General features: G+C 41.3%; 2 protein-coding genes and 1 long non-coding RNA gene across 16 annotated transcripts in view; 2 read left to right on the forward strand and 1 right to left on the reverse strand.

Moving 5' to 3' along the window:
- PPM1L (protein phosphatase, Mg2+/Mn2+ dependent 1L) overlaps positions 1 to 9670 on the forward strand; it is a 279379-nt gene extending 269709 nt beyond the window's left edge. The window contains exons 3-4 of the mRNA XM_032836055.1: positions 5354 to 5515; positions 8661 to 9670. Of these exons, the coding sequence (XP_032691946.1) occupies positions 5354 to 5515; positions 8661 to 9007 (509 nt within the window). The 3' untranslated portion in view covers positions 9008 to 9670. The remainder of the gene's footprint in view (positions 1 to 5353; positions 5516 to 8660) is intronic.
- Positions 9671 to 32075: 22405 nt separating this feature from the next.
- On the reverse strand, positions 32076 to 55906 carry B3GALNT1 (beta-1,3-N-acetylgalactosaminyltransferase 1 (globoside blood group)). Of its 14 annotated transcripts, none has more exons than XM_032836061.1 (5): positions 55635 to 55799; positions 54282 to 54393; positions 54104 to 54195; positions 39020 to 39088; positions 32076 to 33207 (listed from the first exon to the last, which is right to left on the reverse strand). In XM_032836061.1, the coding sequence occupies exon 5, from the start codon at positions 33171 to 33173 to the stop codon at positions 32178 to 32180; it is 996 nt and encodes a 331-aa protein (XP_032691952.1). In that variant the 5' UTR covers positions 33174 to 33207; positions 39020 to 39088; positions 54104 to 54195; positions 54282 to 54393; positions 55635 to 55799; the 3' UTR covers positions 32076 to 32177. The 14 variants fall into 14 exon arrangements, with proteins under 14 accessions (XP_032691952.1, XP_032691947.1, XP_032691953.1 ...); XM_032836056.1 differs by lacking the exon at positions 55635 to 55799 and adding an exon at positions 55399 to 55462; XM_032836062.1 differs by lacking the exon at positions 55635 to 55799 and adding an exon at positions 54893 to 55340.
- A 126-nt stretch (positions 55907 to 56032) lies between these two features.
- On the forward strand, positions 56033 to 58586 carry LOC116854307. The gene is made up of 3 exons (XR_004380129.1): positions 56033 to 56279; positions 57957 to 58029; positions 58369 to 58586. It is a non-coding gene; the product is annotated as an uncharacterized LOC116854307 (long non-coding RNA).
- The last annotated feature ends 2456 nt before the right edge of the window (positions 58587 to 61042 follow it).

The following is a 61042-nucleotide window of genomic DNA, read 5'->3' on the forward strand; positions in this document are numbered from 1 at the left end:
TGAGACCTAGTTCCCCATCTGGAAAATTGGGACAGCTATGCCTGATCTCAAAGGGTAGTGCAGATGAACTTACACAATTGTAAGTTAGTGTTAGGCATTATAATGAAAATTTTCAGTTGTAAGGTCTATTGTTATTACTAGAGTTATCACTCTGGACTGCCAGGTTTTTCAGTCACTCAGTCACTCAGTATATATGCCTTGAGCAGTGTCACCGTGGATAAGACACTGAAAGTCTCTGAGCCCCATTTTCCTTCTGCTCAAAGAGAGGAATAATGCCTGCCCCTCACCCACCCTGACGAGTCAGGAAATCAACTACAAGCGTGTTTGTGAGCCACTCGGTGGCGTTTATAGCCCTGAGCAAATTGTTATTACCACTTTGCTATTAATTAAACTAAGCTTTAAAAATATTGATAGCTAGGGTTTCCAAAGATGCCTGAACTAACTCAAGTTACTTAACCTCCAGTGGGATTTACATTTTTCTCGGGACGCCCTCGTGTCTCAGTGGGTTAAGCGTCCAGCTCTTGATCTCAGCCCAGGTCTTAATTTCAGGGTCGTGAGTTCCATGCTAGATGTGAGTCCACTTAAAAGAACAAAAAAAGGATTTACATTTTCTCAAATTCAACTCACCAAGGGAATGAAGTACCCAGCATTACCCAACCAGAATATTTAGATAAGTCTAGAAGAGATTTCCTTGTGTGCCTTTACTTTGTCTGCCTCCCAGAAATTAAATCAGAGGCAAGATTGTTGGTATAGAGGAATAGACTAATGACTAATTTGCATTTGTGGGTTTTCCCTAAAGAAGACAAGAATTAATAGGACAACATGAAACCTGACTTGCTCACATACAAATTGAGGTTAGAAGCAGACACGGAATGTACGTGTAATGACTACCACGAGGCACTTCCACCACTTCTCAAGGTGCCACGGCTTTGGAGGGCATGGTGACAATAGAAGCCCTACCCATGTTTCATTTCCATTGGACCAGGAGCCTGGGCCTGAGGGAAGAACTCGGTGCATGCCTGGGCAGGAAGCTCTTTCTAATTATGGGCAGAGTGCCTGTGAACGTGGTTATACCTGTACAGGACAGTCCTCATGTTTCAATCCATGTGTGAAATGTATTTTGCTGTAGTTGAGCGTCTCCCTGATGTGGCAGCATTTGGAAGGTGGTGTGCATTGTATTATTGACCTAGGTGGATATGTTTAGAGCAAGTCAGGAGGAGCTTAGCATTATGTCAGATCGGAATCAAAGAGACAGTGTGATTATTTATTCATTCATCTATTAATTTGTTTATTCATCAAATATTGAGTAACTGCCATGTTCTAGGCCTCAGCATTGTAGTAGGGAAAACAAGCAGTGTCTTTACCCTTGTGAAGTTTATATTATGTGGGGCAAGAGTGACATTAATTAAATTGCTTAAATAAATATGCAAGATATTTGCACAGTTGCATGTTATGAGGGCAATGGGGGAAGTAAAGAGGATAAGATCCACCCCATCAGAGAAGATATGTCTGATGATGTCACCCTCGTCCTAAGACATCCCATATGCATTAGTCAGCCAGTGTCAAACACAGGGAAATATACTAGGCAGAGGGAACAGAAGACAGCAAAAGGATTGGCATGTTTGAGCAGCAGAAGGGAGGGAAAGAGTAGTATGATATGACATTGGACATGGGGGCCAGACCATGCAGGACCTAGCCACCACTCTTTTTCACCTGACTGCTGAAATACCAGCACTTAGAAAGGACAGTGGCTTGGACCAGAGTCAATGCAATGAGAACAAGAGCACTGGCAGGGTTTAAGACGTACCTTAGAAGTAAGAGTGGCAGAACTTAATGAGGGAGTGAATGTCAGGAATGAGGGGGGTAGAAAAAGAAACAAGAAAAACAGGGGTGACTCCTAGCTTGAGTAACTGGATTGTGGTGCCATTTTCTGAGGCTTAAAAGTTAAATAACTTGCCACACCTCACTCAATTAGGAAATCAAAGTCTAGTCTGTGTGAATTCGCTTTTTTCATTTTTTTAATCTGTCAAGTGAGGTTAGTAAGTTAAATTTCCAAGATATCTTCCAGATTTGCAGTTATGTTCTCTTCTAGATTAAATTGTTAACATAGAAACAGCCTGAGGTAGTAAGTAATAATGGTCAGACTTGGTATAAATAGTACTATTGTGGAATAAACCTTTTATATCAAAACTTGTAGCCAAAATTTGGGGAGGCATTTTTTTCCCATGCAAGCAAAAGAAAAGGTGATTTTGTCCATTTTCTTTTGGAGATGATGTTTCTCTGGAGTCTTTCAGCAGCAAGGTAGTTTGTTCAGTAAAGTAAGATTACATTATAAACTGTCTCTTGCAACTGCAAAGTCCAAACGATAAATTGCTTACAGCAAAGCAGTTTTTTTTGTTGTTGTTGTTGTTGTTTTTTAAAGACTGTGCTCGGGCCTCAATCCAGGGTACAGGCAGGTTTCTGCAGAGGGAATGGTGACATTTCAGCAATCCTAAAACCTGCCTGCAGCTCTCCTTCCACCATCTGGGCCTCACCCGTTTTGGCCAGGCCTAAGATTCTAGTGCTAACAGAAACAGTCCTCACTGTTTCAAAGCAGTAAACTTCTGAAATCCACGTCATGAGATAGATCTTTTTTACCCACAGACACAATGGAATTGTGTCCTTGACAAAGGAATTGGTGGGCCATGAGTCTTAAATCTGGGCAACAACATGTGAGTAAAGAAAAGCAGCCACTCAAAGTCTGCCCATAGACCCCCATATTGGACCGTAAGTCCCTGAACCACTTAGGATGCTACAAAGAACAGAAAAATCCAACCTAAAAAGCCATGAGCAGTGAAGATATTTGATGTCTCACAGAACAAGTCTGTTTCAGGCTGGTGCAGCAGTTCTGTGATATCTCGGGGACTCAGGCATATCTCTACCGGCAGCAGAGTGCCTTGACCCTGAGGCATATCACTTCATAATTCAAAATGGCTGCCACAGTTCTGGGAAACACCTGAGCCAACACTGCACCAAAGAAGTAGGTCATTTTCTTCACTGTGTCTCCTTCAGTGAGAGAGAAAGCCTCTCCCAGAAGCTCCAAGCAGACATCCCCTGAAGTCCTTGTCTACGGAGCACCCAATTCCCCCCCCCCATCTAGGTAATAGGACATTACCCTAGACTTGTTCCCCTCTCCTTTATTTCCTTCACTTTCTATGACCTCTCCTTTCAGGTTTTAAATAAACTGCCTCCTACCCTCTATCTCTGTTTACTACATTAATTCCGATCTTCATTATCTCTGTCTTTCTCCCTGGTTCCACTTTATCTTCCATATTGCCACGGAAACGATCTTTTAGAACACATATCTCATCATGACACCATCCTGCTTAAAAGCCTTCAGTGATTCTTAATCACATATGCGATTACATTTCAGGTTTTTTTTTCTAGCTGTAGGAATGACCTCTCCCTTCCCTCTGTTATTAAGAAAAGACTTATCGTGGCAGCTCAGTACAGCTAACAGATCGGTGTAAAGCTGCTGTAATGTAATGGGGTGGGGAAAGGGCCCAGGGCCAGGTGGATCCCCCCACCCTTCTCACAGGGCAGCCAGAGAGCCCTTCCCTGGATCCCCAGCAGTACAGGCAAATCAAAACATCTCCATGCCAGTTGATCCAGACCTCAGGAAGGTCAACCAGGCTCACGGCACAGGCTTAGGTGGTAGTGAAGGCCAAGGTCACGAACATGGTCTCCCAGAGTGTGCAGAGTAAGAAGGAAAGAGGTGAAGAGGGCCAAAGAGACAGCTTGAAGAGGTCTATGAATGCCCTACCTCCAAGCCATGCAATATTCAAGAAAGTTTCTATTTCACCTTCAGACTTTGCGAATGTGCCTTATAGTCTCTGACTGTGTTAGACAAGTTAACCCAATCAGTGGCTCGAGGACAAAGTGAGAATGGTTGAAAACCAAAAGGCAGCTAATAGCAAAAATAGAATAATGGTTTCTAATGGTATGAATTGTTTCTGTGTTTACATATTCATTTTTACGGTGTTTTTTTAAAGGCAAAAGATTTGCAGTTTGCTTGGAATCCCTAAGATTAGTCTTTTCTTTTTCTTTCACAAAGTTTTTCATATCAGAAATCCAGAGTTAACCAATATTTCATGTATTTCCACTTCTGATCAAGGCAGTTTTGAGTGAAATAGGCATAAGAATAGAATTTCAAACTAAAATATTACCCAAATATGCTAAATATTCTAATCATTCTCCCTGCTCTTGATATTGACCTGTATTTATTCTTTATGTCCACTTAAGAATTCAATCTTCTTTATTGTTCTGTGAAGGCTAAAGAGCTGTTTAGACGCAGTTTATATTCTGTTATAGAATATGACATTCGAAATGAGGAGGGAAATATTAATGAAGACATTGATGGATAGTTTTCACAACAAAGGTGTTAACAGTTTGAAGCAACAGCTTACTGGTTTGTACATTTCAGCAGGCATTTGCATAATCAGTGACACTGTCAGGAGGGAGGAGGGAGAAAGGGAAGAACTGGACAGAGGACACCAGGCAGGAGAGAAGGCCAGGCCCCAGGTGGACCAGACTGTCCATCCTTGGTTTGCTTTTATCCATTCTCATTTCAGGAAGGGTTTGCAAAGAGCTTGTCCTTTTGTGTCTTGTATCATTTCCAGGTAAGCGGGCCATCATTTTGGCTTCCCTTCTGACTCTGACTTCCCTAACCTCATCTCCCATCTACCTAGATCTCATTTCTGTCATCACTGTAGGTTTTTCTGCTTCTGCCTTTATAGGCTGCCGCCATCACACCCTGGAGCTGACCAGTTTTTGGCTACCAGTCTTTGTGTTAGACTTTGTCTAGGCAAGTTTGTATGGGCAGCTCCTCATGGTGCCATTGGATTGGGCTGTTAGCTTCTGTCATTTACTGCCTCCTCCAGACCCTCCAGTTGAGGAGCCCATGCAACCCCTTTCCTCCCCACTTTCAACGGGGACTCCACAGAAATGAGGCACCAGTGAGAAGCCAAAAACATATATCAATTGTCAGAACCTTCAAACTGATTTTGATTCTCTCCTAATCCTTTTAAATGTGATATGTGTTTAAATTAAGAGGAGCAGAAACAAAAATGATTTGGGGGAAATGATGTTATTTTAGCCTATTTCAGTAATATCCTAACATGGTTAAGAAAATTGACTGTCAGATTTGATCAGTGTTGTTGAAGTGAACAGCCGTCATTCTCTGGAGGGTCTGGAGTTAAATTCTCACCCAGCGGGAGCAGATTTAATGACTGAAGAATCCAGTAACAACAGGAAATGGCCAAATCTCACCAGACCACTGATCTCTTACAGTGCCTCTCTCTCTCTGGTTTTCCAGGTACAACGTGTCTGATCGCTCTCCTATCAGATAAGGACCTCACGGTGGCCAATGTGGGTGACTCGAGAGGGGTCCTGTGTGACAAGGACGGAAATGCCATTCCTCTGTCTCATGATCACAAGCCTTACCAACTGAAGGAGAGAAAGAGGATAAAGAGAGCTGGTGAGCTTGTGAACGCCTCCAAGAACTGGCCGCCATCCTGTTCGGTGAACCAGGCGGCTTGCTTGGATTGCCTGTGGGGGATATGATGTTCGGTTAACTCATGATTTGTAGATCAGCACAGAGGCTGCTGCTGATGCAGCTGGGACTTGACTTTGTGACATTTCTTGTCAAACGGACGCCGAACTTGCCCTTCCTCATGGCCAAAGATTCCAGAAGAGCCCCCCAAAAAAGGCTAATGGGATCTCTAGGCTCCTTCTTCCCATACCCATTTCCCTCCAGCCATACTAAAGTAGCTGTTTCCCAAAGGAACCATGTTTCTTCTAGCTCTGTGCCTTGGCGAGCGCCATCCCCACCAGCCAGTGGGTAACAATTACTTGTCCTTTAAGACCCAGTTTAAGGGCATCCTTTTGGTAAGCCTTCTCTGTCACTGCACCAAAGGTTTCCCCAGTCTAGGTTGGTGCCCCTTCATTTTTCCAACAGCCTATGTGGTTAACCTGTCGGGTTACCTTTCACAATGTATGGACACACTTTTTATCTGGTCTGCCTTCCTGATTGTGAGCTCTTTGAGGGCAGGAGCTTGGTCTTGTTCCTCTCTATACTCCCAGCATCTAGCTCAGTGCCTGGTATAAGTAAATATTCTGGGGTTGGTGGGGTGGTGGGGGTCGGGCTCTCCTTTTTTCATTCATTTTTATCAACATCTAGAGAATAGGAATACAAACTTACATTTGGAATTGGGATGGGATGGGGAATGGAGTAGACATCCATTAACAATAAATAAGTAAAATAAGGAAATTATCTAGTATATTATAAAGTGATAACCATTATAAAGAGACATAAAGCAGGCAAGGGAATGGGGAGTATTAGAGGTGGTCACTCCAGGCCTCACTAAGGTGACATCAGGACAAAGACTTGAAAGAAGATTATCAGTTGCTGATTACATTTTCATGATTCACTTTGGGAAATTCTTTTCTGCCCACGGAAAGGAGGGATCCCTCCGTCTCCAAACTGACAGCTGCAGCATGTAGGCTCTGCACGCTGTGCCAGCTGCGCAAGGGGAGCTCACGTACCCTGGTCTCTAACCAGAACGGGCCCCTGCTGCCCAGGGTAATTGCGACTGACTCTCCATCTCTACAGGTCAGCTTCTGCCGGGAACCTAATCAACATTTGAGTTTTCACAGTAGGAGACTTCCTGTTGAGTCAAAAAGTGTTGAAATTTATTACAACCTCCTGCTTCAGTATCTGCTTGAGATGCAGAATAATTTTTAATGAAAGCTTTAGTCAGGGTTTTTGTTGGTGGGATGGAACAAACGATGCTTTAGGAGTCTGTCAAGCTCTGATGCGTGGCAAGCACTACTCTGGCTTCTTCACTTACAAAGACACTGTTTCCCCATGAACCTGCTGTGACCCTGGGCTTAAGATTCCGTTAGCTTCTTGTGGAAGCACAGGCAAGGATGTACGTACGATACCTGGAAATGTCACTTTAGCATCCCGCATGCCCTTCTAAAATGGCATTCCCATTTTATCCTCTCTTCTCATTCCTGCCATAACCCCCACCATCCAGGGACGCTTTATAGAGCCGATTTAGACACTGTCTCCAAAGAGGTTAATCTAGCCTGTGTCAAGGGTGTATTTTATAGCAAGGCTTAAGGGACAGTGATTGGTTTTATTGCCTTTGTGTGTATTTTCTCTGACCTTAGCCCTCCTTTCAGGGACCTTTTCCTGTCCTGCTTAGCGTCACAATACACTGCGACCAATCTGGGCCAACTACATGTTGGTCCTTCTGTCTTCACTCCTTTTGTTGTTTCCAACAATAGCAATGATACCAGCTGCCATTTATTGTTTGCTCACTCTGTGCCGGGAGCCAAGCCCAGTTCTTTACGTACGCTTTCTCTTTACTTACCTTCTGAGGCTGTTAACGTTACCCTCATTTTACAACCGAGGAAGCAGAGCCTCAAGGAGGCGTGTGTGCCCAAGGACACACAGCCAGTGAACGGTGAGACGAGAGCCAATACCCAGGACACTGACTCCAGAGCTCACGCCCTTGCCTGCTAGACCACACTTTCTGGAATATTCTCATATGTCCCTGCCCACAGAGGTCCTGCCCGTTGTTCAAAGCCCCACTTTTTTGTTCACTCCTCCCCGATCATCACAACCAGATATCATTGCTCCTCTTCCATCTGACTATAGCACGGAGCAGATACTAGTTTCTTCCCAAAAGAATGCCACTTTGTGCTCACAATTGTTAATACATGTAGCTTCTCCTTTCTGCTAGACGATCTACTTTTTTAGAAAAAGACCCGGACCTTCTGTAACTTTATAGCCTGCAAATTGCCTTGCACAGAGTATGCATTTAATAGATATCTGACAAATAATATGTGAATGAACAAAATTCTAGCTCCCTTAGAGAAAAAATAGTGGTAGATGATACTGAGTACGTGGAATGCATATGACGTGCAGGCACTATTAAAAGTGATTTTATAAGGAATAACTCCTGTATTTCTCACAACTCAGTGGAATAAGTACTCTTATTGTCCTCATGTTGTAGCCAGGGTAACCTAGAATCAGAAAGCTAGGGCTTCTCATCCGAAATGACAGAGCCAAGAATCAAATCTGCGCAGTCCAACCTAAGATCCTGAGCCTTTCCCCACTGGGATAACATACATCCTGCTTTAATCCAAGTCTTATGTGGGGAGCTGTTTGGAGATCTAGATGCACCCATGGGTGGCTCAAGCTAAAATGAAGTAGCCTGGTGGTGGTGTCCTGTGCACATCCTTGTACCTTTCAGCACTCTTTGGCCATTGTCCTTGAATCCCTACCCTAGGGCTCCCTAGTGTCAGTCAGTGAGACGCCAAGGTGTTGTTAAGTTAAAACTAATGCCCTCACCTATATGTATCTTCCTACCCTCAGTATTTTTACTGATATATTCCTCAGAGCCTTTAAGATGCCCGGGATGAGGACATGAGGATCTCCTGGTAGTGTGTGAAACCCCAAGCCATGTGGTGGGAAGGCTACTCCTTCCTGGCAGTGCCCGGGGGAGGTGAGGGGGACACACGCAGGAGGTGAGCCTCGTGTACGTGCCCCCAGACTCTACCATGTGTGTGAGATATTGGCTGCTCAAGCTAATGGGCTCATTCTGTCTTTGCAGGTGGTTTTATCAGTTTCAATGGCTCCTGGAGGGTCCAGGGAATCCTGGCCATGTCTCGGTCCCTGGGGGATTATCCGCTGAAAAATCTCAATGTGGTCATCCCAGACCCAGATATCCTGACCTTTGACCTGGACAAGCTTCAGCCCGAGTTCATGATCTTGGCATCAGATGGCCTCTGGGATGCTTTCAGCAACGAAGAAGCCGTTCGATTCATCAAGGAGCGCTTGGATGAACCTCACTTTGGGGCTAAGAGCATAGTTTTACAGTCATTTTACAGAGGCTGCCCTGACAACATAACGGTCATGGTGGTGAAGTTCAGGAATAGCAGCAAAACAGAAGAGCAGTGAACCCTTCCGGGTCTCGGCTGCCTTCGACTAAAGGACTCCAAACACACTGGTCTCTTTTAATGTAGTGAAAGGCGTGGGAGTTTCAGTTAGGATCAGCCACCTAGACATGGGATTCCCCTCCCTGTGGGTCATAGGTCTATATCCAGTAATGAACACCGGGTGCTCTTGGCACATAGCGGAGAGGCTGGAAAATGGTTTCTTCATGTGTTCGCAGTTCTTTCCTCCGATGTTCCACATGTATAAATATATAGCTGTAGATTCACGTGTATGACGCGAACGGCGTATGTGCCATCTCCCCTTTGGGGTTCTTTTCAAGACCTCTGCCAGGATTCTCCAGGCACCAGACTCTGTCCTCTCTTTGGAGCGGTGCATGGGGCAGACCTCCAGAGCTGCAGGAGACAGGCTGCTGCGGCTGCTGTGAGTCTGGGAGGATGGGTCGATGCCCGCTGCTGAGAGGCAGAGCCATCTCGAGGAGGCTTTGTCCTCCTGAGCCCAGCTTTTCTGCTCAGCGGCTGCCCAGACACAGATTTGAAATGGTTTATTATTCTGTGGCTGCTTTTGGAGACGGAGGGAAGTGGGGAGGGTGAGAGCCGCCTGTACAGCAGACATAACCTTTTCCCCTGGCTTCCTTTCTTACTGAAATAGACCCTGGATACAACCTGACCCGTCTTTGTGTGTTTATCCTAATCGTGCATGACCTTAGCCTTTTGCTTCTACCTTACATTATGTAATAGGCAGCTGTGAAACTTCACCACCAGACACCACGATTTTTTGTCTTACCAAGAAACCTATTAGAGGAAATGAATAAAGCAAATCACAATGCCATAATTTCTTCAGTCTTTAAGGGTAGATAGAGGGAAATAGAGGCCAAATAAGTCACAGTGCCCCCTGGGAAATCTGCTGTTTGCCTCAGGAGAGAAAGCTCCGACGGTCACCACCCTGAACTAAGCTCCAGCGGCCATTTTCGGGTGGGTTTTTGCCCCCCACCCCCACCAACTGGCCCTAGTAACTTTCAAGTGTCTTTTAAGCGGTGTTCTGATAAGCACAGCCTGGAACTGCGTGTGTGTTGCTTGAAGCCAAGTACACCGTTATCAGCGTGCTCGGGCATTTGGTGACGAAATGCTGACATGTGGTTCTCCTTGATGGTGGAAAGGCAGCCGCCTGTAACATTTGGTTGTACATCACTGTCCCCACCAGGTAGCTTTCCCCAGGCAAACACAACCTGCTCCACACAGCCCTGCTTTCCGCGGCAACCACCCCGGCAGGGATTCAAGATCAAGCTTGTATTGTTAAGTGGCTCAGAGTTATTTCGGGGCCAAGCTTGCTGCTCTCCATGTCCTGTCACCAAAGTCTTCCAGTGTCAGTATTTTGTAAATTAGTTGACAGAGAGTGCCGGGTCAGCCCGTTTGCCTGACTGAGGTGGCTCTAAAAACCAGACAAGATTTTTGTTGTGTACCCATCCATCCCTCTGTGTCTGAAATGTCAAGGTGTCCGCTTGGTTTTGTCATTCTCAAGTGGGCACTTGTCGTTAGAGCCTCTCAAAAGTCCAATTCACAGGCCACCTGCAGCCCACAGTGCCCCTTCCTCCCCTGCCCTTCTTCAACTGTGGAGCTTTCCTGAAGCAGATTCCAGGGGAGAACTTGGAAGGATGAAAGATTCCCTTGTGAATGCCAAGGGCTGCAGCCTGTCTTGATTTCTCCAAGCACTCACCATCCTTTGACTGCAATGAGAATTAATAATGGTTTCCCAAGCGATTTGCTCACTTTTATAAACTGTAACATTAGAATTTCCATGTTAGAATTAGAACCCTGGTTATTTTTTTTTTTAGCTATAGAATGTTCTAGTACAAAATATCTGTCACCATTTTAGATTGAAATATTTGCCTAATGAGAGACCGTGAACTCTTGTATTTGGGGCAGGGGTCAGGAGAGGAAGGTAGGAGACAGGCTGGTTGTGCTCAGTGATGGGATGGGCAAGCCAGGTGGCCTGAGCTTGCTTGGAGATCTAGGACATTCTGACTCTGGAGAGTTACCAATGCCCACCATCTAAAGGAACAAGCAGTTTCAGCATTTTATGCTACACAGTCCCATTTCCTTTTTTATTTTTAACTTAACCCTAAAATTCATATTGACAAGGGAAAGAGATTTTTAAATTCCATGATCATTGCTACTGTCTAAAATGAAAACAGACATGTTTTGGTGAGGACAAACAAGCAAAGCTACAGGAAATTAGTGTTTTTTCACCTGCACAGGGTCTTCCTCATGGTGTTGAGGGCAGCAGTGCTCGCCTTCTCCTCCACCTGAGGTTACCGGGTGTCTTCTACAGTTTGCTTTGTAGAATTATTTATTTCTGAATTTAACCATTTAGTGTGTGTACTTCCTACTGCCTTTCTTTTTGCCTCTTTTCCTCCCACTTTGGCTTTTGGATTTTTTTAAAAGACAGACATTTTAGGCAAAATAGTAGCTGTTTGATTAAGAGTTATGTCTAAAATCAGAGCGCTTTGCTTCCTTCCCCCATCCTGGAGCTCTCTCTCTGCCCCTTGTCCAGCTGTTAGGGGTCTGCAGAAATCCCCCCCCCATCCCTCGGGGTGCCCTGTGGCTCATTTTCTAGGGACAAGGGAAAAGTTGAATCTAGCCTTTAGGCAAATTGATTTGAGAAGTTTGCATGTGAAGCTTTCTTAAACAGCACTGCCAAAGCTTTGGAATTGTCACATGAGGCTGCCCAGATTCCCCAGCCTGAGTTCGCATTGCCAATAGCCCCATGGTGCCAAATTTTGGGACGGTTTTACAGTCTTTTAGAAATGATGTGGGAATGAATGACCACATGCTTATGAGCCCCCAGCAAGACACCAAATGCAGATCTAATGTCTCCTCCATGCGCCACTGCTGCCCCACTGGCAATCTGTACTCTTAACATGGGTTGGGACTTGGCGGGGGAGGGACAAGATAGGGAAAATTTTTTTGAAAACTCACTGTATTTGCAATTCTCTAATTAAAGGAGTAGACAATACTTACATTACAAACTCCAAAGCTAGTTCTCAAGACCTACATTATGTGACCAACTTGCCCAAGGCACTGAGCTCTGAAGTGTAAGTCAGTCTAATTCTAATATAACCTAACTACACATATGTACACATTTCCAGTAACCAGTGGCTACATTCTATTCTTTGCCTTAGATGGAAGGTACTGGCCTCTTGAATCTTATCTCTATAATAAGAGAATCACAGAAGAGTGTTTTCTAGAGTGAAGGAGCATATGCAATCTGGATGATTTAAAACAAGACTTATTTCATACAACTGCAATGATTTCAACCCACATACATTCTGTGCAAACGGGATTGCGTGAGGATGATGGCATCATTTCAATCCTATCAGAAGTAATTCTGGGAAACTGATTACATTATTGAATTGGATCACTGGGATATATGTCAATAAGATGAAGGATACACAAGGGAGTGATCACTTTTTCCTTTGCCAAGTATATCTTGATTTTCCGGATTTTTTTCCCACTGAATTATTGTTAGATCTAATACTCTTACAACTATGTCAATGAAGAAGGTTTGGAAAGGGCAACATTTCACTGTGCATTTGAAAGCATGTGAATTAATGCTTGGGATGAAGCTTTATTCTTCCATGATTTCAGAAATGATTTTTTTCTCCTTTGATCCATCATCATTAGACTGCCCTTCCCTTAATGTTCTAAAATTGCCTTAGGGCGTCACACCAGCATTCCTGAACTAGCTCTGCAGAAATGACCTGACTGTTAGATACCACTCTGGGGCCTATGTAATTGCCTCTAGATTAAATCATTGGTATCTGGACTTTTGCACTACTTAGTTGAATACCGCAGGAGTAATAGAATCCAATGCCCCCCCAAAGTGTGTTCCATAGAACATGAGTTCCAAAGTGATCTTCCAAATATAGGGTTCCAGGGTCAAATGAGTTTGGAAACATACTATCTTAAAAAGTTAGTGCATAAAAGCAAATAGAAGGTTTTAATTTAAATGTCCTATGGGTGGACGGTGGGGAGAGGGGAAGAAACACACTGCATTTGTAATTTCAGTCAACTCAGGGTTTTCCAGATTAATTTGGCCAGAGAAGCTTTTTTGAGTAACACCTAGTAACATTCCAAGGTACTTGTGTTCCATAGGACCCACGTTAGGAATTTGTTAGGCTGAATTTGTTAATGAAAGCGGTGATAAGAAACAGTATGACTTAATAAGACCCTTCAGCAGCTTCCCATTGATAACAGAAGCCCAGCAATCCTGCCTGAAGCCCTGAACTTCTCTCTTTTATGTTACTAATAAACAGGAGGCTTGCCATATAGCTAGGGATTTCTCAAATTTCATTCCAAGAGCTTTCAGTTGTGCTTTTGAAGTCATCTTTGCTTTCCAGATTGAACCAAAATAAATATTTTTACATTTCATCACTATGTGAAAGTTTAAATATATATATTTAAAACAATAGAAAAGGGGGAAAAAGACATTTGGTTATAAATCATTTTAAAATTTTAACTAGGTTTTTAAATTTATGTATCCATTGTATAATAATGGAAAGGTAAACTATTAACACTTATTTATTCTTTCCTCTGTCATTCTTTCCAGATTCAATGAAATACTCTGAAATCAATCAAAGTTCATTCGTTCTAAAATCCTTGTCCCATGTTTTCCCACCTTTGACATTTTACGTATAGGATTAAGTTTGGTGAGTTATCTCTTGCCAAAAATGTAGGGCTTGACTGTAGCTCCAGTCTCGTCACTTTCGGCCTGGGCAGGGCTGGGAAGCTCTAGGGAATTCTGAAATAATGGATGAAACAAATTTAGTCCCAAACATAGTGCACAGTGAATTTAGGTTAAAGTCATTAATCAGAATTACCTCCAGTGTTTAGGAATACATCCATCCTGTGGACATTACCCAAAATAGTAAAAAACCGACAGTAGAACTGCTTAAGCTAGGTGGCAGATTCAGCGGGCAAGTGACAGTGGAATTAGATATGTGCTTCTAAACATGTTTGGTAATATGTAAACTTTTTTGCTAATTCTTAATGTTGATGCTTTGTCCATTATTTTTTCTTCCTACCACTGTTTAACTGAGGGTGGATTATGATCATTTTGATGTGTTTAGTAATAACTGCACCATCATTTGTACAATCACTTTAATAAAGCCAAGTTAAGGACTTTGAAGAGAGCATGTAGTAGCTATTCATTTTAACAAATCATCATAGGCCTTCTCACAGTTCAAAACCCTGACAACAAGCAAGCAAGCAGCAGAGGTGTAGTTTATATTTAGAGATGTGGTTCCATTTATTCTAGAAGTCCTATAATCTGGCATTTAACCACAAAATCCCCTCTGACATTTGCCAAATCCAAATTAATCTCAAAATCTCCAAAGACCTGAGTCCTTGGCTCTGAGCACAAGCAGATTGCTACGAAGGTTCTGCTGGCAGATTGTGATGGGGGAGGGTTGGGTGGGGGGTGGGGGGTGGACAGTGTGCCTGGGTCACTCACTGACTCTGTGGGAGAGGGACCGTGTAACCGCCACACTCTGTCTTCACCTTTTGTCACGAGGAAAGTCAGAGGTTAAAGATGATATCATGTTTCTATATGAATCTGACAATGCATAATTTAAAACGTGTTCACGCAGAAGCAAAGGCAGAAGTAATAATCAAGGAATTGGGGAAGGAAACCTTTAGGGTACCCAGACATTAAAAATGAAAAAAGTAGGTTTTCTGAAAGTTGGATTATCAGACTTGGGTCGTGGCAACTGCGGACACCGGCACACAGATCAGTGGGAGGCAGCTGTTCCAACATCTCATGTTATTCAAACAAGAGGCTTCCTAGGAAGAGTATTGGCTAATGCTTTCTTTTTACATATTAATAAAGACAGAATTCTAAAGCTTGTATAGGACTGTTAGAACAGGCAAAATCACATCTAAGAAAAAGAGCTTGGAACATTTCTTAATTAAAAAAAAAATGGCAAAATTAATTTCCAGTATGGTCAAAGTCAGAAAGTAAAGAAAAGCATTTTTCAGAAAATATAAAAGACAAAATTAAAAGAGAATACTATAAGATGAAATATTTTAAATTATGAAAAGGATTCATATGTTCTTACATTATGAATCATGCTTTCTGATATTTGTGTTTTTTCTGAAGCTAAAGAGATAACACTGAAATAAGAAAATGAACATTGAGTTATTTGTAAAGTCAGTACCATTACAGTCCTTATTCCATTCTTTCCCAATGAAAATGGATACGTGTACCTTATTTATTGCTGTCCTAAACCACCTTTACTCATCTAGGTTCTGTTTACTTTGCAGTCTTAGACGTGGTTTTACCCTGCATCCTTACAATTTTTGCATTTTGGAGTTTTTAAATGGAAATACCCACCTTTTGGAGTTTTTTAAATAGTCAGACTAAGTGATAGGCCTTTCATTTTAGAGTGCCCAGATAAAATCAAAGTCAGATCAATGCAGTCACAGCTCCCACAGAGAGCGAGGTGCAGTAGGCATAATTTTTCAAACACCCACATGAATACCAGTGAGTATGCAATTTAAAACAATTACAAAAACAAAAAAACAGAGTGGTTCAGTGTTCTTGCTTTTCGGAGGTTTTCTAATTCATATGTGACAAAGGGTCATATTTGTTCATATAATTTTTTTTTAAAAACCACCAACTGCGGAGAAATGATGTTTTAGAACATCTTTATCCCAAGAGAATGATGTGTCCTGTGCAAATTTTAAATTTCTGTCTGTATTAGTACCTATAAGAACAAATAATGATTGGTGAGTGTGCTAATGAAAAGATACAAATCCTGCTGTTTGAGAAAAAAGTAGAACCATGGGACGTGAAGCAAGACTGCGGCCCCCACTTAGGCTTCAGGACTACAGCCAAACGGTTTTCATGTGTCAGTCATTTTGAGTGTCCTTTTATCTCGGGTTTATATTCAGAAAATAGAGTAATAACCACAAAAATGGAGAAGAGCCAATAACTTTTGCTTCTATTTTAGAAAGCAGCGGCACCGGGCTGGCTCCGTTGGGGGACCACGCAACTCTTTATCTCAGGGTCGTGAGTTCAAGCTTCACGTTGGGCATAGAGATTACTATGAAAAAAAGTCAGAAAGCAGTGTTTGCCCTTTTTAATTTGTCTGCAACACTTGTTCATATTGAAACATTAATGCCTACGACATCATCTCCAGTTTACCCTCTAATTACTCAAGCAAATGGATTTGATTTATAGCACTTACGTGGACTTCAGTTCAGGCTGTCCAGTTAAAATCTATTTTGTGATGCCTCAGGCATTCCTATGGTGAGCCAGGAAAAAGAAAACAGGAACAAAAGAAGAAAATCTTTAGTAAAATCGAGGAACAGTTATTCTGACAAGCCTGGAAAATAGTACTGAAAAAATTAATTCCAAAACCCTCCAACGTGAACCATGTTCATGTACATGATTTCTATATGCCAAATGTATAGGGTATATTTTTAAATCTAAGCATCGTTGCATTCATAACAGATCGGTTTACCTTATGAACGGATTTAATTAGAAAAGTCATTATATTTGCTGTAAGTACATCTGCTTTTATGTTTTGTTATTTCCTTTCCTTTTCTTTTCTTTTTTTTTTTTTTTTTTTTTTTCCTGAGCACCTGTGATGTGCCAAGCAGAGACAGTCTGAGTAGATCTAGAGGTGATCATTCAAGCATCATCTCTGCTTTCTTGGAGTTTACAGCTCAGTGGAGGCTTCATAGGTATGACACTCAGCACTGGCTGAATGGGGTGAAAATTGGCATCTTTCATGATTTCCTCCCATGGCCTTGGATTTGTGAGGACAAGGCAGAATTACAGTAATTCTTCCCTACACATAAGAGAGTGCATGACAAAAGATTAGGTATATCTTGCTCACATCCAGTCAAATTCCATCAGATAGTTACTCCATGTTAGATCACCTAAGTTTCCTAAGGATGGAGTGAGGAAGTGAGACAGGGAGCCCCTGGGGACCAGGGCAGGGGTAAGGCAATCCCCGTTGGGAGGCCTCCCCTCAAGTGGGACAGTAGCTATACAAGGGCTCAGGAGTAGGGTGGTCAAAGCCAATGTGTCTCCCTCCAGGATCCTTTCCTGGATGAAAGAGAATTGCAAAAAAGAGAATGGGAAATAATGAGAACATCTCTCCGTGGCCTGTTTTTTCTTCCCAAGAAGCTATATAGTGTAACAACATTATTCCCCCAAAAAAGAACCCAGAACTGAGAGTGTTTTGTTTTAAGATTTTATTTATTTATTTGACAGAGAGAGAGAGTGAGACAGCAAAAGCAGGGGAGAAGAAGAGGGAGGGGGAGAAGCAGACTCCTTGCTGAGCAGGGAGCCCATAGGGTGCTCAGTCCCAGGACCCTGGGATTATGACCTGAGCCGAAAGCAGACATTTAACCGACTGAGCCACCCAGGCACCCCCCAATATCAACAGTGTTCCTGAATCAATAAATTAGTGAATTCATTACACAGAAAATTGACATGTCTCAGGAATATAATAATTTCTTGGTTTTAAATATGAACAGAAGACTAAATGCCAGTTGTTTTTTTTTTTATCATAAAATTGGTTTCCATAGTAACTTTAGACATTCCAGAGTCTAGGCATGGAATTTAAGTTTTATGTTTTGAACAAAATAGCAACATCTATTTTCTGTATTGCAAAGCAAAACTAAATACCAGACTTTTATTTTTACCCACAGAGGCCACCACTTCTATGTTCTTTGCCTGGTCATCTTCCCTAGACTCTCTTTCTGTTTATGCCAACTGCTTCTTTACCAAGTAATATTGGCTACTGCCAAATTACATTAGAATCCTATCAAATTAGAATAATAGAAAGTGAATGATAAGAGATTGGGAATATCTCATAGGGATCAGAAGGAGGGGATTGTTGCCATTTTATTCTTAAGCATGAGAACATATAAAAGAAAATTCAAATTAAGTCAAAACAGTTTATGATTTGGTAGTATTAAAACCAGGGGTGGAGCCCCATTATTAATGAAGGAAAGAAGGAAAGGAGAGTTGGAGAGAGGAAGAGAAAAAAAAAACACATAATTGAGTAGTGTTTTTTATGAATATTATATCTGTGAAGTTCTGATCTGATTCCCTGCTGGATTTGGAAACAGTGACTTTGTATAAACTTTTATTAAACTAATTTCACCATCATGAACGTTTTCCATCAGCATTTTCTTTCTATTTTAAAAATTGTAAGAGGTTGTTTATAAAAAGATTCCAGGATCCATAATTTATTAAAAAATGCTTTCTTTTAGGAATCTTCAGGTTGTATTTAATAATTAAATTGCAGGTCAAAATGACTGCTCAAATCAATCAGGCTTTCTGGTAAGTCAGTCCCTGAAAACTATCCATAATAAATACAACAAAACCTCATTACTCTCAGTACTCTTCAGAGGTTTTTATACCTACTATTCTATATTTGTCTCTAAGAGACATTTGAAATAATGTGAAAATTGTCAGTTTGGTGTAGAGCTCAGAGTATATGGTGGTGCACGGTCACTCGAGATGCATGGTGTGTCATTTGGGTCCCTTTGATGTGTGCTAGGGGTAGATTTAGCCTTGTAGAGACTAATGTGTTCATGCAATCACTGATTCTGTGTTGTTGTATACAAAATGAACAGATAAAAATTCACCCTTGATGACAAGATTAAAGCAAAAATAAACATTAAAGTTATTGAACTTTATACATGGGACTACTGCTAGTCTTTTCTTTTGGTTCAACTCATTTTCCATTCTCATGTTTCCTCTGGAGTTTTATCATTTCTCAGTGCTGTTCAGTTAGAGTAGCTGTTGAGTTGATATGCCACATGGAAAGCAGAAGAACAATTTCCAGGCCAAGACCAAAGCACGATAGAAGCAAGAGACAGGAGATATTGAAACTTTGGGTGCTTTCATTTGGAACAGGAAGAAGCCCAGCTCTGGTTCAAAACAAGGTAACTTTTAAAAGTGTATGCCACAAAAATTGTTTGTTGTTCACACAATACAACTTTTACCCAGCTCTATACCTCATCAACCAAGTTGATCTACTATATAACCAGTATTAGTTGATAAGGGTTAGAGAAGCTGTACCTACAACTCTAGTGCCCTGACACACCTCTAAGGAGTGTTCAGAAGAGACTGTGGACTCTGAGAAATAAACTGAGGGTTTTGGAGGGGAGGAGGGTGGGAGGTTGTGTGAGCCTGGTGGTGGGTAGTGTGGAGGGCATGTATTGCATGGAGCACTGGGTGTGATGCATAAACAATGAATGCTGGAACACTGAAAAGAAATAAAATAAATGAAATTGGAAAAAATAAAGAATAGGAATAATAATTTAAAAAAAGAAGAAGAAGAGGATAACCACCTACAAAATTTTTCACAGATGCCAGAAAGAACACTGTGGAATCTGGACACAGTGAAATAGATATGCATGGATCTAAACACATGCACACATGTAATACTACTTTTAGGTATTCTAAAGACCAAATGCTCAAGCATGAACAGTACCTGGAACCTAGATGAAGAACAATAAAATTGAATCAACAGATTGCTGGATGAATTTGGCATTGGGTATAACAAAGCAGAAAAATATGGTCTTGGATTATTTTTCTCCTTTTTGTTAAAATATTTGATAGCCAGAGTAGAAAATGCCTCCCAGAAATTCTGGTCTTCTACCCCTTTCTCTAGGTAGAAAATTTCTTTTTCTTTCTTTCTTTCCTTCTTTCTTTCTTCCCTCCTTCCCTCCTTCCTTCCTTCTTTCCTTCCTTCGTCCCTCCCTCCCTCCCTCCCTCCCTCTCTCCCTCCCTCCCTCCCTCCCTCCCTTCCTTTCCTCCTTTCTTTGAGAGAGGGGAGAGAGAGAGCACAGGGGCAGAGGGAGAGGGAGAAAGAGAATCCCAAGCAGGCCCCGTGTCCAGCATGGGGCCCAAAAAAGACTTGACCCCATAACCCTAAAACCATGACCCAAGCCAAAATCAAGAGTGGAACACTCAACTGACTGAGCCACTCAGATAGCCCCCCAAAAATTTCCAATATAGAATGAGGGATGTGATTCAAGATTTCAGGACGGATGTTTGTCATCTGGCTTAGAATAAGAAGTGTAGACTTTTTCAATACCAGCCACAGACCCAAAGAAATAGGAATCAAGAGCCACAAATACCCCGCATTGACTTACAGTGATGGTTTATATTTTCTCTCTCTTTCGTTCCTTCTGTTTTGCTTTAAAAATATAGTAGTGGAAATCTCTGGTTTTTTTTTTGAGTTAAAAGCCACAGATCCTGGTTGCTTAAGCAGAAAGGGGACTTTAAGGATTTCAATATAAGTGGTGCCTTGTGAAATTCAAGGTCAGTTGGTATTTAAGTGCAGTCTTGAGAACAATTCACACCTAAGACTCAAAAGTTATCAAGGAGTCTACAGAATTTCCTCTTCCAGCTCAAACAGATTAACTGCTATTGAACTAGGCCATCTACCATAAACAACTCTAAAACCAGACTTGCTATATTAAGCAACTGTTTTCAGGCTTTAGACAACAGACAATGCAAGATAGCAATCCTTGAGAGAAGGATCACAAATTGTCCCATGATCAACTCCCTGTCTGTAAGAAGACAGTTTTCTTTCTTCTTTTTTCTTTTTTTAAAAAAGATTTTTATTTATTTATTTGAGAGCAATAGAGAGAGCATGATAGGGGGAGGGGTAGAGGGAGAGGGAGAAGCTGTCTCCCTGCTGACGATGTGGGGCTCAATGCCAGGACCCTGAGATCATGATCTGAGCTGAAGGCAGACGCTTAACCAACTGAGCCTCCCAGGAGCCCCAAGCAGGTAGTTTTCTGATTGTGGCACAGCAAGCTGAAGTCCAAACTGGACTGAACAGAAGGTACAGAGTTCGGGGCAAGTGATGTGACTAGAATCTGTGAAGAATGATACAGAAGAAGAGCTTCTGGAGTTATGGGTGGGTCCCAAGTGAGTCCTTAGCTGAGGGCTTTACTGAGTGTGTGCAGGGTGAAACATGGAGGCTTAACAGAAAATGGCGGCTACTGTCTTGACAGTGGAAGAGAATTACTGGATACTGAGCATTGCTGGAGAATACCAAGTTCTGATCCAAGAAGAGTGGGGAGACCATCTTAACACTGTCAACAACCCAGGGGTGCCTGGGTGGCTCAGTTAAGTATCTGCCTTTAGCTCAGGTCACGATCTCAGGCTCCTGAGAGTGAGTCCCCATGAGGGTTCCCTGCTTGGTAGGGAGTCTGCTTCTCCCTCTCCCTCTGCTCCTCCCCTCACTAATATGTGCTCTCTCTCTCTCTCTCTCAAATAAATAAATAAATAAATAAATAAATAAATATCTTAAAAACAAAACAAAACAAAAAACATTGTTGATAACCCAGACATTGAACCTGAGACACGTAGGCCATGCCTTAAGAGTAAAAACCACTATGTAGGTTAAGGCATACTTCAGACCTAACCTAACTGAGCCTAAAACAAAGGGCTCACAAGATCCACAAGGGAGGCTGAGGTGGGAAGTTGAATATGAACAAACTGAAGGGGCTTGAGAATGCCTCAGGCTTTTATAGACAGACTGGAACAAACATAACATGTACCATCCTTCTTCCCTTCATCCTTTCAAGCAAGGTCAAGATGACCAGGTAATAACTGAACTATTCACTAGAACAAAAATCAAAAATCAAAACTCTTTAAAAGATAATAGAATCCAGAATATTTATATATTTATAACATATCACTCACATTTTTTGGTATAATACAAAATCAGGAAGTCACCAGAAACCCAAAGAAATAGGAAAACATGACCAATAGTCAAGAAGAAATGGCAGTCAATAGCAACAATCTCTGAGTGGCCTAGATAATTGATCTTAGCATATTTTACAGCAGCTATAATAAGTATATTAAAGGAATTAAAGGCAATTATGATCTTAATGAAAAAATAGATAAGGAATCTCAACAGAGAAATGGAAAATAAAAAGTGAAAATTCTAGAACAGAAAAGTAAGTAACTGGAATGAAAACTTCACAAATTAGCTTAACAGAACTTGGAGATGGCAAAAGAAGGAGTCAAATTATGCAATTTGAAGAAAAGGTGAAAAAAAGAAAGTTGAAGGAAAAGTAATGGAACCTTAGGGATATGTAGGACACTACAAAACAGTATAAGATACATGTTACTCAAATGCCAGAAAGAGGCAAGAATGAGAATGGAGCAGAAAAATAGGAAGAAATAATGACCACAAATTTCTCAAATATTAGGGAGAATATTAATATATGGAACCAGGAAGATCAGCAAAACACAGGAAAGCTAAACACAAAGAAAGAAACATCCCAAAATGTTGTAATGCCACGGTTGAGAAGTCCTACTCCAAAACAAACACTTTAAAAAATAATTTTAAAAAAGAGAAATACCTAAGAAGGCAATTGAGGAAATTACACGGAATAGTAGTGCTTAATTAGCTCAAAAGAGGGGATGGAAGGAGCCACAAAGGTGCAAAATGGAAAGCAAATAATGGTATGGTATACTTAAACCCATTCATATCAATAATTACATTAAATATAAATGGACTAAGCACCCCCTAAAAACTCCCATTTTTTAATGTTGGCAAGAAAATTGGGTATTTATATGGAAAAAATGAACTTCAAACCCTTTCTCACTATCATTAAAAATTTAAATTGGAGATGGATTATAGAGTTAAATCTAAAACTTAAAATTCATAAAGCTTCTAGAAGAAAATATAAGAGACAATCTCCCTGCCTTTGTGGGGGTAAAGATTTCTTGGGTGGGGCACAAAAACCATGAACCATAAAAGAAAAAAATGTAGAAATGTATAATGATATACTTTTGGGGACTATTTGGCGTTTTATAATAAAGTTATACACACATCTAACCAATGTCACAGCAATTCCATCCCTACGTGTTTACACAAGAGAAACGAAAACAAGTAACACACACAAAAAACCTCTACAAGGATCTTCATAACAGTCTTATTCATAATAGCCCCAAACTGGAAATAACCAAAATGCATAAACAAATTGCTGTTTACTCATATAACAGAAGAATTCTTGGCAATAAGAGGAATAAAATGACACATTTGGGGTTTGGAACTATAAACCTCCTGAATGTGCTAGGTGCCCCATCACGATCTTTTGACTCCAAATATCAACTCTTTGCCCTCTGGGCCTTTATCTGCCTGCCCAGTAGAGAGGCCAATCTGGGGTTGGCATCCACGGGAATCCTTATTTTCTATTGCAAAGTCTTAATGAAGGAGAAACCTATAGAGTCTTAGGCCTACCAACCTGGCCCTAGACCAGCCATGGAAAAGGGGCACTGGTCCTGGCTAAGGGTCTATTTGAACATGAGTATTTTTTCTGTTTCCATAAGCTACTGCCCTTCCATGAGTCCTGGACTCCACTTCCGAAGCTCTTCCCAGAGAGCACAATCTTAGCTTCACTGAGAGTCCACCAAGAGTCCAATGTGAACTATGGACTTTTGGGTGATAATGGCGTGTCACTGTGGTGTCAGCCACCGTAATAAATGTACCACTCTGGTGAGGAGGTTTGGTAGTGAGAAAGGCGGTGCACGTGTAGGGGCAAGGGAGCATATGGGAAGTTGCTGTGCCTTCCTCTCAGTTTTGCTGTGAATTTAAAACTTCTCTAAAAAAAAAAATGAAATCTCATTTTGAAAGGAAAAAAAACAGCTAATAATAAAATTTCCCAGATTTCTATCTCCTTAGTTGAAAATAATGCTCATTCTTAGTTTGGGTTGCTCAGTCTTCATTCTAAATTTTTTGAGAGGGTCTGCCATTGACAAATAGTGTCAAGAAGACCAATGGACTGTTTCCAGAATGCTGGGATCTTAAGAGGGGGAATTCTCATGGCTTGGGTCACATTGTACTAACATGGTGAGTTGCACTAACCATGTAGGTGGAGTTAGCTGATGACACATTTCTCAGAAATTTCTAGAAGTTTCTAGAAAAGAGGTTATTTGGCAGGCAAAGTGATAATGCCCCCTCTACCTGCTTTCAAATTTAAGACTGAGAAATATAAAATTTCACTTCTACAAACTTAATGCTTTTTAAAATTTTACTTTGTTTAGGTACAAATCAAAAGAGTTTCAATAACAAAAGTGAGGTTAAGTTATTCTCCTACTACTCATTGAGTGAAGAGATAGGGTTAATTATCACTTGACTTTAGAACATCAAATTAGTGACTATTTATAGGTTTTCGACTATCCTGAAACCTTGAGACACTTCATTTGGAATAAAGTAATTATAGCAGCCTTGAGGCAGGAAGAATGGTTAAGACCTGCGTCCCGAGCACCAGTCACTTCACTGTGACCTTACCAACAGCCAGAGATTTTCCAGCTTCTCATTTATGAAGAGGACATACTGAGTGTTGTTACCATCAGGCCCTGAAACTACTTTGTGCCAAGCTCATAAAACAAACCTTCTCTGACAATAGTCAGGGAGCAAATCTTAAAAGGCAAGCAAATGTGGCCCTGACCTCTCTTCACATCCAAGTAAGAGGCCCTGGTTGCCCCGGTGAGAGGTGTACGTACAGACTCTTGGGGCTACAACCCTTGGCCTCCTGCTCTTCTCTCTCTGCTCCTGGCAGAGGGAACCACAGACCCTGCTGCCTTAAATGGAAGACAAGCACTGGCAGTGAGGGAGAGAGAAGGCATTTTGCTCCACTCTCCCCACTGTTCACAGATGGGGCACCATTCTCTATCCCACACCTGCAAAGTTCCCGGGTCACAAACCAGAGGAGGGTTTCATTTATTTCCTCACATCTCCTTGCTCCCCTGGGAGGACAACCCGCAGACTGGGAAACCGTTCTTGAGGCCCCACAGTTAGCATGCCCTCGTTGTGAGTCACAGACTTCTGGCCTCACCACAGCGGTTACTTTCCATATGAAAGTTCTAAAAGTAAACCATCTTAGCGTTGCCCAGGCTCATCACCTCAGTCCACGTCCCTGATCTTCAGATTTGTTGCTTCTTGGGATCAACATGGAAGCTGTGGAGGCCCCCCATTGTAGACAGAACATCTGGCCACAGAAAAAGAGCCTTCCTCCTTTGTCTTTTTTTTTTTTTTAAGATTTTATTTATTTGTTTGAGAGAGAGATCGTGAGAGACAGCATGAGTGAGGAGAAGGTCAGAGGGAGACGCAGACTCCCCATGGAGCTGGGACCCCGATTCGGGACTCGATTCCGGGACTCCGGGATCATGACCTGAGCCAAAGGCAGTCGCCCAACCAACTGAACCACCCAGGTGCCCTCTCCTTTGCCTTTTGTTTATCAGGGAGGAACTGCCCCCCCGCCAGACATCTCCTGGGGTCCCACCAGCTGGGACTGGTTTGTAAACTAAGCTGTGGCCTCCCTGGTAGGCGTGGGAGAAGGCGGGAGGGTGGGCCGACAGAAGGGGCCATGGCTCAGCAGCAAGCACAGCACTGGGTACTTGTCCCCACTAGCCTCTCTCCAGGACAGTTTCTGACCCCACTTTTCACCTTTACCTAAATTTGTTCATATATTTGTTCAAACATAAAAGTAATTTATCCTTGTTGTTGAAGTAATAAAAGGTACTTTAAACAGGAAAATGCGTTCAAGAGGTGATTCTTGTTAACATTTTGGTACATTCTCATCCTGCTTATTTCTGTAGAGTTTCTCCATCTGTAATGAGGGAGGAAGAGTGGCATTTAAAATCATCACTGTAGGGGCACCTGGGTGGCTCAGTTGGTTAAACATCCAACTTTTGTTTTCAGCTCAGGTCCTGATCTCATGGGTTGTGGGATCAAGCCCTGGCATTGGGCATCTGCTTCGATATTCTCTCTACCTGCCTTTCCCCCACTCATGCTCTCTCTCAAATAAATAAATCTTAAAAAAATAAAATAAAATCTTCATGTCAGCTGCTGCAAACTTTCAAGAGAATGCCGTAATTTATCTTGAGGGAAGCTGATTTCTTTTTATCCAGGAAACGTCTCGAATAGGCTTCCTTAAGAGGGAAACATTAAGTGGCACTTACCTCCACCCTACCTGCCACACAGTCTAAAAGGCAACAGTAAAACATAACGAGGACTAAATTGAGAGACATTTTTTAAATTATTAGTTGATGACCTAAGACAGGGGTGTGGCCTTGCAGCTGTAGAGAAAGGGTCAGATGTGTGGAGGGAAGGCTTGGCCGGGGGCATGGGGAGGGTGAGGCCCGCTGTGACATAGTACCACAGACTGCATGGCTTATGAACAGAAAGTATTTGTCACGGTTGTGGAAGCTGCAAGTCCGAGATGAGGGCAGCAGCACAGTCGGGCTCTGTGGGGTCCCACTTCCCGGTTACAGATGACAAATTTGTTGCAACCTCTTATGGTGGAAAAAGGGAGGCCAACTCTCTGACCTCTTCTTATAAGGGCACTAATCCCATTCATGAAGACTCTACCCTCTTGACCCAATTACCCTCCAAAGGCCCCACCTCCTAATACCATCACAATGGGGACTAGATTTCAACATAAGAAATCTGGAGAGACACAAACATTCCGCCTATAACAGAGGGCTACAGATGATGGCAAATGTTTCTTGAGGAGAGATGTTTTAATGATCTGTGCATGACCAACCACTGCAAAGCTTGATAGCTTAAAGCAAAATTTAGGATTTCTCATGGTTCTGTGGGTTGAAGGGGACAGTTGGGAGGCTCTCATTTAAGGTCTTAAACAGTTGGGGTTGGAGTTGTCTGAAGGCTCAACTCCAAAATGAGTTCTTTGCTCACATGTCCAGTGCTTCGGCTGGCTTGACAGGAGCCTGGCAGCTGGCCGGGCATCACTTCTCTCGCCACCTGGCCTTGCACGGGGCTAGCTTAGTTTTGCTTCATGTGGTGGGCTCAGGGCAGTGGGACTGCTTACGGAAGCACCCATTCCAGAAGACCAAGGCAATGCTGTAAGGCTTCCTTTGACCTAGTCTCAGAGGACATGCAGCATCTCTTCTGTTACACTGAACTGGCCTACGATTTCTCCTCTAACCAGCCATACTGTGACAAATTCTGAATTACTCTTTTAGAAGTCCAAATGCAGCTTTTCATCAACAACACAGAAAACAACCAATTGTTCCATAGCATTTACTCTGCACCAACAACCCTATGAGGTAGGTCACTTCCTCTTTTTTTGTAGGTAAAGAAAGCGAGACACAAGGCTAGTAATCAGAGGAGTCTTCACTCAAACCCGGGCAAGGCTCAGCCTTCCTGAAGAAGAGAATCCATTCTAGTGTTTCTGGCACTGCGGTCTGAAACCGCAAATTAATATATTCCCCATGACAAATGACTCGAGGGTTGCAACAGACATTTTGCTGTATTCTTTTCCGCTGGGTAACTGATGCCCCTTCACTGAAATTTTAAGAAACAAGCAGAAGCCTGTGGCACATAAACCCAGGTCCTATTTGGAAGTATCTCCCTGCTCTCGGCCCTTGCCACCTTCTGGAAACCTGAAATTGACATCCCTGCCTCCTACACAGCCCAAGGCATCTCCATAAGCAAACACCTGACGTATGTACCGAGGACACACATTTATTCTGAAATGCCTGGGTAGCAAGCTTCCTGTGAGGTTTTCTCTTGCTGGGGCCTGGCTACAGGAACCTGTCAGGCTGCTGGCACAGCACTGGTCCCTGGCTCGATTGGCCACTGCCCACTGGCATCTTACCTAGCAGCCTGCACGACTTCCCAAGATGACTGGTGGTCACATATTTCCTTAAATCCTTTGGAGACTATAGCCTGGCACCTCCAAGTTCCTCTCACCCCTGAGTCAGATGTAATCCTGACTCAATTCTGCATTTCCACTGAGGAATGTTCTCTAACCAAACTCGATGTTTGCAAGGGAGGAGCGGTGTAGCTGGACCTGGAGCATTCTAGTCCTGGCTTGACATTGACCTTGGACAACTTACATGCCTTCATATCAAAGAACAATAGTTCCCAAATCTTTTCTTGGCAAAGATCTCTCTGCCCTCAATGAACCATCACCCATGACTTTGCACTCACTGAATTATAACTTGGTTTCTCCATTTTATTTATTTATTTATTTATTTATTTATTATCTTTTAAAAAATATTTCATTTTTTTAAAAGGTTTTATTTATTTATTTGACAGAGAGAGATCACAAGCAGGCAGAGAGGCAGGCAGAGAGAGAGAGAGAGGCAGCAGGCTCCCTGCAGAGCAGATAGCCCGATGTAGGGCTCGATCCCAGGACCCTGGGATCATGACCTGAGCCGAAGGCAGAGGCTTTAACCCACTGAGCCACCCAAGCGCCCATGGTTTCTCCATTTTATTAATCAAACAAAATTAACCCCCAATTAAGCTTCTGTTTATTATAAGCTGATCATGGCTACTGTCCTAGCTGATTAAGTTCTAGCCAGTGGAAATACTTTCCTTAACTTGGGCAACCTTATCTTAGGTAAGTATATGGATTCCTCTCAACTTTTGGAATTTTGAAAATTGTGTAGATTCTCTTAACTACTACCCTTGGCTGTGTTGACCATATCCTAGACTCAAAGACTAAATCCAAGTTTTGTGCCTCCATCACTTACCTTCGACACAAAGTGATGGTATCTACCCTTGTTGGGCCCTTCCTTGTCCTTACAAGACCCATGAGATGGCCCTTCCCTTGGGCACAGATTTTGTCAAGGGACTGCCCACTTAAATCTGCCCTTGACTTTCAGGGTCTTGCTAATATCCATTTCCTACCAACACCATCAACATGTGCCATCTATTCTGATGGACTCCTTGAGGGTTTACCCCCACGTTGACCACACTGGGACAACGAAGTTGCTGATGGAGAGTGTGAGGGGATTACCAATTAGAGTTAGTCTTCAGCTCACACAAAATCTAGAGAAGTTGGATTAATATAAAGATTAATTCCCTGTGGATTAAAGGATGGAACCCCAAGGATGGCAGGATTGACCTGCCACATACTCACCCTCCCCCTCACTGAAATCTGGTCCCTTTCTAACTCCCCTTTCTCCCCCTCCATCTTTTAACAACTGTCTACCAGACCGCAAGAGAGAAGGGCTTTGTCCCCAACCTAATGTTCCTAAATACTATTGTTAAAAATAGCTCAGCTCTGGCTGCTCTGCATCGGGTGAGTTGCTGGGAACACGATAATGTCCAGCACATTTAGGGTGGAGACAGGGAAAGATTAACAGGGGTGAAAGGGTAGCCAGCTCAGGGAAGGGATCCAAACACCAGCTCCAGTGACTGGGTGGCTCAATTGCTAAGCATCTGCCTTCAGCTCAGGTCAGGATCCCAGGACCCTGGGATCAAGCCCCATGTTGGGCTCCCTGCTCAGCAAGAAGCCTGCTTCTCCCTCTCCCACTCCCCTTGCCTGTGTTCCCTCTCTGTGTCTCTGTCCGTCAAATAAGTAAATAAAATCTAAACAAAACAAAACACAACACAACACCAGCTTCAAGTGAGCCAGACAACTTCTGAGTCACTCAGGGCAGACTCAGAGCTGCAGATCCCTGAGCCTCCTCTCCCTTTTACACACTAGGTGTGGCAGATTCTACTACTGTACCCCATCCTATACAACCGGTCCTGCCTGCCAACACATGACTTGCACTATTTCCTGTGAGAATACACTGCCTCCACCCACTACTGGCACTGGACTTGGCATGGAATTTGTCAGTGTTTATGTGTATATATATGTATATATATGCGCCAAAGTGTTTTGCCTGCTCTTTTTCCTTCCCTCTATAGGAATGGCATGTTCCAGACAGCGTGCCCTACAGTGGAGATCCCAAGATGTGGAGATAGAAGCAGCAGGTTGTGGCCAATGCCAGCACCTGGTGGCCTGTGATGTGCATGAAAGGAATACATGGCTGATGTTGCCCCGAGATTTGAGAGTTATTCTTGTAGCATAATCTGGCAGAAGCGAATGTGCTAGGAGTCACAAACTCAATGCTATGGGCAAGCAAAGCAAATGAGTGAGGCACAGAGTGTAAGGCCATGGGGATGGTGGGGCTGTGGCAGGCAGGAGATAATCGGTCTAAGGTTAGCTTCCAGCATTAAACTGTGTTATGAGTTAAAATAAAAAAAAAAATGTTTGGTTAAACAGCAAGAGGCCAAGATTTTAATACAGCTGGCTGTTATTTACTACTGAAAGTTTAGACTATTAAGAAACACATAGTTAAAAACAAAAAACATAATGACCCAGATTCTTGTTTTTCATAATCATTTAACTTTTTAGAGATCTTTTAGGCACCAATTCCTAGTCGAAAAGAAACAATCATCTGAAATTTAGCAATTATTCAAATCTTAGTTGTGATTTTTGTTTTAAAGAGAATTTTTTGTTTTAAATGTTCTCTCTTAAATTCTTTGACTTAGCTTCTCCAACATCGATATAAACTTCTACAAAACCAATCTAATCATACCATAAAAATAACCACCATCTGTCTCAAAGAAAGTGACTCCTATATGAATAGGGATTAGCAACGGCATAGCTTGATTCCATAGACTATTTCATTTAATTGATTTTATTATAAGTGATTATCGGGTCTGAGACCAGGAAAAGGGAAATAAGCATCTTATAGAGAATCACACATTAAAATAGTTCTAATTGGGGGCACCTGGGTGGCTCAATCAGTTGCGCATCCAACTCTTGACTTCAGTTCAGGTCATGATCTCAGGGTGCTGAAATCAAGCCTCAAGTCAGGCTCTGAGCTCAGCGGGGAGTCTATGCTTAAGATTCTCTCTCCCTCGCCCTCTGCCCCTCCCCCGACTATCTCTCTCTCTCTCTCTCTCAAATAAATGTATCGTTAGAAAAATAAAATAGGTCTGATTGAAATTAAGCATTTCTTACAGAATTATAAATATTGAGTATTACTAGAGCTAACTACATATTTTTAAGTTTATATTTTCTGCCAATGGATTGGATCTTTTGCCTACCTGTCACCCAGAAAAGAGGAATCACTTGTCCCATATCAGCCACAATGGGAAATGGCCCAACCCCAAGAATATGGAGCAAGGAGTCTTCTTTGACCCACTGGTAGGTCAGAGGTGACCTCCATCACCACTGCTATGAAGAAATGTGCTTCTACATGACATGGAATTCCGTTATGACTTTTGACCACATATGAAGGCTTTCCTCTTGATGTGAAACGAGTAACAATAGCAGCAGCATGTTTTTCCCCTCTTTATTCTCAAACTGATTGTTAATGAGCACACACACGGATCAGATTAATAACAATACTCATAATATCCCAGCCGTTGGGTTCTCTCTTTTCTTTTTTGTCTTCAGAGTCCTTTCCAAAAGGAAACATGCTGCCTGGCATTCTATATTATTCCCAATTTTCAAGTGGAAAAATGAGACAGATATAGTGACATAAAAACATTGGGAATTATATTTTTTAAAAACAAGACAATAATTCAGACCTTGTTTTAATTCTTCTCTACATTACCACAGTAAAATATTTATCAAAGTCTAAGAGATTACTGATATGCAATAACAACCAATGACTTTACATTAATGGAGCTATCAAATAATAAACTCATCAGTGAAGTAACCAGAAAAAAGTTACAATGTGAAGGGTGATTCACTATTCTCTTTATACAGTATTGAAACAACCATAACATTTAAACACCAGAAAGTCCTAAGTAGTATTAAACAGTAATTCATAACCGTGAAATGCTCTAACATCTTGACGTACCTTCTGAATGACCAAAACGGATGAAATTTTTCTCAGCGTAACTTTAGTTTTTTACACAGAACTATGTATTTTTAAAAACTGGTAATCCATGTAAGATATACACAAAACCTTTATCTGACTAGACCGTTCAACGAATAGGACTCCACATTGCTTTGTTGTTATGGGCTAATGAGCTTATAATTCAATGAAACCCTTTTAACAAGTTCTAGTTTCTAGAATGACATGTTCAAATAGTTTGGTCCTATTAGTTTTATTAACAAAAATCTCCAATTCCTTTATGAGATGTTTAATTCCTCTTACTATCGCCTTTAAAGGGCCTGACTTGATTTTTTCATCTAAATAAATCACAAGTGTAACCCTCCAGTCCCCAGTCCATGGGCACTTCATGAGTCTGGGTTTGGTGTAAATCAACACACAGTCACCTTCCCATGAGTTTTCCACTGGAGATTTTAAAGTAATTTTAATGCTTTCTACAGGGTACCCTGACTTTCTCTAGGCTTTTGTCAAATTAATAATGGCATGTGGTATTCCTCAGCATAACCTGCCAAAATGTGATAATTTCCTTGGAAGAAAAGCCATGAGCTGCAATCACACGTCTGAGTTGACAGACATCCAAATGGATCCTATATAAAAAGAAAAGGTTTGTGTCTTCTGGAATATGGATGTCCACTTTCAATAAATTCAAACAGATCCCAACATAAACATCTTCAAACTTGATGGGTTTTACGTGACTCATCATTTCATAGATTTTTGGCACCAAATCTCTGGACATTATATAACCCAACCCACTGCAGTAGGGAGGAAACACCTTAAAGGGATACTCCTGGTATGAAATATGGGCTTTCTGGTAAAATCCTCTATAGGAATAGTTATCAATTAGAGGATAACCTGTGAAAAACTTCTCTGAGTGGTTTACATTTAAAAGGTACTTCACTAAATTGCCAGTATTGATGAAAACATCAGTGTCTGTCTTCATGATGTACTTGGCATTGGGGCAAAATTCAGTTACCCACCTGAATGCCATAATTGTTTTCAAGGTCAGATTATTATAGGTGTCTAAAAAATCCTGTCGTATTATGTCACCGTAAAGAAGGTGTTCATCCTCTAAGGACAATGCTAACATTTTGTCTTCCTTTTCAGCCTGCTGGCCTAGTAAGAAAAAGGTAAGAACCTCATATCCCCACCAAGACTTTTTTTCACCCCAAGTAACTCTAATGGCCTGTCTGGCTTTCACATCTGAAGGGTGTGAAGTCACCAGGATGACAAGAAATGGGTTTTGGTGAGAGCAGTTTGAATGCTCTCGAAGCGTGAAGCGAAAGTCTTGTCTGTAAATGGGCTCATACTCGTAGAAGTACATCCAGTTTACACGTTCTATCACATTGTAGTGGGGCAGGCTGAGGTACCACATCACAAGGAAACTCAGCAGTGACAACAGCAGGAGGCTCCATTTGAGGGATCTCAGTGACATCCTACTTGGAAGGGTGGTCAAGAGAGCCAGGGCCATCCACAGCAGCTCAGAAGCACACAAGCCTCAGGTTCTGGAAGATTATCAAAGACCTGATTAGTTATAAGTTCCCAAGCAAAACCAAGAATCCTGATCCAAGCCTACTTAATTTCATTTAACTAGCAACAAATGGATACCAACAACCAAGAGTGCATTTTAGCTTTTTACATCAAGATCAAGGTTAAAAACATATCCTTCATGACTTTGGGAAAAATAATACTTTTTGTTTGATTTAAATAACTAGTGAAATACAATTTTGTCCTGGATGTCCAGAGGGACATTGAGAAATGAGTAACTGGGGTTAAAAAATAAACCTGCAATGAAAAAAACAAAACAAAACAAAACAAAAAAAACCCAAGACAAAAGGCTGCATTTTTTCTTCACTGGTATGGAAAAGACATAAAGAAATTAACACAAGGAGATGTTACCAGCAACATGTCCCAATAAACCAAGGGCCTTTCTCAGCTGTGTGATCTGATGTGGATCTAGCAAACATGGAATAAGGAAAACCCAGTAGCTACAATTATTCACGTGAGATGGGAGGAAAGCAGAGACTCTTCACCTGAGAGACAAATCTTCTAGATACAAACAGGATAACCGTTTCCAGAGTTTTTAAATGCTCAAGACTGTGACAGAGTTTTACTTGCCCCAACACATCCCAGAACCCCTTTTACCATGTTGGCTGAACTCAGTGCTCAATCTGGATAGCAAGTGCTTAAATTAAAGGCGGGTCCCTAGTACTGACTGTTCCCCATTCTAATCTATTCAGAAACCCTGTGCCAGATCGGAATCATGGCATGGAATCTCCAAGAACATGTGCTTTTTACACAGACCCCAGCTGAGATGAGAACAGAGGTAGGGGGCACAGAGTACACAGCCTGCAGTGACAGTGTGGCCTCAGCTCTGTGCTAGAACCCAAGGATGTGGCTGGTTTATAATTCAGGATCCCGCAGGGCTTTCCTGGTACCATGGTCTAAAGCCAAACATACACTAAGTGTTTCTTCGATCTTCCCCATTCACAGACTACATCAGGCACTAAGAAGACAAAAGGAAGGAGACAGGAGAAGAAGGCAAACCCAAGGCAACAGGGAAACATGGCAGACTGTTTACATCAAACACTAAGGGACATCAGAAGAAGAGACAGATCAACAAAATGGGGGACAGGCTGAGAGGCTCTGATGGTATCTCTTCACCCACAATCATCTGGGGGTAGGGTTCTGGGGAGCCAGAATTTGTTAGCGGGCCATACATTAAGGTCATCATATGGGAAGGCTGGCCTCCCAAGGGTTCTACTTTGGGTCAGTCTTAGGTCTCTGGACACACAGCTCTTCTGCCTTTTAATACTGTGAAGATGGCAGGATCTCAAGACTCCTTGTCCTCTCTGGCCATATAGTACCTGTTCTGACTAGTCTGGTCACAGTAATCTTTCCTTTCTCTAGTGCTTTCTATACTTAAAGTCACACAATACAATGGAATGTTCTGGCAAACTCTCCAGTTTCATGTACATGTGTCTTGCCTCTCCATTTAGAGTCTATGACCTTGGTGGCAAAGTTTTTCTCATAATCATCAAAGTGCAAGACAGAGAGAGACCTACAGCAGGAGTGCAAGGAACACAGACTTGTCTGTTATGCTCTTTCTTGCTGTAATAAGGATAAAAGGTAGGTCTGTCAATCCCACTCCAACCTCCCCACCTCCCCCTTACTAGCCTTACACAGCCAGCTTCTGGAAAAATGTGAAACAGAAGAGACCCACAGGAAAGATTACAGAAGTAATTAACCTCTTCTTACATTTTCTCCTCACTGGGCTACTAGACACTGCACAACCTTAGGATGCTCAATTTACACCTTGGCCAACAACAGCTTGTACATTTGTTGTATATGTCAGGTGTAGTTTTACGCCTCACTCCAACAATCAGCCATAATGAAGCCATAAACTTCAGACCAAGAGAAGGAAAGTATCCTGTGTGAGAAGCGGCATTTACAATTGCATTGAGGCAATGAAGGCCCCATTACTTTTCAATAATGGGAAGAACTCAAAACAGCAAATCTTATTACAGAAGTTATGTTATGTGCGTTCTGTAAACCATGGTTTCCAAGAGTGAAAATGTGCCTGTGGTTCTGAGGTATACTGCTTGTGGGCCCACAAAGAAAATAAAGCAGCAGCAAAGATAAGAAGAAGAACTCTCCAGCCCAAAAAAGGGGAAAGGTTTTTCGAGGACCGGCCAGACAGACTTTAGACAGGTGGCTCTAAAGGCACAGACCACGGTCCACACCCCAGCTCTGACCTTCAACAAACACGGTGAGCAAGTCTGTATGTTATCTTTCAGAGCCCCAGTTTCCGCATCTCTGCACTGAAGATGTCAGGACAGTGTAAATGGGGAATGACGTGTACAAAACAAAACAAAACATGTAGCTGGCCATTAAGTGTTCAGTAAACAGATTCTGTCATCCCCAGCTGTGCTCCTCCCTGGGCAACTATTCTTTCCCATCTGTGTTCTCTAAATTGATTTTTATTGTCAAAGGAGTTATCCTAAAAAAAAATGATAATCTTTATGAATTCTTACTACTTAAAGAAAAATAGGTTTCACACCCATAAATATATTTCTATTTCTTGCCATCTTGATTTATTTCTTCTGCATGAAAGACCTTCAATTTCACCAACTGAACAGTCGGTAGTATGCAGCAGTCACAAATAATGCTTGAAATTTCTATAAGATAGAGAAGAAACTTAATAGCATTTACTTATGGGCCAGGGGATCAGAGGTCAAAGAGGGGAAAGAAGTAGGTCCACCTCCTCCAGTCTCTTTCTGAACTAGAAACAGATACTGAAATAAAAAGTTATCACAAGTCCACAGAATTCAGAGAGTTCAAGGCTTCATCATGGAAAAAGAGCACTTGGTATTCAAGGCTTAAAACATATATCTAAGTTCTCACGTCACCAGGTGTCTTCGGTCACCCTACCACAGTTTCACTTTCCTGAATAAGAACGCGGGGGGTAACTAAAATAAGTGAAACGCTAAACTTCTAAGAGACACTGTGCTGGTGTCCTCTCTTTCACCTTCTGTTCCACACATGCATTCACAGCAGGCAATCCTGGCGTGGGACTGCCGACTACTACCTCCCAACCGCCCCTTCCCCTTTGAACCTCCATCTCTATTCACAAATACCCAGGCACATTGATGAACTGTGAGAAGAGGAAACAGTGAGGCAAATCTCACTTGCCACCATGATTCAGTTCCTGTTTTGGTTTTTACTAGTCAAGTTTGGAAACCAGAGCAAGAAATGAAAAACAGGGAGGCACTGACATACAAAAAATGTTCCCAATGGACTGAAGACTCAATTAAGAGAAAAATGCACCTTTCAAAGTACTAAAAGAAAACATGGATGAATATTTTAATAGTTTTGAAGTGGGGAAGACCTTTCAATTACTCAGCTGTAAGAAATAATACAATTTCAAAAATTTCTTGCACGAGATTGAAAAAAAAATAAACTGAAAAAAATAAACAACAATAAAAAACACAAACAAGGTTGAAAGATAAAAAACAAACTGGGAAAATTTCTTGCACGAGATTGAAAAAAAAATAAACTGAAAAAAATAAACAACAATAAAAAACACAAACAAGGTTGAACGATAAAAAACAAACTGGGAAAAAAAACAACTGAAGTTTTATGACAAAGACTTGTAAGCCCCCCAAAATTAAGAATGAGACGAATACTATGAGAGAATTAATGGCCAAAAGAGAAATTCTGAAGAGAACTACAAAAGATCAATAAAATAAGAAAAGATACTTAAACTCACAAGTAAGCAGAAATATTGACAAAAACCACAAACCAGCAGGGGCACCTGGGTGGCTCAGTGGGTTAAAGCCTCTGCCTTTGGCTCAGGTCATGATCCCAGGATCTTGGGATCGAGCCCCGAATCAGGCTTTCTGCTCAGCGGGGAGCCGCTTCCTCCTCTCTCTCTGCCTGCCTCTCTGCCTGCTTGTGATCTCTGTCAAATAAATAAAACCTTTAAAAAAAAAAACCAAAAAAACCCCACAAACCAGCAAATTCAAGGGAAAAAAACATGACAATACTCAGTATGTGTGAGAGGAAAAGGCATTCTTGAGCACTCTGGAGGGAAATATGAAAACAAGTATCAAATTTTTAAACCTGCATACCCTTTGACCAAGCAATACCACTGTTAGCAATTTATCCTAAAGAAATAAGCAGGCAACTGTGTGCCATTTAAAATATGAAAAAAAAAAAAGGATTTAAATGCCTCCCAATAGAGAACTGGTTAAACAAATTATGGTACATCCATATAAGAGCATATATTTATTCATTATATACAATGAAGCTTACCTATATTCCCTTGATATACTACCAAATGAAAAATGCAGTTGCAAAACTGCTTATGTGCTATGAGTCCTTTTGAAAAATGAAAAGATAATTATAAACCCACAGAGTCACATATGCTGAGAAAGATTTCTAGAAGGATATGTACCAGTATGTCAATGTTTCTATTCTGTGGGATCTCTGGAAGATTTCTTCTTTCTTTTGTTTTTCTTTTTATATCATTTGGATTTTCCATGCTATTCATGTATTAGCTTTGTAAATACATAAAAACAAAGCCAAAAATTTAATTTTATATTTGCGTATGTTCCACTGAGCAGTAGTAACCCTAACCTAGCAGTCAGGATTCTGAGTTTTGTCTTATCCTAGTTCTTCTCCCAAAGTATGACTACGTACAATTCATGATATTTCTATTAGGTATAATTCTCTCTGATTTTAGTGAATATTATCTTAACATAGTAAGGAATGATTTTTAAAATCCACTCAAAATATAGTAATTCTAATATAAATTTAACAGGATTTACATTAGCTAATAATAATAGTACTTTACCCACATGTATATATACACACAGATAAATACAAAAATTTATGAAGTGTTCACAACAAATATTATTAGCTAACCCCCAATATCTCTATATGGTGGGCCAGTTGGTTTTACTGCACTTATTTTATAGATGAATTTTAGAGATTTCAAGTGAATTGAAGATGACATAAAGACACTTTCAAATAGATGTGCTTATAAAGTTCATAAACCAGCTGAAAAGTACCAAAGGAATATATTTTAGTATGTAGAAAAATGAACTCAGGAGGAAGGCATGGCATGAAAGAAACAAGTGGAAGCAAGGAGGTAATTAAAAGATAGTAAAAATTAATACAGAGAGTAAAACAAAAAGAGAGGGAGAAGAAAAAGAACAAAAATAATTTTTTTAATGTGAAAAAGTGAAAGTAAAGTACCATGTAAAAATGACATGGTTGCTGTAAAAACATTTCCACAAAATTAAAACATGGTAATATTCTTATCTAATTGAGGAGGAACAAGGAGAGAGTGATAAACTTTAAGACTGTGCAAAAAAATTCACTTAAGAATGTACATTAACCCTTAGAAGGAGCACTGAATTAATAGATATGGACTATATATCTTCCATACCGATTAAGAAATAAACAAAGCAAGCTATCAAATCAGTAAAGGGTAGGATAAGAGGAAAAAAAGCAGAGAAAATGCACAGTAAATAGAAAACACATAAGATGTTGGAAGTAAATATAAATGGAAGCCTCTGGCTAGCTTAGTTGGTTGAGCCTCCGACTCTTGCTTTCAGCTCAGGTCATGATTTCAGGGTTGTGAGATTGAGCCCTATGTCACGCTCTGTCCTGGGCATGGAGACTACCTGAGAGTCTCTCTCCCTCTCCTTCTACCCCCATCCCACTCCCACTCTAAAAGAGTAAAACAAAAAATTTTAAAAAATAAAAAAATAAGTAAATATAAACGTACTGTCAGAGTAAATATAAACTCACCTACTAAAAGATGAGAGATTCTCAAACTGGCTTAAAATTCTGCCATTATACTGCTTATAATATACATGCCTAAAACAAAACAACACAAAAGTTTTAATATTAGTAAATAAGAAAACACATCAGGAAATGCCAATCAGAAGCCTGCTGCAATTAAATACTAATGTCACATATTTTAAATGAACAGTATTTAAAAGGGACAAGATTTTGCTACTAATAAAAGGAGCCATCTAAGAAGATAATTTAACAATCATGAAGCTATATAAACATAAAAACATAGCCTCAAAAATATATAAAGCAAACTCTGAAATGTATGAGTACAAATGGAAAAATCTATAATCCTAATGGGAGGTTTTTAACAAATCCCTCTATATAACTAATACATCAGCAGGCCAAAAATAAGGATATGCATGTTTCAAATAGTATTAGCAAATTTGGTTTAACAGAATAGTAGTATTCCTTTCAAAATCACAGGACACATTTATTAAAATATTGATCATGTTAGGTCACATAAGCCATTTCAAGAATTTTTTTAAAACTCAATTTAACAGGAGCACCTGGCTAGCTCATTGATAGAGCATGCAACTCCTGATCTCAGGGTTGGGAATTCAAGACCCACACTGGGTGTAGAGATTACTTAAAGAAAACAAAAACAAAAACAAACCTCAATTTAACAGAGGTCACATTATTTGACATTATTTGACCACAATATAATTATAACAAAAACATAACTTGAAGAACACATAAACAAAAAAACTTGTTTGGAAACTCAACATTCTTACAAGTTTTTGTTTAATCCATAAAGTTAAAGAGAATATCATACTGGAAAGTATATAATATGTGCAACTGAGTAAGAGCAATTTACTACATTTCAGTGAGGCACTATTACATCAGCTCCTTAGTTGAAAACTATTGGTTTGGGACAAGGTGTGAGAGAGAAAACAAGCATATTTTTTTTTTTCTGCTTTAAAGAATGATCTATAGTTTGGGGGAGACAAATAGCTCCAACTGCAGAGGGAAAACTCCTTTTTACAGAAAAATGCCAATTGTAAATGTAGGTAGAATGACAGAATAAGAATACTATCATTTTGCAACTTCTCATGAAATTACTGATTCAGGCAATGATTATTAATCAGTGTTTCAAACATCAAAGGAAGATTAATAAGGAATTGGACATCTATATGGTACCAAAGTAACACCATAAAGATAACCTTTTACTGATAAGGACAGAAAAAATATAAACCTTACATTGGAAGAATCAGAGTGCTAATAATCAATGTTAGCATTATAAATGGTGGAAAAAGTACATACTATTTATCTCCTAATGAGAAACAGTGTGAAATAACAATATTATTTCTGATGAATCCTAGCCAAAAATGGTGTCTAATCAAAATATACACAAAATACAGAGAATAGAAGAACAAGCTAAGGAACACCACAGGCAACATTCAAAGAAATCCAAGAGCTGGGATTGTCAGCTAGCATGGTGTCTTCAGTACCATGAAAAAAAGGGACAGCTGTAGATTAAAAAAGATTTAAGGACACACACATTGCAATGTACAGTCCTGGACTGGATCCTGTAGAAATCTGAGTACAACCTAAGTATTAGGGGATGCCAGGAGAATTATTAATCTGTTCAGGTGCGATATGTTAACAGGCTACAGAAGAAAATGTAAATGAATGTGGTATATCTACACATTAGAATACTATTCAGCTACAAAAAGAAACAAAGTACTGATGATACAAGCTGTAACATACCCATTTTAAGAATTCAGAACATGGGGCAACTGGGTGGCTCAGCTGGTTGAGTATCTGACTCTTGATTTCAGCTCAGGTCCTGATCTTGGGGTTGTGGGATCAAGCCCTGTTTTGGGCTCCATGCTCAGCGAGAAGTCTGACTGGGATTCTCTCTCTCTCTGGTTTTGCCCCTCTCCCTGCTTATACTCTCTTTTTCAAAATAAACAAATTAAAAAAAAAAATCTTAAAAAAAAAAAAAAAACTCAGAACATGGATGAATCTAAAAAACACTGAGCTAAGTAAAAGAAGCCTGAAACAAAAAACCATATATATATATGACTCTAATAATGTGAAATTATCCAGAAAAGGCAAAGCTATAGACAGTAGGTTAGTGACTGTCTGGTGGTGGCATAAGAAACTGGCTGTAAACGAAAATAGAGAAACACTTGTAGGTAATGGAAATATTTTAAAATTTGGGTGATGGTCACAGAACTCTGTACATCTAGTAAAAATCATTGAATTATACAATTCAAATGTTTTATGGTATATATACCTTAATAAAGCTATTAAAAATAAAATTTAAAAACTTTTCCTATTTCTAGGAAAATAAATTTAGGAGGAGGAAGTCAAGATACTTGTATTTACTTTAAAATATTTCAGTAATAAAAACTAAAAGGAGTTAAGAAAACGAATTCCCTCTCCCATTCATTTATGGTGGAATAGGAAACGGTAACACCTCTCAGGATGGCAATTTGGACATACTTACACAGTTTACAAATACACTTACTCTTTTTTCAGTAATTTTGATCCTGGAATTTATTTTAGGAACAGCCTAAAATATATATATGAAGACATTTTACTGTCTTTAGCTACATTATAATAGCAAATGATTAGAAACAACTCAAGGGATCATTAATAAGGGATTACTTACATAAACAATGGAATACTATACAGATGTTTAAAAAAAAGAATGAAGATATTTTCTAAGTACTGACATGAAAGATTTTTAGAATATATTAAGTGGAGAAGGAAGATACAGAACAATGTTTATAATATGCTAACTTTTGTGTTAAAAGGAAGAGAAAAGAGGCACCTGGTGTCTCAGTCTGTTAAGCATCTGACTCTAGATTTTGGCCCAGATCATGATTTCAGGGTTGTGAGATCTGCCTGTGATTCTCTCCCCCTCCCTCTTCCTCTCTCTCTCTCTCTCTAAATAAATAAATCTTAAAAAAAAAGAAAAAGTAAGGAAAAATATGCATATTTGTATGTGTATGAGAAAAACAATGGAAAGATACATACAATGGGTAGGGAGGAATGGGGTAGATCAGAAAAGGGATGAGAGCATCCCTTTCTTTTCTTTTTTTTTTTAAGATTTTATTTATTGTGGTGCCTGGGTGGCTCAGGGGGTTAAAGCTTCTGCCTTCAGCTTGGGTCATGATCGCAGAGTCCTGGGATCGAGCCCCACATCTGGCTCTCTACTCGGTGGGGAGCCTGCTTCCTCCTCTCTCTCTCTCTCTGCCTGCCTCTCCACCTACTTGTGATCTCTGTCAAATGAATTAAAAAAATCTTAAAAAATAATCTTATTTATTTGAGATAGAGAGAGAGAGAGCGAGCACACAAGCATGGGGTAGGATAGAAGAGGCAGATGGAGAGGAAGAAGCAGACTCCCCACCAAGCAAGGAGGCCAATGGAGGGCTTCATCACAGGACCCTGGGCTCATGACCTGAGCCAAAAGCAGATGCTTAATTGACTGAGCCACCCAGGCTCCCTGAGAGTATCCCTTTCTTATGTTACTTGGTAATATTACTTTGTAAGTTATATAGTTTTCACATTAATTTGATTCTTAAAACACCTGAATACATTAAAATTCAAAACAATGAAAATAAGGGCACTTGGGTGGTTCAGTCGTTGATCATCTGCCTTCGGCTCAGGTCATGATCCCAGAGTCCTGGGATCAAGCCCCGTATCAGGTTTTGCTCAGTGGGAAGCCTGCTTCTCCCTCTCCCACTCCCCCCGCTTGTGTTCCCTCTCTTACTGTGTCTCTCTCTGTCAAATAAATAAAAATCTAAAAAATAAAAATAAAAAATTTCCCTCCCCATTTTGAAGTGTTATATATAAAAATACACTGGTTTTAACTAAAGCAGTCCTTACAAAAAACTCATAACCTTTTAAAATATACATTCTTAAAAGTAGAATTATCTTACATACTTTTTTTGTGTCCACTGGATTTTTCCAAATTGGTATACAATTTACATATAATAAAACGCACCCTTTATATTTTACTGTTCTGTACATGTAACCACCAGTACAATCAAGATATGAGTCAATTCCATCACAACAAAAATTGTACAAATGTCCCTTAATCAATCCTTTCCTGAACCTCCAGGCAACCACTGATCTGTTTTTCATCCCTATGGCTTTGTCAAACCAGAATATGTCACATAAACAGAATGACACAGTATGCAGACTCTCATGTATAATGAATAATAAATTTTTTTAAAAGACTGAAAATAAATGAGTTGAGTACTTAGCTCAAGAAGCTAAAAAAATAATTCCAGTGTTATTACAGAAACAAGAAAACAGAAGGAATAATAAAGACAAAGCAGAAAACAATGGAAAAAAAAGCCAAAAAGGAAGATTATAAAAACAAACATTAGGAATAGAAGGAAAATATCTAACCTGTTAGAGAAACTGTAGCAAACTTAATGGTGAAACTTTTTAAATATTTCTATTAAAGCCAGAAAAAAGACAAGGATGTCCACTGTTGCCTCTACTATTCACTGCTCTTCTAGAGTGTTACTGCCACAAGCAAGAAGAGGAAGTAAGATGCAAAAACTGTTAAGGAAGGGAAGAAAACGTGCCATTATTTTCATATAATGTAATCATCTACATAGAAAAGTCAAAGGGAAAAAGACAACAGATAATGTTTACCAAGATGTTGGGTATGTGGTCACATATATATCCAAAACATTAAAAAACCCAAAAATCTAAGGAAAAACACAGCAACAACAGAAATGACAGAGTGTTAAATAAAACTAACAAAAAAACCGTGCAGGACCCTGATGTGGAAAGGTAAAAATCTTTTCTGAAGAATTAAAAAAAATGCGAATAAATGAGAGACACATGTTCAAGGGTAAGAAAAGTCAAAAGTAAAGATTCTACCTCCCTAAACTAATCAATAAATTCAGAGGATTATGAAAGGAACTCAATGATCTAAGAATAACCAATACAAATTTGAACACAAAGCATGAAGCAGGGGGTGGGCTGGGTGTTATCAAAGTCTATGAAAGAGCTACAGTAATTAAAAGAGAGGCGCAGACAGATTAAACAGCTGAAGAGCACCAAGACCTGAGGCAGATCTGAACATATACTGGGACCTGAAAAATGGCAGAGGCTGCATCACAAACCCATGCGGAAAAGATTTAGTAAATGGTTTGGAATAAATGTGGCAAAAATAAAACATATTCATTTTTTTTCAAAAATAAAATTCAGGTGGATATGAGAATTTTAAAAAGTAAAAAAAAAAAAAAAAAAAAGGAGAAATACCTTGGGTAACATTTTTAAAATATGAAGCTTACAGGACAAGGCAAGTTAAAAGGTCAGCCACAGACTCAGAGAAGATATTTAAACAATGGAAACAAAGGACTGGTACCCAGAATCTTTTCACTGTATTTGTTATATAGTATATATTTGTAATAATCTATTATTATTCTTTGTATAAAGTTTATGTAAAGCTTACAAATAAAAAGGCAAACAGGTGACCTGTGAATAAGAAGTTCACAGAAGAGGAAATCAGAGAAGCTAATAAACATGAAAAGAGGGTCAGTCTCACTAGTGATCAGGGATATGCAAATTGAAGTCAGATACCAAATTTTTAACCCATCAGGAAATATCAAAAAATTTCTTATCAGGTATTGGAGTAAATGCTATTTGTCACACACAGTGGGTCAAAGTACACTGTCACCGCCCCTTTGGTAGGTAAGCAATACGGCTACATCTAGTAAACTGAAAATCAGACTTTCCTTTTCTGGGACTACATCCTAGAAAAACTTTTACATGTGTAGACACATGGAGACACGTGCAAGCATGCTCACAATGGGGCTATGAAAACAGATAATCTGAGGCAACTTAAATGTCTATCCGTTAGATAATAAATCAATAAAACTTGGTACTGTCTTCCAGTGGAATCTTTTATAAGACAGTTAAAAGAAATGAACTGGATTTATACACAGAGTATCCATTTGGATAGTATTAAAAAATAAAATGTTGAGTAAAATATACAAGTTGAAAAATTAAATATGTATGTAATACCATTTATATAAGTAGTTCTAAACCGGACCCAAGAAACAGTGAGTTTTCAGAAGCAACTATGCACAAGACATTTTTCTTCTCTCCAAAGATTTTATTTTTATTTGAGAGAGACAGAGAGGGACAGCCGGAGGGAGAGACAGGAGGAGGGAGAAGCAGACTACCTGCTGAGTGGGGAGCCTGATGCAGGGCTCCTGAGATCATGACCTGAGCCAGTCAGTCACTCAACCAACTGAGCCACCCGGGAGCCCCCACACAAAATTATTTTTTAAAGAAACTGCAGGAATACCTCCCATACTCAGCAGTGTGGGTGTCGCTGGGGAAGAATGAAAGGGGCATGTGGTGAAAAGGGGAAAAAGAAGGTTAGCCACAAACACTATCAAGTATTAGTATTTGTTAATTCAAGGTGATGGAAATATAGGCATTCTCTTCTATTTTTAGTTTTCCTTGTATTTAAAATTTATCAGAACAGGAAAAAAGCATGATAAAAATGCTTGGACATCAGAGTTAAATGGCTCACCTAAATCTCAGCTGTAATACTTAATGGCTGTGTGACTTTGGGGACGTGACTTAATTTCTCAAAAGTGTCTTTTTTCAGCTACAAACCAAGTGCCACAATACCAGTTCAGTTACTGTGAGGTCTCCGTGGGAGACCACGGGCTATTCAGTCAGTACACTCAGTAGTTCTTGAAGTTAAAGTGACAATCAGGTGTGGGGGTAAATGTGGACCCCCTGTGATGACACAGGAGTCAAAGTGGCCTGGCCTGAGACTTGGGATTGGCTCACCCTGTGATGTAGCAGCTCCCAGTCCTGGGGGAACACTCAACAATATGTAAATAGGAATACCAAAACATGTTCAGAAAAGTTTGTAACAGCACACTATCCATGATAACCCCAACCTGGAAACAATCATGGTACAGGGAGAAACAAATTTATATAACAGCGCCTTATACAAAATGGAAATAAACAAACTGCAACCTCACATGACATTCTAGAGAGTCTCTCAAACCCAATGTTGAGCTAAAGAAGCCAGACACATAAAGAGTAGACACTATGATTCTATTTACACAAAGTGGAAAAGCAGGCAAAAGTAATCTATGGTGTTAAGAAATTATCAAGGACACTGGTAAACCCTGGACATAATTAGGAAATACAATTGGTAGGGCCTGAGGGTGACTTTCCGAGGTGCTGGGCACGTTCTATTTCTTGATCTAGATGGTGCCTACAGGTGTGTTCACTGTGGTATTTCATTTCTTCATCTGTACATTTTTTTTTGGGGGGGGGATGTTATATGAAAAAAAAAAAAAAAAGTGAAAACAGCCTGGCAATCTGATCAGTCATTCTGTTTATTTGGTTACTGTGCACCATCAGTGTTGGCAGGTGTCTACATGACCTTCTGGCCCTAGATGTCCAGCTGTGCTGAGAGCACTGGGAACTGCTACCAGGCAGTAACTCATGCAACCTTCAAGACCGCCCACGAATAAAGGCAGGCACTTCTGAAATCTTTACTGTTTGCACTGAATAGGTGAGGAAACTAAGGCTCAGGGAGAGTCAGTAACTTGCCCAAAGTCAAAGGCTTTTAAGTGGTAGAGACAAAATCAAACAAGACTCCAAATTTCATGTTCTCGGTGCTACCCTTCCTATCCCAGGGAATCTGCCGCATGCCTACTGACCAGAGTTGCTCTGAGTGGTTTTAATTTCTCATGACCATTGAACCTTGAAACAGTAAAGGAACATCGCAACCTTATCGTCTTTATATAGAAAGACTCGGGACGCCTGGGTGGCTCAGATGGTTAAGCGGCTGCCTTCAGCTCAGGTCATGATCCCAGTGTCCTGGGATCGAGTCCCACATTAGGCTCCTTGCTCAGCAGAGAGCCTGCTTCTCCTTCTGCCTCTGCCTGCCATTCTGTCTGCCTGTGCTCACTCTCTCTCTCTCTCTGACAAATAAAATCTTAAAAAAAAAAAAAAAAAAAAGAAACTCAAAATTCTCCCTCTCAAACTTGAAATATGGGTTGTTAACAACACAAACATAATAACTAATAATGGAGTGCCTGCATGGCTCAGTCAGTTAAGTGTCTGCCTTTGGCTCAGGTAGATCCCAGGATCCTGGGATCGAGCCCCACATCATGACCCTGCTCATCGGGGAGACTGCTTCTCTCTCCCTCTATACCCCTCCCCACTCATCGTCTCTCTCTGGCTCTACCTCAAATAAATAAAATCTTTAAAAAATGATAACTTATAATTTATGCAGATATAGACTTTCTTATTTTACATCAGAAATATGCCGGGAACTATAGGGCACCTGGGTGCTCAGTCAGTTAAGCGTCTGACTCTTGATTTCGCCTGAGGTCATGATCTCAGAGTGGTGAGATGGAGCCCAGCGTTGGACTCTGTGCTCAGCAGACAGTCTGCTTGAGATTCTCCCTCTCCCTCTGCCCCCTTTTGCCCCCAAATAAGTAAATCCTTAAAATAAATATATGCTGGACACTAGAAAATTGGGGGACTGAGAGGGTGGTTGGAGGGATCAGTCCAAATGCAAGGACTCCAGAGAAACAGAAGAATCATTCAATGGTACAATTATTTAAGCCAAAATAACCTCAAATTCTTTCCTGGATACAAAAATGTTGCTTATTTTCTGCAAAGGGAAAGCAAATTCAATTATTTTAAAAAACATTTAAACTCTTATAACTGCAAGTGTGATATATGTTCATTAGAGAACTGTGAATGCAAAAACAAAGCACAGGCAATGAAAGCTTAAGGGTAACAATGGTAACATTTTCTGAAAAAGATCTACCCCAGCTGTCTCTCTATCCTGTATGTCTCTTAGGAATACACCCCCCCCCCCATTTCATCTGCTGCCATGCCTCTTCCGATCCCTATTTCGGCTATAACAGCTTCATTTCTGAACCCTGACTATGTCAAACTTTCCCACCTTGGGGAGTCTGCACTTGCTGGTCCCTCTAACTCAAAAGCTGTTTCTCAAAAGGCTGGCTCCTTCTGCTTCAGATCCCAGCAAAATGTCACTTAGGAGACTCCTTCCCTGACCCCTTATCCCAAGTTAACCCCCACCCATACTTTCTATCACACCCCTCATTATTCCCCTCTAGGCAATTAACCCAGACAGATGTTCTGTCTTTCTATTATCTGTTCCCTTCCCAAGAATCTGAGGTTTGTGAGGGAAAAGGCCTTGCCTGTCTTGTTCTCCCCACATCCCTGGAGCCTAGCACACAGTAGGTGCTAGATGGGTATCTGAATGCTGTGCAAATGGTCTGATAATGTGCTTTTATCCATTCAATATATTAAGAAAAGATCCCCAAGAATAAACTGAATCCAAAAGCAAACTCCTGAATCTGTTAGATTATGCTTACTTTTGTTCAGCTCTCTCATGATACAAAGCCTTCTTCTAATTCTGATCATGTTCATTTTAAAAGGTCCAGACATGAAAAACCAAAAACAAACAAAAAAACCCACAAAAACTACATTTCAATAAAATTCTAAGCCTGGGCATATGAGCTTTAGGGGTCATCCAAGGAGAAAACATGTGCTATCATTAAGGATAATTATAAAATTACTGCCTGTTGTAAATTATGACTCTTATTCCACATAAAGAACAGCAGTGCAAAGGGCAGAAATCCTAATAGCCCCAACAAGGCCCAGTGGAAATGAGTTTAGTACACACAGTCATGTCCTATTTCTTATAGAGGGAGAACCACATATCAATACACATCATGAAGAAAATTGCCCTACTAGCTCCCTCTCCAACTGAACATATTAATTCATAAACAAAGCAAAATAAAACTCCACCATTCTGACCTCCTCTGATTATATTAGATACAAACAGAATCAGTGATGCCTGACCACTACCTCTCTCTTTCCTCTTCTCTCTGAACCCAGTGGTTCTTAAACTTGGCTGTGTATTTTAATCTCCTGGAGAACTTGAAAACCTCTGGAAGTTGGGCTGTACCTGGGACTAACTAAATGAGAGTTGCAGAGGACAGTGAGGCTCAGATGGCAGTACCTCTAAAGTTTTCCAGATCATTTCAATGTGCTGCTCTAGACTGAACTATTCCAAGTACAGTGCCTGTGCAACACCTAGGAGCTTGCTAGAAATGCAGAGCCTCAGGACCAACCACATCTGAATACAGCAAAACTCAGTGAATCAGAAACACTTAGGATGGGGCTGGCACACAGTAAGAACTACATAGATGGTACCGCTATTATTACTAAAGTCCACTACATGCTCCTCTAACCTACTCTTATTTGCTTACATTAGTTCCATTTACAAACCCTACAGCTAGCTCCCAATGTCTCTTATAGGTCACCATATGGTCTACAGCATGTAGACATGTCTCTTATAGGACACCATATGGTCTACAGCACATGTACACATGTGAATAAATACTAGTTTATCCACATTCTCTCTCCAAATCAGTAAGCTTTTTTTTTTCCCCCCACTGTAGGTTCCCCACCCAACATAGGGTTTGAACTTGTGACCCTGAGATCAAGAGTCATGTGCTTTACCTACCAACTGAACCAGCCAGGCACCCCAATAAGCTTCCTTTTAGGGGTGCCTGGGTGGCTCAGTCATTAAGCATCTGCCTTCGGCTGAGATCCTGATCCCAGGGTCCAGGGATAGAGCCCCACATAGGGCTCCCTGCTCAGCAGGAAGCCTGCTTCTCCCTCTCCCACTCCCTCTGCTTCCGTTCCCTCTCTTGCTGTGTCTCTCTCTGTCAAATAAATAAATAAAATCTTTTTTAAAAAGCTTCCTTTTAGAATCCAAAGATGATGTTTCTTCTAGCATCTTAAAGTTCCTAACGTTTTGCTACCCTATAAGCTCATAGGAACTACTAGCAGAGGTTCATGTGCCAACTGCAGACTTTTTCAGTTCCTCTTCCACACAAGCTCCCCTCTCCCATGATCTTCCTCCTGCCCCGTGATCCTTCCATAACTGGGAATGATCTGAACTCTCAAAAGCCCTATGATAGGTATTTCTGGCAACTGGCAGAGAACTACAAAATACATTAACCTTTTCAAACTGAGGCGTGAAATATTCAAGTGGCATCAATCTATTTTAAGGACTGGGCATATTTGATAAAGCTTCTGAAAAGGCTGGCTCCTTCTCCTGCTTCAAATCCCAGCAAAATGTCACTTAGGAGACTCCTTCCCTGACCCTTTATCCCAAGTTAATCCCCACCCATACTTTCTATCACACCCCTCATTCCTCCCTCTGACTTTGAAGCACAGCTGGACATATAATAGAGAATCACATTTTACTGACTGGATGAACTGAAACCGCTATACTTGCCGAATTTAATAACACTTAAAAACGAAATATGCTTTACTCTGTCAGGAGAAACAAAGTCAATGTTAAAAAAAAAAAAAAAAAAAAAAACCGGGGCGCCTGGGTGGCTCAGTGGGTTGAGCCTCTACCTTTGGCTCAGGTGATGATCTCAGGGTCCTGGGATCGAGCCCCACATCAGGCTCTCTGTTCAGCGGGGGGGCCTGCTTCTCTCTCTCCCACTCTTCCTGTTTGTATTCCCTCTCTTGCTGTGTCTCTCTCTGTCAAATAAATTAATAAAATCTTAAAAAAAAACCCCAAAACCAACTTGCTTTCTACTTTATCCAATTTCTTCACATTCCCCTCTCCGTAAGTTTAGCAAAAGCCCCGCTTGGTCCTGGCACTGTAGTAAGTACTTCCCATACTTCCACTATTTGTTGATTAAAACAATCTAGGAGGTAGGCACTACGACCACAGCATCTTTGTTCCCGTTGAGGAGACTGAGACGTGGAGACCTGATCAAGAGTCAGGCTCTCACAACCAGCAAGCGAGGCTGGGAATCCCGCAGTTCTCATCCTGAGTGGGGTCCCCAACCACGGCACCAGTAGGCATCTTTCCTAATTTGTGTTAATCTCACTGGCCTGGCATCTTCATGCTTTCTTCCACATAATGTAGCACTTCTGATCTTCCTCAGGGATGAAGAGCTTCAAAGCTAACCCAGAAACTTAAAAGGGGGGGGTGGGGGGAGGAGGGGAATCCTTTGCGCAAACACTCTTCAATTTCCAAGCAGATCATGCTCTTTCGAATTCTCATCCAGACAATATCCAACGAGCATTCCTTTCAAGTACACGTTTCAGAAAAGGAGGAACTGCTGAGAAGAATAATGTTAATGAGTTTATATTCCAAATAACCCTGAATAAATTACTGAGCTTCAGTAAACATTAGCAAACACTCAGACACAAAAGCAGTGACCTGTCAGGAACCTGCAGAGATTCAGAGTACTAGTCTGGCTGACTCATCTCCATGTTCAAAACGTTCCTCCACCTGAAGATCAAGGGGGCCTTAGATCATTCACAAGAATCAAGTTTCTCTGAAGAGGACAGGGCACTGAATGGTCTTTCTGAAGGAAGTGGACAAGTGAGCCCAACGATGGCACCTCGCTGGTTTCAAAACTGGTTGATCCCTCATGGCCAATGTGTTGGTCATGTTGAACTTACACTTCTTGGGCTCATGCTGGACTGTGAGAATATGGTACTGACCAAAACACCCAAATAGAGCAAAAGTGGATGTACCTCTGCACTCAGAGGTGAGCAATCTGAAAGAGCCACATGAAAGAACAGCCATGTGTTCATGGGAAGAGGCAATAAGATGACCGGGTCTGGAGAGAAGCTAGGAAAACTGGAGCAGAGCAAAGATCATACAAGTCAGGCAGAACAGCAGGAAAGCTGACTCGAAAGCTGGGCTTCCTGTCTCTGTTTTGTTATAAACAGCTTTACTCATTGGAGGAAAAGGACAGCGGAAGCTGCTCTAGTTAATATTTCTTCTCACTGTTGCCCTAGGCTAGGAATATTATGTATCTTTGTCATCATAACCTTGTCTGTCAGGCTAAGTCACCAACTACCTTTCCCTCAGTTATCTAAGTGTATTTCATTCATTTCTTCCTGTGTTAGCAGCTGGGACTGCAATGGGGAAAAAGATCCCTGCCTTGCCCTTGAGTTGTTGATACCATGCAGAGCACGGAGGAAGGCTGAGGACTCCTCAAGGTTCAGACTGAACATTATGGGTAAAGCCCACCTGGAGAAGGTGGGAGGGAGACCTCCCAGCTCAACTGTCTCTAAATGCGTGCTCTGGGTCCGTGGCCGGGAGCCATCTTCGCACTTTCAGAATGTGCAGATGCTTGATAAAAACAAAAATTACAGAACCTATTATCAGTTTAGAGAAAAGAACTATTTAATTAAGAGAGAAGAGTTGGTAAGAGCTTTTTCTCTTATGGGGTATCCCCATCCTTGAAAACAAAGTCTGTTACCAAAATAGGAGCCAAATACACTGCTTCTTTATGCTAACTTTAAAAAGCCTGTTTGAAACACACAACTTGGGATTTAGCAGAATTCTGTGCTCTATCCCAGGAGTGGCAAAAAAAATTTTTCTTAAATAAAAGGGCAGATAGCAAACATTTCCTTTACGGGCCATACAGTCTCTATCCCAGCCACTTGATTCTGCCTTTGTAGCAAAATGGAGCCGTAGACAATATTAAACAAATAGGTGTGGCTGTGCTCCAAAAAACTTTATTCACTAAACAGGTTGCTGGTCTGGAAGTGTTGTTCTAGCCCCATGAAATGGCATACCTTAGAACATCAAGAAAAGCTCAATTTCCTGGGGTGCCTGGCTGGTTCAGTCAGTAGAGCATGTGACTCTTGATCTCAGAGTTGTGAGTTCAAGCCCTATACTGGGCATGGAGCTTACTTAAAAAAAAAAAAAATTGGAAAAGAAAAGAAAAGAAAATCTCAATTTCCTAAGATCTTTCTTTTCTGTGTTTCCTTATCACTGAAGAGCAGATCCTAGTAGTGGTAACATGTTCCCACATAAAATGGTTCCCGAAGGGCAGACAGGGCTGATGAGTATTACCCTAGGCTATGGATGCTCTAAAGGGACAACGAAAGGCCTGGCTTCCTAATTCAGGGTCAGAAACACATAGAATGAAAAATTCATACTCTACCCTAGCTTTCTGATTTCTCAGAGTTGCAGGGGTTACAAGTCGTCTTCCTGGCCAAATCTTCCATCCTGCAGTGTCTCAGGGCCTCACCCTGGGGATGTTCTGTGGCTTCAACTTCCCTCATCTAGACAAGCCTCCTACAAACTACCATTCTTCCTGCACATACCTTCACCTTCTCCTCACATATAATTCACAATGCACCAAGAGCTCTGGTGCCAAAAGCAAATCAATATTAATAATAGGCAATTTTTTACTGAAATAAAACCATTGTTCACAGTCCCAAAAGAGATATTTGCAAAAGACATTCTGTCAAATGAACTGCAACTTTTGAATGCATCTGATGTGCAAGGCCATTTAAGAGCATGCTATTTGACCCACCACATTTGACCTCGTTCAGGAAGTTGTACAGTGTGGTTACCACACAGTTAGCACGGAGGAGCAATGGTAACTGTTAGAACTGCAAGAAGAAAGTGTATTTGGCCTCAACGTTGTATTGTTATGAATGGGATAAAGGCGCTTAATGGGATTCTACGTGGATCACCCGATGGTGTAAAGAACAGAGCTCCAGACTGGGCAGAGAGAGAAGGCAAATCATTTCAAGGGATAAGAACAGAGGAAACAGTATCCACTGGAGTATTTTCTTAGGAATAAAGAGAGTGGAGTTTAAGTTGAATATGGCCACCAAATTAAGTTCACATAGTTAACTTTTCCTGAGTTACCATAATATTTTAATAATAACCCAACTTTTTTCCTCCTCTCTCTCTGCCTGTCTCTCTGCCTGCTTGTGATCTCTCTCTGTAAAAATAAATAAATAAAATCTTTAAAAAAAAAAATAATAATAACCCAACTTTTAGAAATACATGTAGCATCCAGGAGGGTTTAGTAAAGCTTAACTCTTACAACTCCTCAAATCCTCCAGGGAAAAAAGATATACTAGAATATACAACAGAACTTGTAGCTGTGTAAATGATCCTTAAAATCTTGTAAAGGAGACTCACAGTCAGTTTTAACCAGTTAGGATAATTTCTAAATTAAAATGAGATGAACTTACCTACAGAATTTCAGATGAGACTGAAGCACTAGAAGAAGTTTTTCTGCTGTTTTCTATATTCCATGCTTAATTAAAAGATTTGCTGTGAACTACTGAGCAAAAGAACAGAAAAAGAATACATCTAAGTCATAACTCAACACCATCGAGCAATATGACATCTAAAATCAATGTTCTATACCTAGCAAGCTGCTACAGGGCAAAGTATCATACATCAGCATTCTCTTCATTTTTGGAAAAGCTTTGGTCCTCTCTTCTTCCTTCTTGCTCTCAAATCACCTCATGCATCCACTCTGGAATTATAATTTGGCCACTGTTTTGGTAACAGGCTTTATTTTCATGGCTAGAATTACCCAATGACCATTCATTCGAATGAACCTTCTAGTCTAGAAGAAAAAAATGTTTTAGACTCTTATCTCTTAATAAATAGCTCCCTTCTTTAGACTGATACAAGTTCAGATGCGCTTTTATCAGGCATCAACACATTCTGAGAGCACAAAATCAGCTCCCTCCATCCCTCTAAGACACCTGGGGAAAGCTAAAACACAAACTTATTCTCAGCTGAAGAATGCAAACTCAAATCTTCCTTTCTTCTGACAACAGAAAAAAAGATACAGTATGGTAATCTGTTCCTTGGTACCAGCTTTTCCTGACAAAGCAGCCCGTCCTAAACACTGGTACTATGTGCAAATTACAGAGGATAAAAAACCCATCTCTGCTTGCAACTCTCCCTCCTAGTCCAACAGGGAGGAGTGGAAGAGAAGGAAATACGGAATGCAAGGCGTTGCTTACTACTGGCATCATTCCTTATTGCTTGGAAAAGTGAGGCTCCCTTGCACCTTTCAGATTTCTTTTAAAATGCCTGTATGCGTTAAGATCGCCTCTGGATAGCCCTGGCTCCTTGGGGTTTCCTTTTTTTTCTCTGCCCAATCCGCCCATTCTCCTCCTTGGGTCCATATTCCTTACAACCCCTCCCGATGAAGACGAACCCTCCCACAATCCTACTCCCAGGCCCTTCCCCAACGCCTTGGGAATGCGTTCGCCCCGGGCCTGCTGGGAAATCCACCCAAACTGAGACACCGTCCCCTTCCTCTCCCCCGCAGCCCCGGCCAACGCGCCCAGGGCTGCTCCCTGAGTTTGTCGCCGGAGCGGCCTAGGGCGACGGGGATCCGGGGGGCTGCGCCCTAAGGCACAGCCGGCAGGACAGTGTGTTCTTGCAGCCGCGGCCAGGGCCCGCCACGCGTTCCTGCGCCCTCAATGTCGCCAGGGCCCCGCCGGGCTCCCTCTTCCCGGCTCACCGGGATCTGGCAGCTGTTCGTCGCAGAGGCCGGAGCCCCCGGGCGCGGCTGCTCCGGCGCCACCCCAGAGGCGCTCTGGGAAAAGGCCGGAGTGGGCGGCACCTCCCTGACCGCTCCCTGGCTTCGCCGCCCCGCAGTGCCGTCCGCGAGAAGCGAGTCCCAGGACCAAGCCCGCCACCCAGCCTGGAGTCTCCAAGGCTTTCGGATCGCCCCCAGCGACCCTGCCTCACACTCACCTCCCGCGCACCGCACAAAGCCTGCTCCGACACCCGCTGGCGGGCGGCCGACGCTGCCGCCCCGCGCGCACACGCAGCCTCCCGCAGCCGCACGCACGGCCGGGCGCGCGCAGACCACGCGCGGAGGCCCGGAGCCCCTTGCTCGCTCGCACGCAGGCGCGGGCACCGAGCCCCGGCGAGCGCTGCCCTGCTCCGCCCGCAGCCGTGCGCACTCTCCTGGGCGCGCCCTGTTGCTCCTCGCCATCACCTTGCGTTCCGAGGACGGAAGGCGTTTTCCATTTGCAGCGGGCCGAGGTTGGGCAACTTCGTGACGGGCCTCCGGCAAGGATTTTGCCTTGTTTACTAGCGGCGTAAGTGCTCGGCCTCGAGGCAGTCCTGGAGGGATTTACTTGTTAGAGTGTGCAAGAGCTGCTAAGGACGAAGAAATTTCGGGAAGTTCCTTATCTCAGAAAAAATGTGCGTTCTTCTTAGAATCGATGGAGAGTGAAGGAGGGGGTGGAAACGTCAGGTTACAATGGTTTGGTGTAAGAACAGGAGTCCCAGGAAGTTGCTTGCTTTCAGGAATTCATCTCGAAGCTCCTCTTTGGTCTGGAGAATTCAGAGAGAGTCTGTCCTACTCACAGTCGTCACTAACTGGAAGAAGCGGTGAGGCTTTTAGGCGTGCGAGCTGGGTGTTGCTGTATGGGTTCTTCTGGTCGTGCAGGTCTTTGGGTGGAGGTGGTTGAATTAATCCAGAAACAATGTTTCCTCTTCTCTCTGCACCGCTGGCATAGTGCCATATGAAAACAGTTCCCCATTGAGGCCGCTTGGCTTTGGGACTGTCAACAGCTTGGTTCCAGCATCACCACGTGGAAAGTTGGAAGAATAGTTCAGGGAGCACCCAAGTACTTAACTCCAGGGTTGAATAAGTGTTAACATTTGCCGTAATTGCTTTTCATGTCTCCTAAATATTTCAGCCTGCGTTTCCTAAGAATAAAGACAGACATCCTTCTGTGCAACCACATAAGAAAATCCCATCTAAAAAATCTCTTTAAAAAAAAAAAGAAAATCGCATCTAAGAAACTTAGTAATGTGATAATTTAACCTGATATCTAGCCCATACGCAAATTTCTCTGATTGTCAAAAGATGTTTTATATATTGGTTTTGTGGAAGGATAGTCCAGTGAAGATTCCTGCATTGCATTTGTTATGCTCCTCTCTTTTAATGCAAAACAATCTCCCCCAGCATTTTTGTTTTCATGGCAATAACTTTTTGGAGAGTCTAGGACAGTTATGGGCAGAGGTTTCAGCTCTCTCCATTTGTTTGACCTTTTATTCCTCCTGATATCATTCAACCTCTTCTCTAGCTTCCCCATTTACTGTAAAGTAGAAGAAAGATCAAGAGGTTCGGCTAGATGTCAAGAATCTTTCAGACTTTAAGAGGTGCTCTTCATATTGTTTCCCATCCAGAAGAATATAGTATTAAATATTAAACACATAATATTAACCTTTAAATATATAATATTAGGTTGCCCCATTATTAATAACTGAAATGTGAATTGTCCTCCGGATTTCTCCATATAGTCCATTATAAAATCTATTTTCCCTTTTGTGGTTAATAGATAATCTAGACAATGGAGACTTTGGAATTCCTTGTAAGAGAATATCTTAGATTCCTGTGAGGAGAACACAGGTTAAAAATCCATTTACCTGGGTGGGTAGGGTAATCATCTGGTTCATTCTGGTACCTCCTACTGCAGGTCACCTTGTAATAGATGCTTCAGTGAATTAAATTCTAGCTTTATTCAAAGAACAGCAAAACTCTGGTCTCTTCAGAGTTTGGGCCACTTTAGAGTTCTTGTGGTTAATTCTGTAAAAGCAGTGGGGTTTTCTACAAGTCTTGTGATGCATGTTTTAAGATGATTTTGTAAGATCCAGGAGCGTTCTATGTTTACCTGGGCATACCTGATGTATACTACCAGCTCTGTTCTAATAGCAGAAACTAATCAGGAGTATGTAATGCTGTGTGTTACCTCTGCCTGTGGTCTTCTGGTCTCTGGCTCATATAAATATCTATGGATGTGAGCTCATCTGTTTTAAGCTTATAAGCTGTGCTGGGCAAGAGTTATGCCAAGTTTACTCTATATAACAATGGCCGCCTCAGCTTCCACAAGAGAACTCTCAAAGGGCATCATCTAAGTGCACAAATCGAGAGTTCTAAACAGCCCATATCCCCACTTCTCAAAAGAGGACAATTTTTAGTAAGCTGGTCTGAGTCACTGGGTTGTATCAGTGAATTTTCATTTGCATCGGCTAATTATCGTCTGCTCTTGCCCCTAACAGTTGATCTGAATTTCATCAGAGTCTGCATACTGAAAGCCCTAGGACCAGAAGCTGCTAAGCAGAAGTGAGCCTTGTAAGTGATGTAGCATCATTTTTGTCACATTCTATTGGTCAAAAGCAAGTGTCCGACTATTCAGGATTCAAATGGAGGAGATCAGACAAGGGCATGATCACCAGGAGATGAGGCCCACTGTGGGAGAGGAGGGAAATATTTGGAAGGGAGCTACCACACTGCTCTATGCCAAATGCAAATTTAGATGTGTACTATTGATCATATTAGTCCTTTGTTCAAAATCTAGTGGGTCTGGGTCATCTATTGACTTCGAGCCTAGTCATAACTGCCCATCCCTAATTGTGACCCACACATTTGCATCGGCTGTAAATAAGGCCCACCATTTCTTTTTGTTTACAGATTCCTTGGTTCACCTGCTACTGCTTCCTTATCATACTGCTGCTTCCCTTTGTCTGCAAAAGGGAAAGGATAGAGGAGTGAAACATGCACTTAAAAATTATTTGTAATAATTTGAAGGTTCTTTGAAAATAATATAGGTGAATATAGGAGTTAAAATTGGTGTACAGGGGCGCCTGGGTGGCTTAGTGGGTTAAAGCCTCTGCCTTCAGCTCAGGTCATGATTTCAGGGTCCTAGGATGGAGCCCCCACATCGGGCTCTCTGCTCAGCAGAGAGCCTGCTTCCCCCGCCCTGCCTGCCTCTCTACTTGTAATCGCTGTCTGTCAAATAAATAAATAAAATCTTAAAAAAATAATAAATAAGTAAATAAATAAAATGGGTGTACAACGAAACTACATTTAGATAGTAGTAGTGGAAATTCAGGTTAAATGAATATTCAGATCTAAATCATTGTTGTGATTCTTTTCCTGATTACGGCCCTGGCGGGTGGCTGTGCCCTTTGCAAAGGGTAAAGTGATTACTGCTAGCTAATCCTTTGTCACAGCCATTCTTCATCCCACCTTGGCTAACGGTTTACCTCACTAAGTAAAGGAAGTCCTTTGATAACAGAAGTAGGCAGGCTCCATTGCAGATAGGTTAATCTAGGGGAGGAAAAGACCTCTGTATCTGGAAGGATGCTGTAGGACATTGATAATATATCTTACTAATTTTGTGTTTTTATTTTAGAAAAGTTACAGTTTAATATGTGTTTTTTTTTTAATCTTTTTAAGTAATCTCTACACCCAATGAGGGGCTTGAACTCATAACCCCTAGATCAAGAGTCACAGGCTCTGCTCACTGGGCCAGCCAGGAGCCCTCCAATGCTTGTTTTAAAAATGTTTTGAATGTCCCATGAATAACTAGTATGTATGTGTGCTTGTAGCTGCCAGAATCCTCCTAGAATGCGAAACAGAGCCGTGGACAGCCAGATTGGGATAAGAAATCCACCTAAATTAAACAAGTGAGAAGAAAAGGTCCAAAACCTTTAAGAGATTATTTCCTTTGAGGCAGTTTCTTTGTTCATTGTGTAGCATTTAGCAGCTTGTGATTCAGTTATCCACTGCAATAGAATGAACTTTCCCACATATTAAAAATACATGTTTGAGGGGCGCCTGGATGGCTCAGTGGGTTGAAGCCTCTGCCTTCGGCTCAGGTCATGATCCCAGGGTCCTGGGATTGAGCCCCGCATTGGGCTCTCTGCTCAGCAGGGAGCCTGCTTCCCTTCCTCTCTTTCTCTCTCTCTCTCTGCCTGCCTGTCTGCTACTTGTGATCTGTGTCTGTCAAATAAATAATAAAATCTTTAAAAAAAAAAATACACGTTTGATATTTCTCATGATTCTGAGAGTTGGTTGGTTGGTTCCTTTGTGGTTTTGTTTGGGTTTACATAGTTAGGTTCAGCTGTAGCAGGGATCAGCAAAATTTTCTATAAAGGGCCGGATAATGCATGTTTTAGGCTTTGTGTTACCTATTATTCTATTACCTATTTATTTCATTTTTTTATAAACCTTTGAAAAGCAAAAGCTGTTCTTAGCTCAAGGGCCCAACATAAAACAGGCTGAGGGCCAGATTTGCCCCATTGTTTTCCAAATGCTGACCTGGAGAGTCAGCTGAGCTGAAGGTCCGAAGTAGTCTCACATGTCTGGCCGTCGGTGATGCTATCCACAGAGGGCCACAAATCTTCTCCTGAAGGAAGAAGGAGTTCTCCTTCTTCCAGGAGGATTCTCTCGTAGGAGGATGTGGCCTGTCATCCTTCACAGGCTACATTGTCCGTGTGTGGGCAGCATCTATGCACGTGGAGGGTGTCAGACTTGTTAAAGCATAGCCTGGGGAATCAACAAGGTCACCTATGTCACATTCTGTGGATCAGAGGAAATCCAGAGGCCACCATGCATTCAAGGGCTCGGCAAATAGTCTCTCACTCTCTATGGGAGTTGCTGCAGATATTGTGGCCGCAGCTAGCTGAACTAAATGGCAGATTTCCACTGTGTGCCCCACCAAGGAAGATCAAGGGCGGATGATGACCTTGACATTAGCCTGGCTCTGAGAGCCTTATTCGGATCGTTTCAGATTGAGTCATAAAACTTCAAATTTATGATCTCTGATGGGAGCTTATTGTCTTCCTCTATCCTTTACTCCTGCCTTTCCCTTAAGCTAGCAGGAAGGTTGAGAGATTTGATTAGATGGAAAGAATCCCTCACACTTGATGATGCCATTATACTTACCATCCTGTTTCTGATTCTGTGCGCACTGACTCACTTTCCTCAGTACATGTTTAGAAGTGCCCCTGCCTTGAGATTATCCACTGCCTGGGAGAAGTGATTATACCCTCCCACCTGCCCACTATGATCTATCTTCCACAGATACGTATTGAATTTAACTGAATAGTTTTATGAAGCTTAAAGTCTGATTATTTGCTTACTTCACAAAAGAAGAACAAATTTAAGAATCCCAGTACTACCTATACGTTCTAGAAGAATAGCATGCATCAAAGAATTATATTTCATACCCAGATCCTGTCTAACCAATCAGATGGTTAAACTTCCTAGACGTTTTCCAAACACATAGTCAAGAGTTAGGAAACAGTCTGCTTAATGGTAAGTTTGAGCTAGCAATCGCCTTTAAAGACTTACTACATTT

This window comes from Lontra canadensis, unplaced genomic scaffold (genome assembly GCF_010015895.1).
Source record: "Lontra canadensis isolate GAN:19392208 unplaced genomic scaffold, GSC_riverotter_1.0 scaffold90, whole genome shotgun sequence".
Lineage (NCBI taxonomy): Eukaryota > Metazoa > Chordata > Mammalia > Carnivora > Mustelidae > Lontra > Lontra canadensis.

Coding starts and splice junctions, on each gene's coding strand:
- B3GALNT1 (XM_032836066.1), bottom strand. CDS start 33,173: ATGGCCCTGGCTCTCTTGACCACCCTTCCAAGTAGGATGTCACTGAGA.